This window comes from Haematobia irritans, chromosome 3, assembly GCF_050003625.1.
Source record: "Haematobia irritans isolate KBUSLIRL chromosome 3, ASM5000362v1, whole genome shotgun sequence".
Lineage (NCBI taxonomy): Eukaryota > Metazoa > Arthropoda > Insecta > Diptera > Muscidae > Haematobia > Haematobia irritans.
Window position 1 is genome coordinate 82,895,114 of NC_134399.1, and position 72,089 is coordinate 82,967,202.

A 72,089-nucleotide genomic window follows, 5' to 3' on the forward strand; every position below is an offset into this window, starting at 1 on the left:
AGCATTATTGCCAAAGACACCATGTGTCTATCTCGTCTCCTTCTAGGTGTTACAAACATATGCACTAACTTATAATACCCTGTTCCACAGTGTGGCGCAGGGTATAACAAATAAGGAAATTCTAAAGTCGGTCAGGGCCGACTATATTATATCATTTACCACTGTACAGACCAACATTTTTGGTAACATTTTTGAAATCCACCAATATTGTTGGGAACTATGCACTCAAACCAATGTTTACTTGGATCCAAAGATTTTGACCTTCCCTTAAGGATTTTGGTATTGATTCCGAGCCAAAGGTACGGTTTCTTTAAAATAAAATTTTTTTTAGCGACTTAAATGGCTTTAAATCTAGGACCAATACAATAAAAGCTAGCATACAGATCTCATTTATCAAATTGTCATTCTCTTTTCGCGGTTTATTAATAGAGGTACTCAAGTACAAACAAATGCCAGTTTAAAAATCCAAATTATAATGGATACTTCAAAGTAAAAAATGTTTTCTTAATTCAAAAAAAAAAAAAAAAACTTTAAATCAAAGACGCTAAATCCTCAAAATAAGTCTTAGCCTATATTTGAATGGAAATCTCAAAATGTGGAGTAAAATTTAGTTCAATTTTCGTGCGAGGTAGTTCATTCTTCCCATAAAACAGGTCACTTTTTTGGTGTGTTCAGTGGCCAATTCGGTCCATCGACCTCAACCCCCTTGAAAACCTTTGGGGCGAACTCAAGAGACAACTCTCTAAGCTTCCCTGCAGCTACAAAAAAAAAAAATGTGAGAAAATATTAAAAAAGTATGGTTAATATACAGGCAGAGATTTGCGCTAAATTAATTTCATCCATGCCCAAGAGAATTGAAGCTGCCCTTAAAAGTCCCGACATGGTTTGATGTTTATTGCAAACAGTATCTATTTCACTGTCCACATAAAATTCGACAAATTTCGAAATATTCAATAAAAAGCATAAAATATAAAAAAAACAATGGTCTCGTATATAAAAAAAAATTACTTACACCTATTTTTCTGTCTACATGTGTATATATGGGAGCTATATCTAAATCTTAACCGATTTTGTATACGTGACGATACCATCAGTTGCATTCTTTGTGGAAAATTTGAAGCAAAACAATACGAAACTCTGGCCTATGGGGACGGGCAAAACATATATATGGGAGCTATATCTAAATCTGAACCAATTTTAACTAAATATGACATGCATAGGTAGAACGTTAATTTTACTTTACAATTACTTTACAAATTTCCACTTAAATCGGTGTAAAAAGTTGGCCTCTGTGGTCAAAGCAATACAAATATTACGTATTTTCTATATTTATCCCGTATTAAGTAATTCCTTTTACCCGACTATAGCATTTAAAACATTTTGAGCTACTTTTATTTCAATTTGTTGTTTTCATACTTTTCTTTTTTTTAGTTGTTCAAAATTTAAAAATTGGATTAAGCTATGGAAAATGTGTAGCTTTTAATAGCCTTTGTTTTGTTTAGTTTTTATTATGGCAATTTTCATATTAAATTTTCATGTCATTAAATAGCAAATCATTAGAGGGAAACTACCAACAATGGAGTAATCTCGTAACCAAAGGGTAACACCAAACGACCAAAATGAATATCCCCCAACATCGTTAGGTTGACCAATGTAATGCAAGACTCAAAAAAAGTAATCAGTTAATTCTATTTTATAGAGTCATCCATTTCATACAAATTAGAGCTAAATTTTGAGCAATGAAAACAAAAATTAAAATCATAAATTTTTAACGATCATTTTCGAAGGGTTAAATATTATTTCTGATTAGGAAAATATTTTGAATTACGTACAAAATATCAACCATGTTAGTTTTGATCAAAATACAGCTCCCACACTGAAAAAATATTGTTGTGTGCCCAAAGATTTCATGTCCTTTAAATATGAAACAGAATTTTGCTTAGCATAGATGTCGCATTTCTCTGATATAAAGTTTAAAAAGTTGAAACACTTTTCAATAAAGCTTCCATCTTTATAGTTAAGAGATTCGATTTAAAACAGTGTCTTCACATGAAAGAAAATTTTATTCGAGTAAGATCAACTTGGTTTTAATAATTCTGAAAAAAATTTTCAAAATTAATGATATCATCTATAAGTTTGTTGAATTTTGCATCTTGGCAACAAAGCAAAAAAAAAAAAAAAACAAGTATATACGGCCGTAAGTTCGACCAGGTCGCGGCTTATGTATCATGGATTGCGTAGAAACTTCTACTGAAGACTGTTATCCACAATTGAATTACTTGGGTTGCGGTATCACTTGCCGATGGCAAGGTATCTTAAAACTTCCTAACACCGTCTTCTAAATTGCAAGGTATATATTAAACTAAAAAAGGCCGATTAAATACGTATATAATTAAGTTTGACAAAATTTTTTAAAGAAATAAAATTTTGACAACATTTTCTATAGAAGTAAAATTTGGACAACATTTTCTATAGAAATAAAATTTTAACAAAATTTTCTATAGAAATAAAATTTTGGTAGATTATTTTTGGCTTGAGTGGCAACCATGATTATGAACCGATATGGACCAATTTTTGTGTGATTGGGGATCGGCTATATATAACTATAGATCTATATGGACCAATTTTGGCATGGTTATTAGCGGCCATATACTAACACCACGTTGCAAATTTCAACCGGATCGGATGAATTTTGCTTCTCCAAGAGGCTCTTGAGATCAAATCTGGGGAACGGTTTATATGGGGGCTATATATAATTATGAACCGATATGGACCAATTTTTGCATGGTTCTTAGAGACCATATAACACCACGTACCAAATTTCAACCGAATCGGATGAATTTTGCTCCTCCAAGAGGCTCCGGAGGACAAATCTGGGGATCGGTTTATATGGGGGCTATATATAATTATGGAACGATATGGACCAATTCTTGCATGGTTATTAGAGACCATATACTAACACCACGTACCAAATTTCAACCGAATCGGATGAATTTTGCTCCTCCAAGAGGTTCCGGAGGTCAAATCTGGGGATCGGTTTATATGGGGGCTATATATAATTATGGACCAATTTTTGCATGGTTGGTAGAGACCATATACTAACACCACGTACCAAATTTCAACCGGATCGGATGAAGTTTGCTCGTCCAAGAGGCTCCGGAGGACAAATCTGGGGATCGGTTTATATGGGGGCTATATATAATTATGGACCTATATGGACCAATTTTTGCATGGTTGTTAGAGACCATGTACTTACACCATGTACCAAATTTCAGTAGATCGGATGAAATATGCTGCTCTTATAGGCTCCGCAAGCCAAATCTGGGGGTCCGTTTATATGGGGGCTATACGTAAAAGTGGACCGATATGGCCCGTTTGCAATACCATCCGACCTACATTAATAACAACTACTTGTGCCAAGTTTAAAGTCGATAGCTTGTTTCGTTCGGAAGTTAGCGTAATTCCAATAGACGGACGGACGGACATGCTTAGATCGACTCAAAATTTCACCACGACCCAGAATATATATACTTTATGGGGTCTTAGGGCAATATTTTGATGTGTTACAAACGGAATGACAAAGTTAATATACCTTCCTTCCTATGGTGGAGGGTATAAAAATCGTTTAAAAATCGGAGAGTTTTTTAACACTTTACTTTAAAGACTTTAAAGATAAAAAATATCGTGTCCGAATTTGGAATTTAAAGTTTTCGCAAAAAATACGCAAAACCTAAATATAAAAGAGAATTGTGTCATTACATCAATTCCCTCTTCGTTGGCTCGGAATCAATACCATAATCATTAGAGTGAAATCTTTGGAACTGAGCGTACTTGTGTATTTCAGTGCATATAATCGTTATTTAGTGACCCATGAAATGGTCCTTTATCTTTTGTAATATCGCAACCACATAAATAATCCAATAATTTGTTTTAGAAATTTTTCATATTTCAGTTGAGATGCATTCGGACGTCAGTATAATGGTTGTAATACTATCAAACTTCCTTAGACGTATCTCATTTTTCTCTGGTGTATAATAATTTGGCTCCCCATTGGAGCACTTAAATTAAGAACATGCAAAAACGTCCACCGCTCAGACTTAACCAATTCAAAAACAAAAGATTTCACCACCATGATAGGGAAACGGATAAGGAAACAAATGGTATGTTTATGTTAGTAGTAGCAATAAGCAATACGAAATGCAGTAACATGCATAACATGTTAAACCATCTCCCTTTCCAAATGAAAACCATCAACAAGAGTTCCTTCCAGCATTTTATTCAAGAAATAAAAATTAATGCAACTCCCGTTGGTCTTGCTGTTGTCCCCAAACAGCGATGAAGAGCTGTTGCTGATACTTCTGCTCAAACATGTTATACAAGTAAGCCCAGTTTTTGATGAAAGCAGAACATATTTTTGTTGTGCTCAAAATTTCTCTGTAGGAACTGGAATATTTACAGAGCTTTAGAACCTACTAACAAAAATGTAGAAATGAAGTCAGATTAAAGATATACGTATAGAAATATAGATTTACGGTAAAAAGGCAAAGAGTATAACTAGAAAAATTGTGATTCTCATGAGAGAATTTAAATTTGGCAAACTGTCCAAAAGGCTTGTAACAAAATTTTGCTATATTAATGAAATTTGGGCAAAATTTCCTATAGAAATGAAATTTTGACAAAATTTTCTATAGAAATGAAATTTTGACCAAGTTTCCTATAGAAAGTGTAGAAAGAAATTTTCACAAAATTTTGTTTAGAATGAAATTGCGAAAAAAAATTCTTATAGAAATGAAATTATGAAAATATTTCCCTTGGAAATGAAATTGTAAAAAAACTTCCCTATGGAAATGAAATTTTGACAAAATTTCTTATAGAAGTGAAATTATGACAAACTTTACTATAGAAATTAAATTTTGTAAAAAAAATTTTATATAAATGAAATTTTGACAAAAAATTATGTTTTGACAAAATTTCTATAGAAATTAAATTTTGAGAAAATTTCCTATAGAAATGAAAAATTCGCAATTGAAATGAAATTTTTACAAAATTTCTTATAGAAATGAAATTATAACAAGTATATATGGAATTAAGTTCGGCCGGGCCGAATCTTAAATACCCACCACCATGAATCGAAAAATATAATTGTTTCAGTAGAAAACTCTTCGTCAAGCTACTTGAAAAAATATATCTAATTTCAGGTGAATTTGATGACAGATACTCTACCAAGCAACCATATATACAATATAGAAATCGGGAGACTTAACCCATGGGAGCTATACCAAAACATGGACCAATCCACACCATATTCGCTACACCTATTTACGGACCGAAAATACCTCAAAATTTTTAATTTCCTGCAAATCGGAGAAAAATTGCGGTGTCTCGATCGGGAGATCGGTCTCTATATAAAAATCGATCGATACGCCTGATATTTGGCTTACTTATGTGTGGACCCAAAGTTATATAGGTTCAATTAATGTTTTATTTTATAAAAATGAATAAAATGAATAAAAACTCAGACTTGTTTTTTCCAACAACAAATTTGGGAATTATTCTAAAGGTACAACTTTAAAAGCACTTCTAAAAATGTCCTCACAAAGAAGTTAATTATATTAACTACATCTGAAGTTTTATTAATTCAATTTTTTAAAACTCGTTTTTTCGTATTTTTAATGGGTATTCCATTCTAGAAAAATCCAAAAATTCAATCTAATACATTCTAGAAAAATCAATAATTTTTGAATATATTCGAGGTCAAATGTTTCAGATAAGCGTTATAATGCATTAAAAGTCAGGAAAAATACTAAAAAAAATTTTTAATTCGCATTATAATAAAGAAACTAACTTACAATTTAGAAGACAATATTAAGACATACTTATTTATGAACCCAAAATACCCTAGATTTTGCATTTCAGGCAGATCAGACAAAAGTTCGGATGTTTAGACGCTCAAGAAGTCATATCGGGAGATATGGCTACATGGAGGCTAAACTAAACCTTGGACCGATACACATCATATTCGGTACACCAAAACAGCTCTAGATTTTAAATTTCAAGTAAATCGGATAAAAATTGCGGTGTCCAAAAACCCAAGAAGTCAAATTAGGAGATCGGGCTATACTCGTAGAGGGCTATACCAAAACATGGACCGATACACATCATTTTCGACACACTTATTTATGGTCCTAAAATACCTCTAGATTTCCAATTTCAGACAAATCGGATAAAAACTACGGTTTCTAGAAGCAATCGGGAGATCGGTCTATAAGGGGGCTATAGCAAAACATGGACCGATTCCCACCATTTTCGGCACACATATTTGTGGTCCTAAAATACCTCTAGATTTCCAATTTTGGGCAAATCGAATAAAAATTACGGTTTCTAGAAGCCAAGGACCCCAACTCGGGGGATCGGTTTATATGGGAGCTATATCAAAGCCTGGACGATGGACGACAAAAGACGAATCTGTGCCAAATTTCAGGACCATAGCGCCATTATTGAAGACTGTGGCGTGATTACAACAGACAGACAGACGGACATCGTCTTAGAATTTCTCCCTGATCAAAAATATATATACTTTATATAGTCGGAAATCGATATTTCGATGTGCTACAAACGGAATGAAAAACTTATTATACCCCCATCACTATTCTATGGTGGTGGGTATAAAAATGTTTCCTTGGGGAATGAAATTGTGAAAAACTTCCCTATTGACAAGAAATTTTGACAAAATTCCCTATAGAAATGAAATTTTGACAAAATTTCCTATAGAAATGAAATTTTGACAAAATTCCCTATAGAAATGAAATTTTGAAAAAATTCCCTATAGAAATGAAATTTTTACAAAATTTCCTACAAAAATGATATTTCGATAATATTTCCTATAAAAATGACATTTTGAGAAAATTTTCTATAGAGGAGAAATTTTGAGAAAATCTCCTATTAAAGAGAAATTTTGAGGAAATTTACTATAGAAATGAAATTTTGAGAAATTTTCCTATAGAAATGATGTTTTCACAAAATTGCCTATAGAAATGAAATTATGAAAATGTTTCCTATAGAAATGAAATGAAATAGAATTGAAATTTTGACAAAATTTCTTATAGAAATGAAATTTTGACAAAATTTCCAATAGAAATGAAATTTTGACAAAATTTCCAATAGAAATGAAATTTTGACAGTATTCTCTATAGAAATGAAATTTTAACAAAATTCTATATAGAAATGAAATTTTGACAAAATTTCCTATAGAAAATAAATTTTGAGAAAATTTCCAATAGAAGAGAAATTTTGAGAAAATATTCTATAAAAGTGAAATTTTAAGAAAATTTCCTATAGAAGTGAAATTTTGAGAAAATTTACTATATGAGAGAAATTTTGAGAAAATTTACTATAGGAATGAAATTTTGAGAAAATTTCCTATAGAAATGAAATTATGAAATGTCTCCTATAGAAATGAAATTATGAAAATGTTTCCTATAGAAATGAAATGAAATAGAATTGAAATTTTGACAAAATTTCTTATAGAAATGAAATTTTGACAAAATTTCCAATAGAAATGAAATTTTGACAAAATTTCCAATAGAAATGAAATTTTGACAGTATTCTCTATAGAAATGAAATTTTAACAAAATTCTATATAGAAATGAAATTTTGACAAAATTTCCTATAGAATATAAATTTTGAGAAAATTTCCAATAGAAGAGAAATTTTGAGAAAATATTCTATAAAAGTGAAATTTTAAGAAAATTTCCTATAGAAGTGAAATTTTGAGAAAATTTACTATATGAGAGAAATTTTGAGAAAATTTACTATAGGAATGAAATTTTGAGAAAATTTCCTATAGAAATGAAATTATGAAATGTCTCCTATAGAAATGAAATTATGAAAATGTTTCCTATAGAAATGAAATGAAATAGCATTGAAATTTTCACTAAATTTCTTATAGGATTGAAATTTTGACAAAATTTCCTATTGAAATGAAATTATGAAAATGTTTCCTATAGAATTGAAATGAAATAGAATTGAAATTTTGACAAAATTTTCTATAGAAATGATATTTTGGACGACATTTAATGTTAAGTCATATTGAATTCAATCTGTTCACGTATATACGAGTATTGTGTATTGTATGACATAGTGGTATTGCTCAACACACTACTCCTACACCCCACACATGTAAACATTTACAAGTGTCAACTGGCAGGAAACATGTCTTTGGGATTTTACAAGCATAAATGCTGTTAAAATTTGATATAGCCAAAGGGCAAATTAGCCAAGTGGAAGATAGCTTAAATGTTCATTAGAGTTTCACATGAAGTCTACGTATGTTGCGGTTAGAGCTTTCGTAAACCAACTTTCGTTCTGCCAAGCATATTTGTACCATATGTTAAAGATTGCCAAGAATGTTGTAAACCAAGGTATGATAATTTCTCTTCTAGTCCTAGGATATTCTTTAAGAATCTATTTTGTGGGTTTTTGTTAAGGAAGTAGAACTTGAAAACCACAAAAAATTCATAGACACAGATGTGCTTTCCCAATGATTTATTATCCACCTTTAATTATTGGGGCGTAGGACAGAGCTAAAGGTCAAATTAAACCAAGATTTTCGAAATTCTTTTATGAAGTATTATGTCTTAATAGAAGAGAGCTGTGTGTTTTTATTAATACAGGGGCTTTGCAGTAGTAAACTGATTAGTTTTTGTTAAAGTTCTTTCGGAGTTGAAATTTTAATAAATGTTGTGTAAATAATTTATTAATCAAGTATAAAATAGGTTCCAGATTTAAAGAAATATAATAGTGAGACATAGACGTAGACATGGGCTCATCTCAATGTCTTAAGGCCTTCAGCCGTGTTTTCATTCTTCTCCGGCATATGAGACCTTCTCCTATGAATCCTATGTCTTAAATGAGCTAACGCTATATGCTTCGAAAAGAGTATACGACTTTGTCCTATGGATATAGTAAAAATTGGACTTACGCCATAACAAGGTAAATGTAGCCCCTATGGGCAACGATGTACTGTTGTTAAGTTAATCCACGTTAAAAGTTGCAAGAATATTCACGATTTAAATCCATTTTTTTTTTTGGAGAGATGAATCTTTTAAGTTGCTGTAAACAATACAAAGAGCGTTTGTATGTCAAAACGTTCTGAGTACACATAACGTCCAAAATGTCAAGCTTTATGATAGAGCTGTCAGTTGGCAAAATTCTACAGTGACTCACGAAAAATACCGTGACTCACGAAAAATACCGTGACTCACGAAAAATATCGTGACTCACGAAAAATATCATGACTCACGAATAATTTTATGAGTAATTTACCTTAGGGACGTGTTTGAAAACATGAGCACGATTAAAATCGAGAGCGTTATTTAACTTTTGACATCTCAGGTGTCACTAAAATTGTAAATAAGTTCAACTCGTAAGCGTTTTATGTCCTTGGGAGGGATTATTTTCGTGAGCGTTTTTTCCCGAAATTCATTACTCACGCACACTCACGAAGAAATCATTTTCGTGACTCACGTTCACACACAACATTTATTTTGTTAATCACGCTCACGCACACTCACGCCGTTTCCATCAGCGTCAGCCACGACAATTTCGTGTCACGTGCGTATCTCTACTACAAAGCAAAATAGTGTTCAAAAATAGGACATGTTTTGCAACACTTTATTTTAAAGTCGTGTTTACTTGAAACATATCATAATTTCTGCTGGAAGTCGAGACTGAATTTGAAAATTTATGTTGTCGGTAACACGTTTGTAAAGGACTTTGATCGAATATGAAGAAATAAAAATTCAAAATTTGCTTCCTAGAATCAAGTACGCTAAACTCAGATTTAAAGAGAATTGTGCCTTAAAAGTATCTTTACTTGAATTCTCCGCTTCTTTGGCTCGGTATCAATACCAAAATCATTCAATCTTTGAAACCGGACATTCTTTTTTTCAGAGCAGATATACCGTTTTTGAACCGATATTCTTCAAAATTCGTAGATCTGAATGTTTTACAAGCACCGCAAAATATCACCCACATTGGCTCCATATATATGTTTCGCACTACTCGTATATGCATTTATATGGCCAAAAAGATCGGAATTTCATATTAATTTGCTTCAAATTTTGCACAAGGTGTACAACTGATGGTATCATCAAGTATGACAAAATTGGTTGAAATAGGTTAAGATTTAGATATAGCTCCCATATATATCTTTCGCCCGATTTACACTCTTGTAATTTACGTGAAATTTTGTGGAGATTGTAGAATTAAAATTATAACTATGCGTGCCAAAATTGGTCAAAATCAGTTTAGGTTTAGATATAGCTCACATTTTCATCCGATATACACTTATAATGTCCGAGAGTTTCACTTTAATTTCAAATTTTGCACAACTGATAGTATCGTCAAGTATACCAAATTTGGTTGAAATCGTTTCAGATTTATATATAGCCCCATATATACCTTACACCCGATATACAGTGACTCACACGTCTAACCGGACGCTACAAACGTTAGGTTTAATTTTATAAAATCTCTGTGAAAAATATAGATTTATGGTTAAAATGATACACCAAAATAAAGGAATTTGTTTTTATTATTCCATTATAAATGGCCACTCTTAATATATAAATTTAAAACAAGTATATACGGCCGTAAGTTCGCCCAGGCCGAAGCTTATGTACCCTCCACCATGGATTGCGTAGAAACTTCTATTGAAGACTGTCATCCACAATCGAATTACTTGAGTTACGGTATCACTTGTCGAAACTTCCTAATATAATAAACTAAACTTCCTAATATAATAAACTAAAAAAGGCCGATTAAATACGTAATTAAGTTTGACAAAATTTTCAATAGAAATAAAATTTTGATAAAAGTTTCTATAGAAATAAAATTTTTACAAAATAAAATTTTGACAACATTTTCTATAGAAGTAAGATTTGGACAAAATTTTCTATAGAAATAAAATTTTAAAAAAATTTTCTATAGAAATAAAATTTTAACAAAATTTTCTATAGAAATAAAATTTTGACCAAATTTTCTATAGAAATAAAATTATAACAAAATTTTCTATAGAAATAAACTTTTGACAAAATTTTGTATAGAAATAAAATTTTGACAAAATTTTCAAGAGAATTAAAATTTTGACAACTCTATAGAATTAAAATTTTAACAACATTTTCTATAGAAATAAAATTTTGACAAAATTTTCTATAAAAATAAAATTTTGGTAGCTTAATTTTGGCTCGAGTGGCAACCATGATAATGAACCGATATGGACCAATTTTTATGTGATTGGGGATCGGCTATATGTAACTATAGACCTATATGGACCAATTTTGGCACGGTTATTAGCGACCATATAATAACACCACGTTGCAAATTTCAACCGGATCGGATGTATTTTGCTTCTCCAAGAGGCTCCGGAGATCAAATCTGGGGAACGGTTTATATGGGGGCTATATATAATCATGGACCGATATGGACCAATTTTTGCATGGTTGTTAGAGACCATATAACACCACGTACCAAATTTCAACCGAATCGGATGAATTTTGCTCCTCCAAGAGGTTCCGCATGTCAAATCTGGGAATCGATTTATATGGGGGCTATATATAATTATGGACCGATATGGACCAATTCTTGCGTGTTTGTTAGAGACCACATTCTAACGCCACGTTCCAAATTTCAAACGTATCGGATGAATTTTGACCCTCCAAGAGGCTCCGGAGGACAAATCTGGGGATCGGTTTATATGGGGGCTATATATAATTATGGACCGATATGGACCAATTCTTGTTAGAGACCATATACTAACACCACGTACCAAATTTCAACCTAATCGAATGAAGTTTGCTCCTCCAAGAGGCTCCGGAGGTCAAATCTGGGGATCGGATTTTATGGGGGCTATATATAATTATGGACCGATATGGACTAATTTTTGCATGGTTGTTAGAGGCCATATTTTAATACCACACGCAAAGAAAAAAAAAACGTTTGGCAAAACGCGTACCGAAAACGTTTTTCCTTTGTTAGAGTTTTTTGAATTGCTTCGAAAATTTTAAACTTTTATCACCAAAAAAATTCGTTTGTTACAAAATTTTTATTTTTTCAATAAAAAAGTTATTTTTGAAACAACAACACAGTCCATTTCGTTTATAGCAAACGCTGTTCTTTTCAGATTTTAGGTCTTTAATAAGACACATTTTACAGTTCAAAATTTAATATAGTACAATGTAATGTTGAACATTTTTTCGGAATCTTCCGAACATATCTGGAATATATATAAAAAAAAAAAACAAAAAAACTTTGGTCGAAGCAGGGATCGAACCCACGACCCTTGGCATGCAAGTCGGACGTAGCAACCACTGCTCCACGTTGCCAAACTAAATGTTTGTTTCTGTTAAATAAACTTTGTTTATTCGGTTCGTGGGCGCCGCAAGCTACGCTATATAAATATAACTTATATGGATAATTATCTATTGATGACCATAACAGGTACATAGCTCAGTGGTTAGTGTGTTGGCTTACAAAGTGCATGGTGCGCGGTTCGATTCTCCGTGCAAAAAAAAATTAAAAAATTTATAAAATCGTATAATTTCTTCTACATTGTTGGTATTACAGGAAAAGGTGTTAAGAACTAAAAATCCTCGTGGATGTGAGAAAGATGTGAGGGACAATGCAATTAGCAAGAAAAAAATGTTTTTTTTTTGTTTTTTTTTTTGAGTTAGTCTTCATGAAATTGTTTTTACATCCTGGAAAAGAATAAACGTTTATCACAAAAAGTATATACTTTTCTTCCAAATACACTTCCTTACAGCGAAAAGCAAATGAGAAACGAACTTTGTTTGTCTAAAATTTCGTTTGGGAGGAAAGAATTATTTTTTTGCGTGTATGTACAAAATTTCAGCCGGATCGGATGAAATTTGCTACTCTTACAGGATCCGCAAACCAAATCTGGGGATCGATTTATATGGGGGCTATATATAATTATGGACCGATATGGCCCAATATTGTCTCAAATCATACAATTGACCACCTATCTTGGCCCTTATCCTTATGAAATTGCAATTGCTACGTAAAGTAAAAATTCATTTTTTTTTACCTATACCTCTAATATATGTATATCGCCTGATAAATCATAAATGCCCTTTTGCCAGATTGCACAATTTTGGCTTAAACACTCACATTTTTTACTAACATTGTGTTTCGTCCCCGGGCGTTACCCTATTTAAATTTTAATTGTAGAGAATTTGTTGGAGAAATACATGTGTATTTCAATTTAGACATTTATGGAGCTACCAATAAATTTGATGGATTTGAGATAGTACAAATAATTTTGATCATCACCGTGGTAAAGGGTATAATATTGTCGGCCTCGCCCGACCTTAGACTTTACTTACTTGTTTTAATGTATTCAAATACACTCAGTTCCACTTGATAGCATTTAAATCAACTCAATTTATTAAAAGAAATTTATTTAATTTAATTGGCATTTAATATTAAGCAAGAACATAATTTAATTCTCCACCTGCATAGATGGTAAACAGGTGTAATAACTGGTAGCCCCTGGCAACTCTATGGAAACTTCTGTCATTACATGTGATATTATCTCTTTTAATGTGTGACAAAGGATGTTGTTTCGCATTTACTTATATTTATTTTCGTACTTAACTTTCACCCAATGTGGTGGATGTGCTTTCATCATCATCATCAGTAAAATTCATATGATTCCTGTTTGCATATCTGGGGCATTAGCAATTTTACGAGTTCGGAATACTCGTGTATCCTTCCAACCGATCCCATATTATATGTCTACAACCTTGTGTTAAAAAAGGTAGATATTTACATATTCATTGCCTCAACAACGATGGGGTTTGTTGGTTGGTTGGTTCATCATGTTTGACTTAAAATTAAGTTAGAAACTTTAATGTGATTACTGATGTAATTCAGACATATCCGCATATGCTATTCGGTCTGACGTAGTATACGTTTTAAGGTCAATGTTATGCAAAATATTTGCCATGATATTTACATATTCCATACAGATTATACAGGTTATATAGAGTCCTTTTTGATTATGATTTCAATTTAATTCGCAAATAAGAAGTTAATGTGCATGAAATGCGATTACATTTACAAATTTGGATGAAACAGCCATTAGATGGCTTATTCGGGTTTGTAAAAATAGCATACGAGGATTTAGTTTAGATCTTGCTTTTTTCAGTTAACGTACAAAAGAAATTAACTGTGATAGGAGAATCGAATACGTGACAGATCCCTTAAAGGAACCATATTTCAATTTTACGTTACTTTAATTAACCCTTGTAAGTCCAAAGTTGCCTATGGTCAACTTCATGTGTTTTGAGTGTAACTGTCATTGTTGTTTTTATTTTTGTTCATGCAACTGTAACGGCATCGACATCTACAAGTATTCTCTTTAAGTTGAATAAAAAACCTTCTTATTTGGTTGTCGCTTAGCAATTTTTATACCCTGCGCCACACTGTGGAACAGGGTATTATAAGTTAGTGCATATGTTTGCAACACCCAGAAGGAGATGAGATAGACACAGAGTGGGCTCCTGAGTCAATATAGCCATGTCCGTCTGTCCGTGAACACATTTTTGTAATCAAAGTCTAGGTCGAAGTTTTAGTCCAATCGGCTTCAAATTTGGCACAAGTATGTGCTTTGGCTCAGAATAGAACCCTATTGATTTTGGAAGAAATCGGTTCAGATTTAGATATAGCTTTCAGAAGCCAGAGTTTTACCCTAATTTGCTTAACATTTTGTACAAGAAGAACAATTAGTACTAATTTTATTGAAATCGGTTCAGATTTAGATATATCTCCCATATATATCGTTCGCCCGATTTACACTCATATGACCATAGTGGCCAATCTTTAATTCCACTTTAATTGAAATTTTGCACAGGGAATAGAATTAGCATTGTAGCTATGCGTGCCAAATTTGGTTGAAATCGGTTCAGATGTAGATATAGCTCCCATATATATGTTTTTCTGATTTCGACAAAAATGGTCAAAATACCAACATTTTCCTTGTAAAATCGCCACTGCTTAGTCGAAAAGTTGTAAAAATGACTCTAATGTTTCTAAACTTCTAATACGTTTATATCGAGCGATAAATCATAAATAAACTTTTGCGAAGTTTCCTTAAAATTGCTTCAGATTTAAATGTTTCCCATATTTTTTTACTAGCATTGTGTTCCACCCTAGTGCATTAGCCGACTTAAATTTTGAGTCTATAGATTTCGTAGAAGTCTATCAAATTCTGTCCAGATCGAGTGATATTTAAATGTATGTATTTGGGACAATCCTTTATATATAGCCCCCAACACATTTGACGGATGTAATATGGTATCGAAAATTTAGATCTACAAAGTGGTGCAGGGTACAATATAGTCGGCACCGCCCGACTTTAGACTTTCCTTACTTGTTTTTTTCATTGCTTATATTTGCATTTATGAATGTTACTTACTCATCAGTAATTGCGGCATGAGATTTGTCGTGAATCACGAGAACCGATTTGGACCAATTTTTGCATGGTTGTTAGAGACCATATACTAACACCATGTACCAAATTTCAACCGGATCGGATGAAATTTGCTTCTCTTAGAGGCTCCGCAAGCCAAATCTGGGGATCGGTTTATATGGGGGTTATATATAATTATGGACCGATGTAAACCAATTTTTGCATGGTTATTAGAGACCATGTACTAACACTATGTACCAAATTTCAGCCCCCCCCCCAGCCAAATCTGGGGTTCGTTTATATGGGGGCTATACGTAAACGTGGACCGATATGGTCCATTTGCAATACCATCCGACTTATAACAACTACTTGTGCCAAGTTTCAAGTCGATAGCTTGTTTCGTTCGGAAGTTAGCGTAAACAGACGGACGGACATGCTTAGATCGACACAGAATTTCACCACGAGCCAGAATATAACAGGTTGGCTGATAAGGTCTTACAAAGAAAAACACATTTTTTGTCAAAATTCGTTTTTATTATTCAACATAGTTCCCTTCAAGAGCGATACAACGATTATAACGACCTTCCAATTTTTTGATACCATTTTGGTAATACTCCTTCGGTTTTGCCTTAAAATAGGCCTCAGTTTCGGCGATCACCTCTTCATTGCAGCCAAATTTTTTCCCTGCGAGCATCCTTTTGAGGTCTGAGAACAAGAAAAGTCGCTGGGGGCCAGATCTGGAGAATACGGTGGGTGGGGAAGCAATTCGAAGCCCAATTCATGAATTTTTGCCATCGTTATCAATGACTTGTGGCACGGTGCGTTGTCTTGGTGGAACAACACTTTTTTCTTCTTCATATGGGGCCGTTTTGCCGCGATTTCGACCTTCGAATGCTCCAATAACGCCATATAATAGTCACTGTTGATGGCTTTTCCCTTCTCAAGATAATCGATAAAAATTATTCCATGCGCATCCCAAAAAACAGAGGCCATTATTTTGCCAGCGGACTTTTGAGTCTTTCCACGCTTCGGAGACGGTTCACCGGTCGCTGTCCACTCAGCCGACTGTCGATTGGACTCAGGAGTGTAGTGATGGAGCCATGTTTTTCACAATAACAAAATTTGCTTCACAAAAGACGCTCTATCTCACAAACTAATTGACGTACAGACGTCAAATTTTGACACGAAACATTTGAAGGTTGGTACTATATAAAAATAATATTCAGTTAATACTAGCGACGCCATCTATGTGTCAGACCGGGGACTTATCAGCCAACCTGTTATGGAAGAGCAATATTTCAATGTGTTACAATTGGAATGACAAAGTTAATATACCCCCATCCTACGGTTGAGGGTATAAGTAATTGGATCAATTAATTTCGTGATTGAATCAGAAAAAAAATGTTTTTTGTGAACTAAACATGAGTATAAAGTTCAATGATCGTGCACATACGTTCAATATGAACTAAAGCAAAAGAAAATTTTCGTAAGATTTCCAAAAATAGTAAGAATTAACTAAAGTATGGTTAAAATGGTCATGATTTGGACCAACAAAAAATTTTTTTTTAATCTTCATATCTTAAAATTAGCGTTAGTTTATCTACGGACTTTCTTGCAGAGCATAATCTAAATAGGGAAAATATTTTATTATGAGATTATTTCATAACTCCCCATGGCCGTGATAACGATCTGTATCTCAAAAAAATTAAAATTTTCTTTGAATACGAAAATAAAATCTCTTATTTGAAAATCATGTATAAAGGTGGTGACAAAGTAATGAAAACCCTACTCTATAATCTTCTTTACATTGCCTTCACAAACATTTGCAGAAAAAACTCAGTTACCAAGGTTCTACTAAATAAGCACATCGAAACATTTAAACAAACCTAATTGAGATGTATTTATAGATTTTAAGCTATTAATTGATTCCAAACATAGGTCATTAATGCTCAAAATAGAACTCACGTAGGATATTCACCATCAGAAACCAATTAATAAAGACAATGCCAAAATTAAAGCAATTTCATCCACCATGGAAGATGGTCACACAAAACACAAACAATAAAAAAATACGCTCAATAAATACGACATGTGCATCTAATGCCATAGCACTGGGTGAAAGGATACAAGCTAAAATGTTTGGCCTTTACTGGGAAAAGTGCGTTTAGATTGTATCCCAACAGGATAGCCATTAGAAGCCATTTAATTACATTTTGTTGGAATTGAACACAAGAAGCAGTGGCATTCAACGTAGATTAAAGGACACAAAAAAGTGTTAGCTTTAATGTTTTTATCAGATATGTTGTGGCAAAGTCGTCGTTAATTCATTTACCCAGTTTTGAAGTAAACGAGAACTTTCATTCAAAATACTCTCATCTATTCTTTACTCTCTCTCTCTCTCTCTCTCTTGGTACTCTTATACAAAAAGGAAAAGCTTTTATTATGCTTTTCCATTGGAAGTAAGAATATGTGAGAATTTGAGAGTATAAGAGAATATAAGAGAGAAATTGAGAGATATCCTTAGTATATCCACACTCGCTCTCTAAAAGTGTCCATGTGTAGGAAATTGCTCTCTATGGCATACTCCTATTCAAATTACCGCCAAATTGTTTATGTTTATTATAGAGTCCCGCAGTGAGGTGTCGTGCCTAAGCATACCTTGGTATGCTATTGATGGTTTCCTTTTTCATCAGCCTTCAACTATCAATTGCCTTAAATCCGAAGGGGTGGTGTTGGGTTAAAGAACCAGCGACAAGAAGCTACGTGCATGGTGTTTTGGTGTTTCGAGTACAAAGCAGACAGATATGTTCGCTTTGAAAATAAACACTGACACAGCGCACCGTACAAAATAAACAAATTAAAGCAATTCCAAATGAAACAAAAAACGACGGCAAAATGGGGAATAAAAAACAACACGCCGAAGATCCCAGAGATTTCACGGCAAATTGTTCTACCATCCTTACTCGTATTCCATGGTACTTGTTTTTGTCCTATCAGGCCATGGAGATAAACGTAAGTATTGCTGAAGCTATGCATGTAATGTTTAAGTTTAAAGTACACAGGAAAAATTAATAAAGAATTTTTAATGTTCTATATGTAAAATCCGAATTCTGTTTATTTATTTATTTGTTTGTAAGTTTCGTGTAAGCCGAATCGGCTGAACCGATTTACTTTAAATCTTCGCAGAACGTAGGTGGTTGTCCTGTGGTGAAAATAGGAAGAAGGATCTCCACTTGATGATCAAAGTTCTTCGATTTGCTTCAAATTTTCAGGGAAGGTTGGGAGAGGCATTTAGACAAAGATGCGCTACTTTAATTTTTCGAAATTTAGTCGGGCAGGGGGACCTCCCATTTGCTCGACTTTTTTAAGAGAAAAAACACGATTCTCCAATTCTACAATTTATTTGAAATTTACGTAGGTTAGGTTAGGTTAGGTTAGGTGTCAGACCGATGTGATACCACATTGGTGAACTTCTCTCTTATGACTGAGTGCTGCCCGATTCCCTGTTAAGCTCAATGACAAGGGACCTCCTTTTTATAGCCGAGTCCGAACGGCGTTCCACATTGCAGTGAAATCATTTAGAGCAGCTTTGAAGCCCTCAGAAATGTCACCAGCATTACTGAGGTGGGATAATCCACCGCAGAAAAACTTTTTGGTGTTCGGTCGAAGCAGGAATCGAACCCACGACCTTCTGTATGCAAGGCGGGCACGCTAACCATTGCATCACGGTGGCTCCCTGCAATTTACGTAGGACAATTAGTACAGGGTAACAGGTTTTTTTTAATATAAGGGTGGTGAGGGCGACCTTCACTTTGCGCGACTTCTTCAAAATTGGGCTTAAGTTTTCCGATTGCGTGAAATTTTCGGGAAAGAAGGAACACTGAAAAAACAGTGAACCCACCAAGAAAGAAAATTTTAGTTAATTTCAGATAAAATTTAAAAATTTTTACTAAATTGTATTAGAAACGGAGATGTCACGTTCATAAAAATAAGTAAATAATTTTCGACAAATTCAAGAATATTTATTGGACAAAATTATTATTTTTCACTTATTAAAGAACATTTCGTAGTTTGAAGGAAAAAATTGGAGTTCAAAATTGTAAAAATGTCTTTAGTGTAATACGAAGTTCATGATGGTAGCATTGTTGGTAAAATTTGCAAATATTAAAGAATTATGAACTATTTTGTGGGAGACACGAATTTAATTCATCTTCATACTTCGTTTGTGTATAATTTTTATACCCTTCACCACTACTGTGGTACAGGGTATAATAAGTTTGTGCATTTGTATGTAACGCCAAGAAGGAAAAGTCTGAGACCCATCGTTTAGTATACCGATCGTCTTAGAATTAAATTCTGAGTCGATTTAGCGATGTTCGTCTGTCTGTCTGTCTGTCCGTATGTCTGTCTGTCTGTTGATGTATTTTTGTGTGCAAAGTACAGCTCGCAGCTTTAGTCCGATTGTCCTAAAATTTGGTATAGGGTCCTGTTTCGGCTCAAAGACGATCCCTATTGATTTTGGAAAAAATCTGTTCAGATTTAGATATAGCTGCCATATATATTTTTCACCGATCTGGTCATAATTGGCGTGTATATCAACCGATCTTCCTCAAATTCCGTACATCCGAATATTTTATGAGTCTCGAAAAACTTGCAAAATATCAGCCAAATCGGTTCAGATTTAGATATAGCTCCTATATATAGCTTTCGCCCGATTTACACTCATTTGCTCACAGAGGCCAATTTTTTGCTCCAATTTAATTGAAATTTTGCACAGGGAGTAGAATTAGCATTATAGCTATGCGTGTCAAATTTGGTTGAAATCGGTTCAGATTTAGATATAGCTCCGATTTACACTAAAATGACCACAGAGGCCAATTTTTTGCTCCGATTTAGTTGAAATTGTGCACAGGGAGTATAATTAGCATTGTAGCTATGCGTGCCAAATTTGGTTGAAATCGGTTCAGATTTAGATATAGCTCCCATATATAGCTTTCGCCCGATTTACACTCATATGACCACAGAGGCCAATTTTTTGCTCCGATTTAGTTGAAATTTTGCACAGGGAGTAGAATTAGCATTGTAGCTATGCGTGCCAAATTTGGTTGAAATCGGTTCAGATTTAGATATATCTCCCATATATAGCTTTCGCCCGATTTACACTCATATGAACGTAGAGGCCAATTTTTAACACCGATTTAGTTGAAATTTTACACAGGGAGTAGAATTAGCATTGTAGCTATGCGTGCCAAATTTGGTTGAAATCGGTTCAGATTTAGATATATCTCCCATATATAGCTTTCGCCCGATTTACACTCATATGACCGTAGAGGCCAATTTTTAACTCCGATTACACTAAAATGACCACAGAGGCCAATTTTTTGCTCCGATTTAGTTGAAATTGTGCACAGGGAGTATAATTAGCATTGTAGCTATGCGTGCCAAATTTGGTTGAAATCGGTTCAGATTTAGATATAGCTCCCATATATAGATTTCGCCCGATTTACACTCATATGACCACAGAGGCCATTTTTTGCTCCGATTTAGTTGAAATTTTGCACAGGGAGTAGAATTAGCATTGTAGCTATGCGTGCCAAATTTGGTTGAAATCGGTTCAGATTTAGATATATCTCCCATATATAGCTTTCGCCCGATTTACACTCATATGAACGTAGATGCCAATTTTTAACACCGATTTAGTTGAAATTTTACACAGGGAGTAGAATTAGCATTGTAGCTATGCGTGCCAAATTTGGTTGAAATCGGTTCAGATTTAGATATAGCTCCCATATATAGCTTTCGCCCGATTTACACTCATATGACCACAGAGGCCATTTTTTGCTCCGATTTAGTTGAAATTTTGCACAGGGAGTAGAATTAGCATTGTAGCTATGCGTGCCAAATTTGGTTGAAATCGGTTCAGATTTAGATATATCTCCCATATATAGCTTTCGCCCGATTTACACTCATATGACCGTAGAGGCCAATTTTTAACTCCGATTTAGTTGAAATTTTACACAGGGAGTAGAATTAGCATTGTAGCTATGCGTGCCAAATTTGGTTGAGCTAGATAATTAATTTTTTGATATATGTACGGGAGGGGAAAACTACGAATTCTAGAAGCACAAGAAGTAAAATCGGCAGATCAGTCTATATAGGGACCATTTTCGACACACCTCTTTATGGTCCCAAAATACCTCTAGATTTCCAATTTCAGGAAAATCGGATAGTAAATACAGTTTATAGAAGGCCAAGAAGTAAAATCGGGAGATCGGTCTCTATGGAGGCTATACTAAAACATGGGCCGGTACACCCCATTTTCGACACACCTCTTTATGGTCCAAAAGTACTTCTTATTTTCAATTTCAAACAAATCGGGTTGAAAATACAGTTTCTAGACGCCCAAGAAGCAAAATCGGGATATCTGTCTATATGGGGGCTATACCAAAACATGGACCAATGGGCACCATCTTCGGCCATTTTGGACCTCAAGTACCTCTAGATTTCCAATTTCAGGCGAATTGGATAAAAACTACGGTTTTTATAGGCCCAAGGCCCCAAATCGGGAAGTCGGTTTATATGGGGAGTATATCAAAACTTGGACCGATATAGCCCATCTTCGAACTTGACCTGCCTGCAAACAAAAAACGAATCTGTGCCAAATTTCAGGACGATAGCGCCATTATCGAAGGCTGTAGCGTGATTACAACAGACAGACGGACATGCTTATAACGTCTTAGAATTTCTCCCTGATCAAGAATATATATATACTTTATATAGTCAGAAATCGACATTTCGATGTGTTACAAACGGAATGACAAACATATTATACCCCCATCACCATTCTATGGTGGTGGGTATAAAAATAGTGGGAAGGAACCACCCTCACCCTGATTTGTTGTTAAGAGGGACCATTTTACACTTCACCGATTGTCTAAGGGTACTAGTACTGCCATTACTTTACAATTTTTATCTCATCCTTCGAAATATTCTGTGAAGGATATTGTTGGCTACACAGAAAAAAATTCACGAAAATGTTTCTAATTAAAGTCTTAATTTAATTGATTCAAAAAATTCTTTAATTGAAACAAAAATTAATAGTATCAATTTTTTAATTGATAATATCATTTCTGTGATTGAAGACATTTAAATAAAATTAATTGGATCAACTAATTTCGTGAATGAAGGCAAAAAATATTTTTTTGTGTGTAATATAACCCAAAATTTGCCTTAAAATTTTTTCCAAGTAATTTCGATATTAAAAAAAAAAATATTCTCTCATTTCTGAAATATCAAGAAGGCGTCAAATTTCCACCGGATTGGATTAACTATATTTGTTCCTCTAAGAGGCTACAGGAATCACACCTTGGAATCGGTTTATATGGGACAATATGGGGCACCAGAGCTCAAATCTGGAGATCGTTTTATATGAGGGCTATACCTCATATAAAACGCAATACCAACGAGGTGCAATGATTATCATGCCTGCATTCCATTCCAAGTGTCATGGGTCAAACACCAAACAGTTTTCAACGGTGGACTACTCTCAATAATGATGATTAAATTTCTGAGTGTGTCAGAGCTTCTCTAAGTGGTTTCACCTCAATGTGAAACACCATTTGAGCTATTCTAAAACGATTAGGTCCTTTGTTTTTGAGCTAAATATCGAAACTCATTGATAAGAGAGAAGATCACCAATTGTGGTATCACAAAGTTAGTATCCTATGATAATGTGTGTGATGGGAATTGCAACATTGTTTGTGTGATTAGATTTTTGCGCTTAATACAAGCCGTGCGTGTGGTTATATTTCGTCACCGTGATTTTGTTCGTAAGCGGGAATAACACACACTCAAGAGGAGATTATTTCCATGTATTATACGCAATAATATGCCTTTATTGTATTACAATAAAAATCCAACTTTAAGCCTAAGTAGATTTCTTTAAATTTACGAAAAAAAAGTATTCACAAGAATTTTTCATGTGTATTGCAGGTAACAGTAGCAGGAGTAGCAGCAGTGCTTCATGAATAACGATGGTATCAGCCTCAGTTTTGGAAATGTGTTACACGGTATTTTCACACTTTGTTTATCATCAATTTTATGTGAAAATTATGCGCCGTTTTCTGGTTCTCTTCGGTAGCAAACAGTGTGTAATGGTAATTTAATTTAAGGATTATTTATTTCAGCTCTTTATTTCACGACTTTGAATGAGTGTTCGTCGCCTTGTTTGTACGCATAGGTAAATTAGGTATTTAAGTTATTGCTTACTAAGCGTTTAACTTGTTGATTGGATGGATGTGTTTGTTTAATATACATGGCAAATACATACATAGATGAACACATGTATACAAATATAATTATATTTACTGGATATCGATGGAATTTGTTTATTTTCTTAAATATCAGTTTATAGAGATTAAAATCGAAAGTTTCAAGCATTGAAATTTGTGTTTTTCAATAAGACATTGTTATGGGTTGCGTTATTAGAAAATATGTAAAAATATTGAAGTTACAAGAATACGATGCCCTTATGCTATGGAAAATTATACCCAGGTGTGCTATAATTTTGTATAATCTTCTCAAATTTTGGCATGGTTGACAGAGAAGATAAAAACTAATTTGATTTTGAAATCCACAGTTTAATTCCAATAGAAACGAAATTTTATAATTTTGCCAAATTTGATTGTTTGCTAAACTGCAGGTTTCTAGCGATAACCCGTAGCTAGTGGACTCGGCAATGGTGTACGGGATAATATAAAACGGCTACGCTAACCATGCAAAAAGAGTGTATTCGTTTTGGCTATGCGTTTGGCATTTTACTGAGTCTTCGCAAAAAATTGCGTATGCTTAAAGCTAAATATTATTATACCCTCCTGAAATTTGGTACATGGTGTTAGTATATGGTCTCTAATGACCATGCAAAAATTGGTCCACATCGGTCCATAATTATATATAGCCCCCATATAAACCGATCACCAGATTTGACCTCCGGAGGCTCTTGGAAGACCAAAATCCATCTGATTCAGTTGAAATTTGGTACATGGTGTTAATATATGGCCTCAAACACCCATGCAAAAATTGATCTAAATCGGTCAATAATTATATATAGACCCCATATGAACCGATCCCCAGATTTGACCTCCGGAGCCCCTTGGAAGAGCAAAATTCATCCGATTCGGTTGAAATTTGGTATGTGATGTTAGTATATGGTATCCAACAACCATGCAGGAATTGGTTCATATCAGTCCATAATTATATGTAGGCCCCATATAAACCGAACCCCAGATTTGACCTCCGGTGCCTTTTGGAGAAGCAAAATTCATCCGATCTGGTTGAAATTTGGTACGTGGTGGTAGTATATGATATTTAACAACCATGCAGGAATTGGTCCATATCAGTACATAATCATATGTAGCCCCCATATAAACCGATCCCGAGATTTGGTTTTGGAGCCTCTTGGAGCAAATTTCATCCGAGTCTGTTGAAATTTTGTACATTGTGCTAGTATATGGCCGTTAACAACCATGCCTAATTAGGTCCATATCGGTATATAGTTATACATAGCCCTCAGATAAATCGATCCCCAATCACACAAAAATTGGTCCATACACCCAGAAAAAAGGGGCTCTAATGCAAACTGAACTTTATTTTAGTTCATGAAGATTAGTTGGTTTTAGTTAAATTTTGCACAATATGAGTAAATGTTCCTTATACCTCATACACATTACACTTCCAAAATCCACTTTACCGATTTCAAATGTCATTTCCCATATAAAAAAAGGGATTTCAAATCTACTTTTAGTAGATTTTGAGCCTAATGTGTATGGCCTATTATATGAATAATGTTTTGCTAACTTTAATGACGTGAACTAAAAATAAGAAAAAAATTTGTATACAAATATAGTGCAAAATTTTACTAAAAAATAAAATAGTTCATATTTACCTAAAATTGCAGAAGTTTGCTTAAATTGAGTTCATAAGTCTCTCAAATGAGTAAATTTTACTAAAATTGTACCTGTCATGAACTTCGTATAGCGCTAAAGACATTTTAACAATTTTTAAATCCAATTTTTTCTTTCAACATATGACATTTTCTTAAACAAGACAAAAAAATTAATTATTTTTAATAAATTTTCTTCAATTTGACAAAAATTATTAACTTATTTGTAGGTTAGGTTAGGTTAGGTTAGGTTAGGCAGCCCGATGTATCAGGCTCACTTAGACTATTCAGTCCATTGTGATACCACATTGGTGAACTTCTCTCTTATCACTGAGTGCTGCACGATTCCATGTTAAGCTCAATGACAAGGGACCTCCTTTTTATAGGCGAGTCCGAACGGCGTTCCACATTACAGTGAAACCACTTAGAGAAGTTTTGAGACCCTCAGAAATGTCAACAGCATTACTGAGGTGGGATAATCCACCGCTGAAAAACTTTTTGGGGTTCGGTCGAAGCAGGAATCGAACCCACGACCTTGTGTATGCAAGGCGGGCATGCTAACCATTGCACCACTTATTTGTAACATGTTGCAATTAGAAAACTATTTTAGTTAAAATTTTCTAAAATAAACCTACATTTTCTTCCACGGTGGGTTCACTTTTTTTTGGGTGTATCAAGTTCATAATTCTTCAGCTTCCCAACCACATAAGTATAATTATGTATTGTATTTAAATCATGGGATAACTTTCCACATTTCCTGTGAATTTCAAAGAAATCGGAAAACTAAAGGTCGGACAAGGGCACCTCTATCCACCAAGATTTAGTAGTTTATTTCAAATATAACCCTCCATACACCCTCACAAAAAATCGCTTCTGTAACATATACTCCCAAACATATTTTGCTTCAAGCATATACATTTTTGGGTATTGCCCAAACATTTATATGTTTGATCTCTTCCAATATATAATATGTTTGAAAGCATATTGGTCTAAACAATATATGTTTGGGTAGTCTAAGTTCCAAACATTTTGTATTTTTGCATCCAAATTCAATAATGTTGTCTTCCAAAAAACAATATGTTATTATGTGAACATATAATATGTTTGAAAGCATTTTGCACCCAAAAATATTATATGCTTAAAAAAAATTCTCCCAAACAATATTGTGCTCAAAATTTTATTTATTTATTTATATATTTACAATCATAATGAATTATGAAAATAAACAGGTAATATAGGTGCTAACAACATAGGTTTTCGACTTGAATGCTCAAAATTTTGTTTCTGCCCAATTGTATATTCCCCCACATCTTTCTCACTTCCACGAGATTTTTTAGTTCTTAGCACCTTTTTCTGTAATACAAACATTGTAGAAGAAATTATTCAATTGTATGATTTTTTTATTTTAATTTTACCTTTTGCCGGACGGGGATTCGAACAGCGGACCACATAGTTTGTAAGGATCAAAGAAGTAGCTGATCAATTGCCCAAGGGAAAATAAAATGTTAATTTTGTAATAACAAACAACAACCACCAACTTAATTCAATATCGCTCCCTGTTAAATAGCGCTCCAAGCTACTAAACACATATATGTTTATAGGCTATTTCTAAATTAATATATGTTTGCATCCAAGCATATTATATTTACAAACATTTTATGTCCCAAACATAATATGTTCTAACATATTAACATATATGTCCCAAACATGTTATGCTAGTTTATGAACATTATATGCTTGCACTCAAAAATATTGTGTTTACAAATTTGTGTTCCAAACATATAATGTTTATAGCCAAACATATGAAAAACAGTCTTTTTCATCCGTGTATTACCTGTGGAAAGTATGTATCGGAGAAAGTATGTTCTTAAATAATATCGAGGACCATCCTCAAAAAATCAAAAATTTTCGAGTAAATCGGAGAAGTTTAGGCTTTTCACTATTCTAAAAAAAAATCGGGCAAGTGGAAGTTTCCTCTCCCCCCCCCACTCAAATATTAAAGTAGCCATGCTCGGGATCTTTGTGTAACCTTCCTTGAACATTTCAAGTTATTTGGAGAATATTCCTAACAAAATGTGGACAGGTATCAAAAAATCTGCTACCTCACATAAATTTACCCATGTTCCCGGTAAAATTAAAGTAAATCAGAAAGATTAGTTTTTAAATTGGGATGTTACCAAACATCGAAAAATTATGTAGCAGAATTTTGCCTGTAAATTCCAAGAAAATGGAAAAAATTTTTTCATTTATTAATTCCATAATATCCACTATCATCCTTTGTAAATTTCAACCAATTGAATTTTCTTTATATATACTTTTAGAAAAAGTCGGTCTCCCCTTGACCGGTCTCCCCTTGATCTCTCCCCACATATATATAGAAAAAATTTATACTCCATATTAACTGTTTATCTTTCCTCTAGGTTATCTGAAAATTTAAGGACTTTAGTCTTTCATCATTCTTTAAAAAAAAGTCTGGCAATGTCGAAGAATACAGATTTCAGGCAAATCGAATAAAACGCACGCCATATTCGGCATACCTATTTGTGGACCTAAAATAACATTAGATTTTAAATTTTAGGCTACTGGGATAAAAATTATGGCGTCTAATAATGCACCCTATTCGGCATACCTACATATGGACCTAAGATACCTTTAGATTTCCAATTTCAGGCAAATCGGATACAAATTGTGGTATCTAACGGTTCGAAAATTCAAATCGAAAGATTTCTATATGGGGCTATTACAAACCATGGACCGTTACACACCTACACCCACATATATTTGTGGACCTATAATAACTCTAGATTTCCAATTTAAGGCAAATCGGAGAAAAATTTCGATGTGTAGGAATCTCAGAATTCGAATCGGGAGATCGGTCTATACCAAAATATTGTCCATTACAATTCAAATTCAGCACAGGTTTTATGGACTTGAAATACCTATAGCTCTCCATTTCCGAGAAAATCTCATAGAAATCACTATATATAGAAGCCCAAAATCGATAGAATTCATATTCGACACAGGGGTTGATGGACTTAATGTACCTTTAGATTTCTGATTTCAGATAAATCGGATAAACCTTGCTATGTCTAGAAACTCAAGAAATCAAATCGGGAGAAAGGTCCATTGGAGGCTATATCGAAATTCACAATGATCAAGTTCAAACTTGACCCTCCATATAAACAGAGTCCCGATTTAGTTTTTTGAGCACATCTATCTATTTGTGGCCCTAAAAGATTTCTGGATTTTAATTTTCAAGCAAATTGGAAAGAAATTGAGGCGTATAAATGCTCAAGAAACCAAATCGGGACTCGGTTTATGTGGAACTTGTTTATATGAACTTGACCTTGAAACTAAAAGAAAATCCTTATAAAAAGAAGGATTAAGCCAGGATTCGAGCTTGGACCCCAAGTTATCATTTTTTTTTTTTTGTTATCTGGTACTGGTAATCAATATTTATTGTTAGTGGTAACCCATTGTTGATTACTGCCAATGCTGAACAAATGTAATGAAAAAGATAGTGTTCTATATTCTCTACAATTACATGAATGTGTTTTCAACAAACAATTATTATGTTGGCTAAATATTATCCTTATCTTTGATTTCTTTAGAAAGAACGTGATTTCTTCCGTTGAATTGCCATTGACACCGAAATTTAAAATTATCGTCACACACCCATTCACAATTTCCTTCGATTCCTTTCGATCGAAAGCATACGAGACGATTGCAATAAAGATTTTGCAATTTTGTATACCCATAGGTGCAGCATCAATAGAGGTGGTGGTGGTGCTGATGGCAATAGCGACTTTATCATTGAAACGTAGAAGGGAAAACTAATTTCCGCCATCGATTAACTTATTTCTTAGTGCACCAGAGACCATCAAGCAAGAAGTAACATGAAAAACTACAGTATATCCACCATTTCAAGACAAGCAAGGACATTTTGTTAAAACCAAAAAACATTAACTACGATAACTTCACGCGATGTAGAAGGAAGAAGTTTTCTATATCTGCGTGTGTTTTTCTGTATGTGTCTATCTATGCAGGATGGATTTTCCTTAGAGGCATTCGTGACATCGTCTTCATCATCATCATCATAATCTGCAAACGTGATGCACTACAAAAGTGTTTCTAAAGCAAGTAGATTCTCCCTAGTGAAAGGACTAAAATGCATCAGCATCCATCCAAATGATCCATTGCATAACTACAGCGAATATTTATAAATGGGAGAGAGGACAAATGGAATCAAAATAAATACGCCAACGACCTTCGAAAATATGAGCACAAAAAACCTTCTTTATTCAGCAGCTGCTATTATTGCCAATGACTGACTGGCTGATTTTTATGCCACTGGCTTTCGATATTGAAATAAAATATCCAAAAGCTACAATTTCTCTTTGACTTTCATAAAAGAAAAATTGGCAAAAATAATATAGTTCACAGAGTATTTATCATGCGTTTTAAATTAATATCCGCTGAAACGGCATAGCGTTGCAAATCCTTGTTGCTACGGTATTCATTACCGTGAAAATACATTTTTGTTATATTTTCACTTATGTAGTACTATATTAGGGTAGATATTTAATAGTTAATACGGTGGTCGTCCAATAGTGCGAATTATATAATGTCAGACCTATTCGTAATGTAGAATAGGCCTGATATTTAATAGTAAGTGCAGTGGTCGTCCAATAGTACGATTTATATAATGTCAGGCCTATTCGTAATGTTGGAAAATTTGTATTGTTGGAGTGCCGTTTTCAATACAAAATAAATCACTGGATAGTTTAAGAGGGATAAGATTTTTATTCAAAACATAATAAAAGACAACTTAAAAAATAATAAAAATCATTTCTGTTAAAAAACAAAATACTTGAACATATACAAGCTCTACTGAACTGTACTACTTGGGCTTAATATACCCACACCCTCAAAAAAATCGCTTCTATAACATACACCCCAAACACATTTTGCTTCAAGCATATATATTTTCAGGATTGATGCAAACAAACTATTGTTTGGTAGAAGAAAAAAAAACTGGTAGAAAACAAATTTAATTAAATTTTCTTTGCGTATATATATTTTTAAGACGCCAATTGGTTACTTTCATTATTTTACTTGCAGCTTACTCTCTAGGTCTCTATTTCCAAATACATATATGTTTATAGGATATTTTTAAATTAATATATGTTTGCATCCAAACATATTATATTTACAAAATTTTTTGTCCCAAAAATAATATGTTCTAACATATTAACATATATGTCGTAAACATGTTATGCTAGTTTATGAACATTATATGCTTGCACTTAACAATTATGCGTTAAAAAATTTGAGTTCCAAACACCTAATTTTTACATCCAAACATATGAAAAACAGTCGATTTCGTCCATGCACCACCATTAATCAAATATTCGTATAACACTTTCACTTGAAAACTCTTCACCATAGGGGGTTACTTGATAATGATAGGGTTTGATGACAGCAAATCGGTTCAATCCATTTCCCGAGGTTAAATTCAAAGATTCAAAAAAATCGCTTTTATAACATATGTTCCAAACATATTTTGCAGGAAACACATATATTATTCGATATTGCTGAAATATTATTATGTTTGTTTTATGTGAACATATTATATATTTGGAAGCATTTTGAGCCCAATAATATTATATACTTGGAAGAATTTTATTTTTATTTTATTAACATGCCAAGCGCATAGCCAAAACAAATGAACTCATAAAACAGTTTTCCAAAACAACATACACAGAAAAAATTCACGAAAAATTTTCCAATTAAAGTCTAATTTGAGTTTTAAAAAATATTCAATTAAATATTTAATTGATTCAACAAATTTTTTAATTGAAACAAAAATCAATCAGAAAAATTAATAATCTCAATCCATTTTTTAATTGGATCCATTAATTTTTTAATTGACTTTCAATTAATTTTTAATTGACTTTCAATTAATTTTTTAATTGGTACTATCATGTCTGTGATTAAAGACATTTCAATTAAAAAACAAGTATATACGGCCGTAAGTTCGGCTAGGCCGAATCTTAAATACCCACCAACATGAATCAAATATTATAAACAAATCAAGCAGAGCAGTTCAATCAATACAATTTTCGGAGATAAATTTCAAGATTTTACCTATGAAGACTATATCAGATTCTGGATTTGTAAGAACCATTTTTGTTTTAGAGGAATCATTAACATCTCTTGTAAGTGTGCAAGAAAATTATAAAATAACGTCTTGATTTGAAATCTTAAATCTGTAGATTTTCACACGAGAAGAAATATCTGGAAAGTTTACATTGAGTTTCAAGCAAACATGATCGGTGCGCCTTCTATACCCTCAAGAAGTGAAATTTCAGGCAAATCGGATAAAAACTACGGTTTCTAGAAACCCAAGGAGTTAAATCGGGAAATCGTTCTTATGGGGGCTATACTAAAACACAGACCGATACTCACCATTTTCGGCGTATCTCTTTATGATCCAAAAATAATTCTAGATTTCGAATTTCATACAAATTGGATAAAAACTACGGTTTTTATAATCCTAAGAAATAAAATCCGGAGATCGGTCATTATTGGGGATATACCAAAACATGAACCAATACACGTCCTTTTCGGCACACCTCTTTATTGTCATAAAATACTTCTAGATTTCCAATTTCAGGCAAATTGGATAAAAACTACAGTTTCTATAAGTCCAAGAAGTAAAATCGGGAGATTGGTCTATATGGGGGATATACCAAAACATGGACCGATACCCACCATTTCTGGCACACCACTTTATGGTCATAAAATACCTCTAGATTTCAAATTTCAGGCAAATTGGATAAAAACTTCGAATTCTAGAATCCCAAGAACTAAAATCGGGAAATCGGTCTATATGGGGGCTATACCAAAACATGGACCGATACTCACCATTTTCGGCACGCCTATTTATGGTCCTAAAATGCCTCTAGATTTCCAATTTAAGACAAATTGCATAAAAACTACGGTTTCTATAAGCCCAAGACCCCAAATCGGGAGGTCGGTTTACATGGGGACCATACCAAAACATTGACCGATGCCCACCATTTTTGGCACACCTCTTTATGGTTCTAAAATACCTCTAGATTTCCAATTTCTAGTAAGTTGAATAAAAACTGCGGATTCTAGAAGTCTAAGAAGTAAAATCGGGAGATCGGTCTATATGGGGGCTATACCAAAACATGGACCGATACTCACCATTTTTGGTACACCACTTTATGGTCATAAAATACCTGTAGATTTCAAATTTCAGGCATTTTGGATAAAAACTACGATTTCTATAAGCCCAAGACCCCAAATCGGGAGGTCGGTTTATATGGGGACTATATCAAAACCTGGACCGATATAGCCCATCTTCGAACTTGACCTGCCTGCAGACAAAAGACGAGCTTGTGCAAAATTTCAGAATGATTGCTTCATTATTGAAGCCTGTAGCGTGATTACAACAGACAGACAGCCAGACAGACAGACACACGGACATGGTTATATCGTCTTAGAATTTCTCCCTGATCAAGAATATATATACTTTATATAGTCGGAAATCGATATTTCGATGTGTTACAAACGGAATGTCAAACTTATTATACCCCCTTCACTATTCTATGGTGGTGGGTATAATTAACCTGGGCTGTACTAGCGTGACCATATGCACGGATGAAAAATACTGTTTTTCATATGTTTGGCTATAAACATTATATGTTTGGAACACAAATTTTTAAACACAATATTTTTGAGTGCAAGCATATAATGTTCATAAACTAGCATAACATGTTTGGGACATATATGTTAATATGTTAGAACATATTATGTTTGTAAACATAATATGCTTGGATGCAAACATATATTAATTTAGAAATAGCCTATAAACATATATGTGTTTAGTAGCTTGGAGCGCTATTTAACAGGGAGCGATATTGAATTAAGTTGGTGGTTGTTGCTTGTTATTACAAAATTAACATTTTATTTTCCCTTGGGCAATTGATCAGCTACTTCTTTGATCCTTACAAACTGTGTGGTCCGCCGTTCGAATCCCCGTCCGGCAAAAGGTAAAATTAAAATAAAAAATCATAAAATTTAATAATTTCTTCTACAATGTTTGTATTACAGAAAAAGGTGCTAAGAACTAAAAAATCTCGTGGAAGTGAGAAAGATGTGGGGGAATATACAATTAGGCAGAAACAAAATTTTGAGCATTCAGGTCGAAAACCTATGTTGTTAGCACCTATATTACCTGTTTATTTTCATAATTCATTATGATTGTAAATATATAAATAAATAAATAAAATTTTGAGCACAATATTGTTTGGGAGAATTTTTTTTAGCATATAATATTTTTGGGTGCAAAATGCTTCCAAACATATTATATGTTCACATAATAACATATTGTTTTTTGGAAGACAACATTATTGAATTTGGATGCAAAAATACAAAATGTTTGGAAATTGACTACCCAAACATATATTGTTTAGACCAATATGCTTTCAAACATATTATATATTGGAAGAGATCAAACATATAAATGTTTGGGCAATACCCAAAAATGTATATGCTTGAAGCAAAATATGTTTGGGAGTATATGTTACAGAAGCGATTTTTTGTGAGGGTGTGGTCACACACATTAGGCCGTCACTAAATCTTCTCGTGTTGATCACTGATAAAAATACCATTGACATTTCAAAATTCGAAAAAAATAATTACACCACAATTCGGGTTAATTGGATCAATTAATGTCGTGATTGAATCAGAAAATTTTTTTTGTGTGTACAAGCAGTTTCACAGAAATTGCTCTCTTTTGATTCTTTCGGTGTGTTATATCTTTCGTCCACCCTCCCGGTTTCCATTTCTATTTCTTTCCCTATACTCTCTCTGTCGCTCTCTCTGTCGCTCTCTCTGTCGCTTTTAAAATTTGAATGTAAATATATTCACACATATTATTTTTATGAAACATTCATGTCCCAAATATAATATATTCTAACATATTAACATATGTGTCCCAAACATTTAATGCTAGTTTAAGAACATTACAGTTTTGTACTTAAATATATTGTTTTTCAAAAATTCTGCTGAAACACATTTTGTTTACATCGGAACATATGAAAAACACAGTTTTCTAACAGTGTATATATGACGACTATGAAGACAAGAAAAACCGACAAAATAATACATTTCATATGAAAACGAGGAGTACATTTTAATCTTATTTTTTCATCCGTGTGGTTGTGGGTAAACAAATTAACTGAAATAATTAGCTTCTGTATGTATACAAATTCAAAACGTCGTTCAACTAAAGTTACAATAGGAAAATTCATGCGAAAGTATAAACTTATAAAATTATAAAAAAATTATTTCTTCTGAAGGTAAAATAATTATAAATAAATAAAAATCAAACACTGAATTAATTCCCAAAATTAAAAAATTATTTGAGGTTTGCGATGAAAGTTTGTGAATAATACTGTCATATTCGTGATTGAAGCAATTAAAAAAACTTAATCATTTTTTTCGTGATTGAATCAGAAAAAAATTTCTGTGTACCCTAATACATACGAAAAGATTTGCATATTTTGGGATTTTATTTTGCGTTTGACATCATAACTACGCATGCATGTTTATCACTTATAGTGAAGCGCAAAAGTGTTCAAAATCATATGCAATAATTTTGTTGCAGTTTAAATGACTGTTAACTTGCCGATTTAAGGTAAGGTTGATAGGAAATAGAGTTATTCACCTGTTTAGAATCCCTTCAACTAATCCCTTCAACCTTACTTGACCTAAGTCGTCACTATTTCAAAATTTAAACAATAACTTACTTTTATGAAGAGTCTTGGAAGGTTTTAAACACTTCTTTCAAAGAAAGAAAGAAGATTAATATAAGACAATTTTGTACGATTGTTAGAGGTCATATACTAACACCACGTGCCAAATTTCAACCGGATCGGATGAAATTTGACCAATCAATGAAGCTCCGCAAGCCAAATTTTCGGGTCGGTTTATATGGGCGCTATACCTAAAAGGCGCCCGATATAGCCCATTTACAATATCATCCGACATACATCAATAACAAAGGGATATTTCGATGTGTTACAAGCGGAATGACGAAATTAATATAACCCCCCATCCTATGGTGGAGGGTATAAAAATTCTTTATGGTCACAACCAGGGCGGTGGAGTCGAGCCAATTTTGCTCGACTACGATTCCAGCCAATTTTGCTTGACTCCGATTCCAGCATTTTTCATCAACCTCGACTCCGACTCCAGGTAATATAACTAAATCGCATTTTAATTCTAATTCCATGGTGTATCCTCCACCAAAAATGAACCGATATAACGTATCTTATTTATTTATGTGTTATATGTAAAGGAGCTCTAAATTTCACATTTGACGCCAATTGCATACCGACAAACCTTAGAGTCAAAAGAAATTTATGCTAAATGGCTCATATTATCAATAAATTAAATTATGACATAAATCTACATAGAGACCCCGTCATAATATGAACAAACACCAACAATTTTCAGCATATATATTTATAAAAACACAAAAGTTTTAAAACAATAATTATACCCTGCAACTGTTTGTAGATCTACGTTTTCAATACCATATTAAATTTATCAAATATGTTGGTTGGTATATATAATTTTTGATGTCCCTTTATACATATATTAAAATTTGAGATTTGGACAAAATTACTAGAGTTAAAATTTAAATAGGCTAATATAATTAATGCCCTTGAGCAGAGCACAATCAAGGTTGCCTCAGCTGGTAGAATTCTACCACAAATGGTAGATTTTTTACTGTTTGGTAGATTGTTAGAATTCTTAATATTTTGTAGATTTTTTAAAATATTCCTCTCCAACTAAGAGTTACTTCACAAATTTCCTCTAGAAATAAAACGTTGATAAAATTTTGACAAAATTTGCGAAAGCAGCATTGAAAGTATTTTATATTTTGTCAGTAATACTAGAGAAAAAAACTCATTACCTTAGTTCAAGCAATTATACTTGATTTACTTGCAATATGCGTTCTTGTTGAATTAGAACTTTGTTAAGAATATTGTCAGGGTTTTTGTTTTACCAAACTTTCTGATTTGGAAACATTTTTAAGAAGTTTATGAAAAAGTTTGCTAAACGTTCGCACCTTTACCTTTAAAAGGATATAAGCGGTTTACAAGAGTAATTATATCTAATTTAGACATTTCATTGAACACCATTGAAGAAAATCAGAAATGTTTCTTGCGAAACTGTATTTTCTGAAAGTTTGCAAATTCTACACGTTCAACGTACTACATATTTCCACCTTATGAAAAATTTCATTACAAAAAGAAAGCGATATTAGAGTATACGGAGATTGTTTTCAAAAATTAAATGTGAAAATTTTGATTCTAAAAAAAATTGGTATATTCCATTGGTGGATATATTTTATGGCAAGATGGTTCATAACGGTTTTTATTTACAGCGGCATAGAAGAATTTCCTTCATTATTTCGGTATTACCTTTTACATTTCCTTCACTAACTCTAGTTACAAGCCTTTGGCAAAACCATGTGCAGTGTTAACGTAACACACCACATTTGTGTTGAGTCAATCAGCTTTCCAATTGCAAAACTCTGTACAGATTGCCTTTGGCATAAGCGGATATTTCGTTGATTTCATTCACCCGTTTGGTTCATTCGTTTGCATGCTTGTGTAACGGGCTTCGTGCATTTTTTAAATGTTTACCAGTTCGACAACAACTACAGGTTGCTGGTGCAACTCTTGGAGCGATACACAAAGAGAACACCCGCCATGATATACGAAATCCTCCCACAATTGGCATAAAAACATAAATTCCCAACGACAAAATATTGTCGAAACGTTGCGAACGGCGTTGCAAAATTGTTGGCATATTGGGCAGCAAATGGATCAAAACCAATCAAGGAATATGTGAGATGGAATTGAAGTGTGTAAAATCATTCGGAAGTTGGAAAATTAATGCAGTTACAATTTCACTTCCGGATTCAATTATTTGAACTTTTACAAAATTTACATGTACAACGATACACAGCATTTGTCAAAAAATAGAGTTGGGGCAGAAGGCTGGTATGTTTATGAGGTATGAAAATTACTTTGATAAAGTTGAAGATAGAATTTGTGCTACATTCAATTTAAAAATAATTCCAAAGCCGTTGAATGCGTAGCACCGAGAAATAAAATAAATAAAAACACAAGGATTTAGTTTTTCTTTTCAATAATGTTTCAATAAAACGTAATTTTATTGAATTTTTTTGGGAGATTAATTTACCTTTTACAAAACAATCGTTGGACGGACGTAATCCAGTAACCAATAATAACAAAAGCTTAGATGCCGCAAGACAGTGATGGCGCGACTCGTTAGAAAAATGTAACGAATTGTGCTGAAAGCACAGAGCTGCATCCAGAGCTTAGGGTACATTTTCTAACGAGGGGGAAATTGTCATTTTACAAGATTTTAAGTCCCCATCTAACGAATAAATTTTGACCTTACGAATTTGAACTTAAACATTCCGCCCGCCTTGCAACATCCAGCTATGTTGTAATTGAAATTCATTAATACATAGACATTACATACAATATTTTAATATCAAAATAAATATAAAATGCGATGTCAGTTTCATTTTCAAATTGAGCAATTTTTTTTTTTTTTTATTAGTTCATGTATTCATCTTTTCCAACTTCATTCTTTCTTAACTAAATGCTCGTAGAGCCGTTGACCCGGAGGGTCTGCAGTGTCTGGGTTATTGGCCAGGATGACCTACGACACTTATGGTTGGCATTGACCTGACACTATCCAGCCAAACATCGTTAGCTGCGCCAATGGGAATCCAGGACTCGAAAATATTTGTGTCTTTAGAACCCGTGCGTAGACATCGGGCCCTAGAACCAACCCCACCCCGGAAGGACGGTAAAACCTTGGGTCGGCCAGCTGGAGACACTCGAAATGTTCCCGTATCGTATCTGGAGCCGACGACGATGGGGTGACAACACGGGTCAGGTCTGTTACCCGGGCAGAAAAAAACCAATTTACTTTCTGCATTGTGTCGGGAGACAGCAACAAGCGGACAAAATGCGTCTTGCGACGTCATCGCTGAGACAAGCCGTAGGCTGAGAGCTAAACTGCTACAAATCATACTGTACCCCGCACACGGGTCGAGGACAGCTCGGACAGGAATTCGACGATCGGACAAGACAAGCAAGAGGACTATAGTGGGACCAAGCGTGACGATTGGTTGTAGAACCAACATCGGATCAGATAGGGGAGCGGTATTCGTGATACAGTACGCGGACGAGTTAACGGACGAACTTGACTTGGACTTTCTCTTCGACAAGGTTTGAGCGGAAGGACGTTGTTGCTGGTCAAATGAATGTAGCAGCGTATGGTGGCTATCTCCACATTCGCGGCACCTCTCGCGACTATTGCAGGTCGATCGCATGTGAGACCTGCCCAGACAGTTTGAACATACCCGATGCAACACTACAGTGCGCAATCGTTGCTCCAAACGCATGTTCAAAAATTTGCGACACGACCGTAGATTGTGACTTCGCATACACAACACACAGACATTCGAGTGCCCTCTTTTATTCACACCTGAATTCTTTTGGGCAGTCCCCGTAGGGGATGACGATGGTTTGGCTACGTTGGTTGCGGATACGTCAGCAGGAGCCGTATCAGCCCCCGACGGAGGGACAACTTTCTGCGTCGGTACTACCCCTTGTGAAGAGGCGACGACTGGGGTCATCCCGACGTCAGGGACCTGCTCGATGGCTGGTAACGGCTCGCGGAGAACCGGTGCAACATTATTTTCTAAAATCTCTTTTTCCTCATCGGACATCGGGACGTCATCCTCGTAGTCAGGGAGAGTCTTAACAATTTCCCTCATATTTTCCATTGTACTGCGAAAAGAAAGATGACGCTTACTATATGAACGATCGAAAACTATTCGGTCAGTATGACCAATTTTACCACCGGTCGTCTTACAACACCGTTTGCCGTTCTCACGTCTGCAACTCTAACGCGACCGTCAGATCCTGGGTGGACGTCATCCACACGACCTAATTTCCACGATGTAGGAGGCAATTGCTCATCACGAATTACTACCAAGTCCCCTACTTCGATATCACGCTGCGGAAATTTCCATTTATACCTTTTCTGTAAGCCTTTCAAATATTCATCTTTCCACCGTAAGCAGAACTGTTGCGACAGCGCCTTCATTTTCCTAAATCGATGCACCAAATGAAGTGGTGATTCCTCCTCTAACTGTTCAGGAGGCGCCAAGATCGGAGATCCTACCAAAAAATGGCCAGGCGTAAGTGCTACCAATTCTTGAGAACTTTCACTCATTGGGCACAACGGCCTAGAATTTAAACAAGCCTCAATTCTCGAAAGAACAGTCGAAAACTCTTCAAATGTAAATTTGAATCCTGATGCATGTTTCCTAAAATGCGTCTTGAAGCTTTTGACAGCAGCTTCCCAGAGACCACCCATATGTGGCGCCCCGGCAGGGATAAACTGCCAGGAAAGCTGCTGAAACTGGTATGCGGAACACACCTTATCACGTCCTTCTTTAAAAACACATCTCAAATCCTTTTCCATTTCGCGTGAAGCGCCTACAAAATTTGTACCATTATCCGAAAAAATGGTCTTGGGACAACCGCGTCGAGATATAAATCTGTGAAAAGCGGCCAGAAACGTTGTCGTAGACAAGTCTGATGTGGCTTCCAAGTGTATGGCCTTCGTCGAAAAGCATACAAAAACGCAAACATAACCCTTTGTTATCTTACATGCGCGCCCTATAAATGACTTAATTTCGAAAGGCCCCGCAAAATCAACGCCAGTCGTAGTAAACGGTCTGGTAAGTACAGTTCTCTCCGGTGGGAGAGCCGCCATGATCTGCGTACAAGACTTCTTCCTATCCAACAGACACCGTTTACACCGGTTAATAGTCGATCTAATCAAAGATGTTAAACGAGGAATCCAATACTCAATCCGAATAAGACGTAGAACCAACTGGTTCCCTCCGTGAATAGATATGTCGTGAACATATTTCACTAGTAACCTAGCGAATCTACTATTATACGGCACTATAATTGGATGTCGCTCACTATACGACAGGGTAGGACACCTACTCAAACGACCATTCAACCTCATAACCCCCTCCTCATCCAGGAATGGATTCAATGACAACAACGAGCTCCTGGAACCTAACGGTTTCTTTTCCCTCAAACAATAGTACTCATCTGGATAATGAGCCCTTTGAGAAAGAACAGCTAGACGTAATCTCACTGCCTTTAATTCGGTTGCCGTCAACGTCGTGCCGTGATACACATTTCGACTAGCATGTGAATAATGGGTCCTGTGATAAAACCTAAATATATATGCGATGACTCGTAGAGCCCTATCTAACGAAGAAAACCTCTCTAAAATGTCCTCGTAGTTCGTAAAAAATGATGCGTGAGTCCTGACCGCCCGTACCTCAACGTCAGTCTCAAGAGGGGTGAAATCATTTATATCCCACTGAGAACTATCTGAGCAGAGCCACTCTGGTCCATGCCACCAAAGCGACGAAACCGCCAACTCTGCAGGCGACACTCCGCGACTTCCCAAGTCGGCCGGATTGTCCTCAGAGCGAACATGGTACCAATTCTGTCCCCCAGTATTCTCCTGAATCCTACATACGCGATTCGCAACGAAAGTAGACCACGTAGATGGCGTCTTTCGAAGCCAAGAGCGGACGATCGTAGAATCCGTCCAACAATAAACACGTCGAAATTCAATATCTAACTCCCTGGCTATAGACTTGTAAAGTTCTGAGGCCAAAACTGCCCCACAAAGCTCCAAACGTGGCAAAGATATAGATTTGATGGGGGCTACCTTAGTCTTACAAGATAGCAAATGGGTGAAGATATGTCCCTGCGGCGTAACCACACGAACATATACTACCCCCGCGTATGCTTTTTCCGAGGCGTCGGAAAAAACATGTAATTCTACCTCACAGTCTGTGGAGTAATTGACCCATCGAGGAATACGAACGTGATTCACATCCTGATAGGTCTCGACAAACTTTCGCCATTGTCGCTCAGTTTGTAACGGAAGTGACTCGTTCCATCCTATCTTATCCAACCAAACCTGTTGCATAATTATCTTCGCCACTATAATAACTGGCCCCAGCCAGCCAACAGGGTCAAATAGCCTAGCTATAGCCGATAAAACCTCTCTCTTCGTAAACCGAGATTTCCGCTCAATCGGTTTCATCTCAAAATAAAATAAGTCCAACTGCGCATTCCACCTAATACCCAACGGCTTCGAACTACTAGCCTCAACAAACTCCAGTAATTTGGCGTCAACCAAATGGTCAGCCGGAAGCGATTCCAAAATGGCTAGCTCATTAGAAGTCCACTTCCTCAGTTCGAACTTTGCCGATGATAGTACTCTAATCAATTGGTCCCTAGATTCAACAGCAGTATCCACGTCATGGTACCCTGTCAAAACATCATCCACGTACATGCACCTTCGTAGAATATGTGCCGCGTGGGGATATTCATCTTCGGAGTCATCGGCCAATTGCAATAACGTCCGTATGGCTAAATAGGGAGCACAATTCACTCCAAATGTCACGGTCTGCAGCTCATAGTCTTGTACATCTTTTTGTGGGGAGTCCCTAAAGACAATTCGCTGCAGAGAAGTATGGGCCGAATTTACCCTAATTTGGCGGTACATCTGTGTGATGTCGCAATTAAAAACGTATTTGAAAAATCTCCACCTCAAAATCAAATACACCAATTCCAATTGTAATGTGGGTCCCACATAAAGAATATCGTTCAGACTTTTACCATTTGAGGTCTTATGCGAAGCATTAAAGACAACTCGAAGTTTGGACGTCAATTTGTCCGGATTGATTACCGGGTGGTGTGGCAAATAACACACAGTTTGATCTGCAGGAGAAGTCGACGACACTGGTCTCATATGTTGCAAGTCCAAATACTCTTTAATCACCCCGTCATACATTAATTTTGTTTCAGGCTTTCGTAAAAGCGAAGCCTCACCACTAATAAACTGCTTCAAACAACTTGTCCGCGAATGTCCAAGCAAGACTTGTCCCTTTAATTCGGGTTTTATCGGAAGAGTCACTACGTATCTTCCATCGGAATCCCTATATGTGGTATTCTTAAAATTTTCCTCACAAAATTTATCTGCGGGAGAACAAATTGCCCGTCTTGGTAAGTCCTCTAATTCCCAAAAGCGAAGAAGTGTCTTGTCAAGACCATCTTCCTCCATAAATTCTACAGTCGTTGAAAAAACTGTCACACTGGAAGTGGGAATTGAACCAGTAATGAGCCAACCGAAGACTGTCTGTTGAGCAATCAACGAACCTAAAATGCCGGAGCGAACCCCCTGTAATATAATTCTGGGATACACGTCTGCCCCCAACAATAAATCAACCGGACGGCTATCGAACAGATTAGGATCAGCCAAACGCAAATTTGGCAAACGTGACATATAATTCCGACTCACTTGGAAAGACGGTAAATTCCCAGAAATCTTAGGCAGGACCAACGCAGTCGCCTCTACCAAGACCGATCCATCTATGGGTGACCCTATACTCAGAGGGCAAATACCGCGAGAAGTTATCGAAACCGATTGATTCACGCCCGATATCGAAGACGTCGCACTCGTTATCGAAATCCTAAGCAACTTTTGCATTTTTTCGGTAATAAAGGAGGCTTCCGATGCTGGGTCAATAAGAGCCCGAGCTGGGTACGTCATACCCTGATGAACGATGTTCACCATAGCCGTCCCTAATAGTACCGACCTGTTCTGGGAAACATGAAACACTTGCCTGGCCGAAGTACCAGACACGATTCCAGACGAAGTGGAAGGCTGCGGGTCAATCAAACCGCTAGAATCCGTAGGACGAGCGGCCGAAACTGTCGAGGACATAGTCGCCACATTCGTAGAATGGCAAGAATCTCGATGAAGCAAAGTATGATGCCTTCCTTGACACTTCTCACAACTGCGAGATGTAGCACAGTTGTTAATGTCATGTCTACGAGATAGACAATTGAAACAACAGCGGTACCGTTTCACAGCAGTCAACCGATCATTCACAGAAAGATTCCTAAATCTCGGACAAACACGAAGATGATGGCTTTGTCGTGGACAAAGAACACACATCTTATCGACGGAATCTCTAGAAGAATGAGAAGTGTATTGCGAATTACGCGACCTAGATGGCGAAGATTTCGGAGCTGCATTCGTAAAATGCGTTCGCAGTTTCCTGCCATCAGTTTTCTTCGAAGCATCGATACCCTTCAAATCGCGGAGACACGTGAGTGTCTGAATCCTTTCCGTAAGAAAACGATCCATGTCCACCCAAGACGACAACGCAGACTTATCACTTATACCCTGTTCCCACAAAGTAACACTAATCTTCGGTAGACGTTGCACACACAAATATATCAAAATCGGATCCCAATCGTTCGTAGGAACGTTATTCACAGCCATCGCCGAAATACATGCATTTATACCACGCTGCAAGTTCTTCAACCCAGAACTTGTCTCAGTGTCTAAGACCGGAAGGTCAAAAAGTAGTTTCAACTGATTGCTGACTAAAATTCTCAAGTTGTCATAAGTTTCCTTTAACGTCCTCCAAGCTAACTCGAAACTCCTATCAGTGAGAGGAAATCTTCTTACAACTTCACGGGCGTCGCCACTAGTCTTTTTGAGCAAATGACACAAGCGCTCAATATCACTCAGACGGGAATTTTTTACATAAACAGCAGTAAACAAATCCCTAAATGTTGGCCAAGACTGAAAGTCACCATCGAAAACCTCAATATCGCATGGTGGTAAAGCCAAACTATGGACCGCACCATGGTCAACACCTAACAAAAGAGAATTTCCCGATACATCCACATTACCAGAACGAGCAGAAATATCCGCCACATCGGCCTGCTGTATAGGAGTTGACGCCCTAGGAACGGCTTTTAGACCGTCTATTTTCCTTTCGATAGAGGAAACAATACGAATATAGGCATCATAAGTTGCCTCATACTTGCCGTCAGCAGATTCTACCTTTCCCTTATCTGAATCCTCCTGAAGATCGTCTAAACACTCCTCATACCTCTCTTTCACTTTCTCCCAGAGTGATTTCGCCTCTTCGACCTGAGCCCTTAGAGAATAAACATCTAAATTCTCCTCCTTCAAAGAGCTAACCCGTGTCCCAAACTTCACAACCGCATCAGCGGCTCTAATGAATCGCGCGAATGTATTAACTGGCATATTGAAAATAATTTAGCGTCACAAAAATTCACAAAAACTCGTAAAGTATGTGAACACGCACTTATCGACAGCGAAAACTGGCCGAAAAATCAATAAATTTGCACAAAATGCCCAAAAATGCAAAAACAAAAATTTACAAAATTTTTCTTTCAGTGTATCAAATTCTCACACTGCACCGAAATTACCACAAAATTTCTTGAAGTGTAAACAATTGTTCGTAAAACAACCACTTCAAAACTTAAAATCAAAAATTTCAAACAATTTGTAAACTATTGGACTATTTTTCTCTCAGTGTAGAGACAATTAATTTTCGTTCAGAGTACCGAATCACAAAATATTTTTCCCCGTGTACAAAAAAATGGGCAAATTATTCAAGTCAAATTCTAAAAATCTCAAAATTCTACTAAAATCTTCGAACTATTTCTCTCAGTGTATGAATGAATTTACGAAAATTACGCTCAGTGTATCGAAGAATACTGCCGCTGTATCAAAACTTCACACACGAAAACCAGATGATCAAAAAATTCAACAAATTATAAGAAATTATAAAAAAATGTCTGTAAGACCAAATGTAGGGTGCACGGACTGTAAAATACACCTCTACACTTCCACGCCAAATAATCTCCCCAAAAAAAAAATCAAATATCGCAAATAATAAAAGATATAGAAATAAAAATATATACGTAATATATATGATAAAATAAAAATTATACGATCGTACCGGACCGCCTGTAGGGTGCACAGTGACCAAAACGATAATTTTTACTAATGCGCGTAACGCTAATGGGTCATACAACACGATAACCCAAAAAACTCAATTTCAAAAATTTTTATAATTTTCTTCAAAATATTTACAACTCGCGGCCCCGTGAGGGTTAACAAATAAACCAAAGAAACACAGCTCAAAAAAAATATGTATGTATATACGTGTGTGTATCACTGATCATACGTAGGTATGTAATTCAAACGTTGACTGCAGTGACGATTGATCTTTGTTTACAATGGTAATACGACCAACAGAGCCTTTAGAGTCTGCGTGTATTTTGTTATTGTTTTATTTACTTCAAGTTAAAGGCAACGTAATTGCAAATAATGTTTTGAAGTAAATAAGCACTGTCAACGTTTAAATTCACCACACAACACCAATATATACAATAGATTTTTCACTTTTTATTTTGACTATTCCTTCACTTGAATATTTTTTAGCAAAACGAAATTAAACAAACGAAAGAAACGTACGTATGTATGTAGCAACGAATGTGTGTTTTTTGAAATGCAATTTGCCGTCGGCAAAACGAAATAATTGAATCAATGTTGTAAAACGACCGCGGTTTAAATTTAAAACACTCGCGATTTGCTCAATTATTTTAATAAAACACTGACATACGCACCTGTGTGTTGATAAATAATTATTTAAATAAATTTTCAATATAAATCCTTCACAAATATGGCTGCAAAGTGGCTGCTTTTTGTTGTTGCTTCACAATATCAGCACTTTCCTTTGAAAAAAAGACAAAACAAAATCCTTTATTAATTGCTGTAAGCAAGTATCCGGCTCGATTGGACCAATGAATGCGTAGCACCGAGAAATAAAATAAATAAAAACACAAGGATTTAGTTTTTCTTTTCAATAATGTTTCAATAAAACGTAATTTTATTGAATTTTTTTGGGAGATTAATTTACCTTTTACAAAACAATCGTTGGACGGACGTAATCCAGTAACCAATAATAACAAAAGCTTAGATGCCGCAAGACAGTGATGGCGCGACTCGTTAGAAAAATGTAACGAATTGTGCTGAAAGCACAGAGCTGCATCCAGAGCTTAGGGTACATTTTCTAACGAGGGGGAAATTGTCATTTTACAAGATTTTAAGTCCCCATCTAACGAATAAATTTTGACCTTACGAATTTGAACTTAAACAGCCGTAATGTGTTTAGGGCAGTCAGAAAGTCAGAAGCCTTTAGTTTAATTACTAAAGAAAACATTGGCGTAGCGAAGGGGGTTCAGATTAAATTTTAGCCTAGATACCATGTTAATTATGTGCATTCGAAACTTAACTTTTGCCAAATTTATAACTAAATTAATAACATAACCTTAGAAAGAAGGGAAAGTTTGAAAAGCTTGCTAACCAAAATGTAATCCAGTTAATATGGGGTACTCTGTTTTTTGATTTGAGGAAACTCGTATTTAGTTCGGTTTTTATTCATTTTTATATCCTCCGCCATAGGGGGGTATATTAACTTTGTCATTCCGTTTGCAACACATCGAAATATTGCTCTGAGACCCCATAAAGTATATATATATTGTGGGTCATGGTGAAATTCTGAGTCGATCTAAGCATGTCCGCCCGTCTGTTGAAATCACGCTAACTTCCGAACGAAACAAGCTATCGACTTGAAACTTGGCACAAGTAGTTGTTATGTATGTCGGTCGGATGGTATTGCAAATGGGCCATATCGGTCCATTTTTACGTATAGCCCCCATATAAACAGATTAGGTTTGCGGAGCTTCTAAGAGAAGCATATTTCATCCGATCCGAATTTGGTACATGGTGTTGTTATATGGTCCCTAACAACCATGCAAATATTGGTCCACATCGGTTCATAATTATATATAGACCCCATATAAACCGTTCTCCAGATTTGAGCTCCGGAGCCTCTTGGATGAGCAAAATTCATCTGATCCGGTTCAAATTTGGAACGTGGTGTTAGTATATGGCCGCTAACAACCATACCAAAATTGGTCCATATCGGTCTATAGTTATATAGCCGATCCCCAATCACACAAAAATTGGTCCATATCGGTTCATAATCATGGTTGCCACTCGATCCAAAAATAATCTACCAAAATTGTATTTCAATAGAAAATTTTGTCAACATTTTATTTCTATAGAAAACTTTGTTAAAATTTTATTTCTATAGAAAATTTTGTTAAAATTTTATTTCTATAGAAAATTTTGTTAAAATTTCATTTCTATAGAAAATTTTGTCAACACTTTATTTCTATAGAAAATTTTGTCAAAATATTATTTCTATAAAAAATGTTGTTAAAATTTTATTTCTATAGAAAATTTTGTCAAACTAAATTATATACGTATTTAATCGGTCTTTTTAATTTAATATATACAACGTATGGACTTACTTACAATTTAGAAGACGGTGTTAGGAGGATTTTTAAATACCTTGCCATCGGCAAGCGTTACCGCAACTCAAGTAATTCGATTATGGATGGCAGTGTTTAGAAGAAGTTTCTACGCAATCCATGGTGGAGGGTACATAAGCTACGGTCTGACCGTATATACTTGTTTATTATATTATTTTACTATATTCTTTTTTAACAATCTCTCCTTATACCATAATAACGCGATTCCAACTAAGAAAAGCAACCCACGCGCAAACATATCGATTACATCGATGACAGGTATCGATTACAGGTAAATAAAAGAAATATAGGAAAATTGCCTATATTCTAACAAGTGCGTTCCCTTAAGTTTTGAAAGGATTGAATACTTTTTAGTTCGAATGAACTAAAATATTTTTCTATGCTAAGTGTTATTCGTATGTATGATAAGCTTTCTATAATAATGGAAGTCAGAATTATCATTTTATAAGAAATTTTACTAAATTTGAGGAAACTTGGTTCTAGTTCGGTTTTTGTTTATTTTTACGAATGCTTTGTTATCAGTGAATAAAATTTTCTTGTTCAGTAGTAAATTCTTATACCCAGCGAAGAAAACAATATTAGTAAAATTCTATACCTTAATCTAGTTAATGAACTATTCGTAACTGCTTTCAGTTTAGGATTTTTTTTTACTGAAACAAGTAAATTTTATTATTTCACACAAAAATTTAACTTAATGAAAATAAAATGGCTAAACTGAATTGATAAACATTTTTTCCTTTAGTTTCGAAGGCACTTTTTTCTGGGTGTAGCAGAAATGTACGCGAACGCCATCCAGTACCATGAACCAGTTTACAGCTTTTAAATCAATTAATTTTGCCAACTTCTAAATGACACTTAAATATATTGCACGTATGATTTGTTTATGATTAAAAATAGCTGGTTATTATGGGCTAACTCTTGCAAGCAAAAACTTGCAACTCAAATGTCAAAATTGATCTCTCTCTCTGGCTCTCTTTTGCTGGCTTTTTGGAGTAAACGAACGACTGCAGGTAAAAAATTGTTATAATTCAAATTATCGGATTCTCGAACGCAGCTAATAAGTTCTAATATTTTGCAATTTTACACTAAAAATAATAAACATTAACCCACTGTGCATTTGAATATGTTGCCTAGCTTTATTTCGATTTATGATTTTCCTTTTGACAAACTAGAATATGCTGTTTGATTATGTACGCAAACATCCATATGTGTAGTATAATAAAACATTTTGTATTTTATGGGTAACATGAATATCAACACACACCATCACAATTGCCTAGCAAAATCCTCAATGCACTTAGTTATAGGCAGAGAGAGTGATAGAGAGAGAGAAAGAGGGAGACAAGCATTTGAATACAAAGAAAATGTCTTATCTCTTGCATGAATCTTTATTTTACTGACGACAAAAACAACCACATTTTTGCCAAAGTGATAAAGTTCCAGACAGCATTGCACATAATAGCAATGTGGAGGTTTTCATTGTTCTCTATTCATGTATGTGTATTTGCATACATAGTCACACATAGTTATTGCAAACGGATTTGCATTTTAACAATTTTAGCTATCCTTATAAATATGGACCCATTTCCCGACAATCATGTTCATATATACAACAATCATTTATTGTTATACCCACCACCATACGATTGGAGTATAATAGGTTTGCCATTCCGATTGTAACATATTGAAATATCGATTTGCGATTCAATAATGAAAGTCAAAACGTCAAGCATCTATTCCTTCATTATACCCTTCAATACTACTGTGGTATAGGGTATAATAAGTTTGTGCATTTGCATGTAATGCCAAGAAGGACCAGCCTGAGACCCATCTTTTAATATACCGATCGTCTTGCTTTAACAGAAACATACCTTTAGTTGGACACTTTCTTAAAAATACAACTATTGGCAACGAAAAGACTTAAAGTCATAAACACAGCGCTTGTTATAAATCAAATAGACTGTGATTTTGGAACATTGGTTATTTTTTTATTTCAAAAAAGGAACAAGTATATACGGCCTAATCTTATGTACACTCCACCTTGGATTGCGTAGAAACTTCTACGAAAGACTGTCATCCACAATTGAATTACTTGGGTTGTGGTAATACTTACCGATGGCAAGGTATCTTAAAACTTCTTAACATCGTTTTCTAAATTGTGAGTTAGTCCATACGTGGTATATATTAGACAAAAAAGGTATGTATAGGTAAGTCTACAAATATTTATGAATCGATATGGACTTTTGCACGGTACGTAGAGAGCCAGAATTGAAATATGGGGGTCGCTTATATGGGGCTATATAGAATTATGAACTAGATATGGACCAACTTTTGTGTGATTAGGGATCGATTTATCTGAGGGCTATATATAACTATAGACCGATATGAACCTAGTATGCCATGGTTGTTAACGGTTGTTAACTAGCACAATGTACCAAATTTCAACTGACTCGGATGAAATTTGCTCCTCCAAGAGGCTCCAAAACCAAATCTCGGGATCGGTTCATATGGGGGCTATATATAATTATGGACTGATATAGACTTTTGGTTCACTTTTGATGTGGTTATTAGAGACCATATACTAACACCATGTACCAAATTTCAGCCGGATCGGATGAAATTTGCTTCTCTTAAAGGCTCCGCAAGCCAAATCTGGGGGTCCGTTTATATGGGGGCTATACGTAAAAGTGGACCGATATGGCCCATTTGCAATACCATCTGACCTACATCAATAACAACTACTTGTGCCAAGTTTCAAGTCGATAGCTTGTTTCGTTCGGAAGTTAGCGCGATTTCAACAGACGGACGGGCATGCTTAGCTCGACTCAGAATTTCACCACGACCCAGAATATATATACTTTATGGGGTCTTAGAGCAATATTTCGATGTGTTACAAACGGAATGACAAAGTTAATATACCCCATCCTATAGTGGAGGGTATAAAAATTGTCTAACAACAAAATTTTTTTTTACTGATAAAATTTTGAAATTTTCCAAAAAATTAAAAAAAAACTCAAAATCAAAATAACAACGTTTGCTATACAAAAAAAACGTTTTCGACAAAAAAAAAAAAAAAAACAAGTATATACGGCCGTAAGTTCGGCCAGGCCGAAGCTTATGTACCCTCCATCATGGATTGCGTAGAAATTTCATCTAAACACTGCCATCCACAATCGAATTACTTAAGTTGCGGTACCGCTTGCCGATGGCAAGGTATCTTAAAACCTCCTAACACCATCTTCTAAATTGTATGTAAGTCCATACGTGGTATATATTAAATCAAAAAAGATCGATCCAATACGTATATAATTCAGTTTGACAAAGTAGACATAAAATTTTGACAAAATTTTCTACAGAAATAAAATTTTAACAAAATTTTCTATAGAAATAAATTTTTCACAAAATTTTCTATAGAAATGAAAATTTTGACAAAATTTTCTATAGAAAGAAAATTTTGACAAAAATTTCTACAGAAATAAAATTTTAACAAAATTTTCTATAGAAATAAACTTTTGACAAAATTTTCTATAGAAATAAAATCGTGGTAGATTATTTTTGGCTCGAGTGGCAACCATGATTATGAACCGAATAAAATTTGAACAAAATTTTCTATAGAAATAAAATTTTGACAAAATTTTCTATAGAAATAAAATTTTGACAATTATGAAAATTTTATTATGAACCGAATAAAATTTTAACAAAATTTTCTCTAGAAATAAAATTTTGACAAAATTTTCTATAGAAATAAAATTTTGACAAAATTTTCTATAGAAATAAAATTTTGGTAGATTATTTTTGGCTCTAGTGGCAACCATGATTATGAACAGATATGGACCAATTTTTGTGTGATTGGACCAATTTTGGTATGGTTGTTAGCGACCATATACTAACACTACGAGCCTAATTTGAACCGGATCGGATGAATTTTGCTCCTCCAAGAGGCTCCGGAGTTCATATCTGGAGATCGGTTTATATGGGAGCTATATATAATTATGGACCGATATGGACCAATTTTTGCATGGTTGTTAGAGACCATATACCAATATCATGTACCAAATTTCAGGCGGATCGGATGAAATTTGCTTCTCTTTGAGGCTCCGCAACCCAAATCTGGGGATCGGTTTATATGGGCGCCATATATAATTATGGACCGATGTGGACCAATTTTTGCACGGTTATTAGAGACCATATACCAATACCATGTACCAAATTTCAGCCGGATCGGATGCAATTTGCTCCTCTTTGAGGCTTCGCAAGCCAAATCTGGAGATCGGTTTATATGGGGTCTATATATAATTATGGACCGATGTGGACCAATTTTTGCACGGTTGTTAGAGACCATATACCAACACCATATACCAAATTTCAGCCGGATCGGATGAAATATGCTTCTATTAGAGGCTCCACAAGCCAAATCTGAGGGTCCCTTTATATGGGGGCTATACGTAAAAGTGGACCGATATGGCCCATTTTCAATACCATCCGACCTACATCGATAACAACTACTTGTGCCAAGTTTCAAGTCGATAGCTTGTTTCGTTCGGAAGTTAGCGTGATTTCAACAGACGGACGGACGGACGGACGGACGGACATGCTTAGATCGACTCAGAATTTCACCACGACCCAGAATATATATACTTTATGGGGTCTTAAAGCAATATTTCGATGTGTTACAAACGGAATGACAAAGTTAATATACCCCCATCCTATGATGGAGGGTATAATAAGTATATTCTTGATCAGGGGGAAATTTTAAGACGATATAATCATTACTGTTGTAATTACTGTTGTTAATCACACTACAGCCTTCAATAAAGACACAATCGTGTTGAAATTTGACACAGATTCTTTTTTTGCTGCGAACAGGACAAGTTTGAAGATGGACTATATGGGTCCAAGCCCCCATTTTAGGTTTATTAAGAGGTGTGCCAATTATGGTGTTTATCGGCCCATGTTTTGTATATATGTTTGCTTGGGAGGGTATCTGTCATCAAATTATATATATTGTATATGTGCCTTATAAATAAGGGATTTCAAATCCTCCCTTAATAGATTTCGATCTTAATTTGTATGAGGTATAAAACTCAAACAAAATTTTTTCTTATAAATCCAGAATCTTATTAGTCTTCATAGGTAGAATCTTTAAATTTATCTTCGGGAAGCGTACTAGTTGAACTGATCTGCTTGGAACAATATATGTATCAAACCCCCGTAAATTCTACGTATTATCAGATAACCCGATACGACGAAGAGTTTTCAAAGGAAACTATTATATCTGATTCATGGTATTTTAGATTCGGCCCGGCCGAACTTAAAGCGGTATATACTTATTTCACCTTTCAAAAGTGAACAATTGTCGTGAGATGTTTGCTTTATTAACGCGTTGAAATTACCCTCTCAAATATTGGCAAAATAGGCGACCGTGGGTGTCCACTTCTGTGTGGTTTCACTGTAGTTCTATTTACTTGACTTAAAGTCGTGCTTACTTGTAGTGGTTTTGAAAAAGAAATTATGCATTTTGTTTTCGGTATTTTCTATAACCCTAATGTCCATACATGAACTGACATCAATTTGCTAAACCATATATGGGCATATTATAGTCCGTATAAGCAAAAATATTGAATACACTGTATTTTGTGTATTTATTTCAATAGAAAACTAGCTTTTGTTTTTTGTTGAAACTAAACGAAGAATCGGAAACGATTTTAAACAAATACGACGAACCATTTATGTTTTTTTCTTCATCAATGAATATTGTTGTTTGTATTCAATTCTATTTGGTATTTCGTTATGCTGTAATTAATCTACAGTGGTAGAAAAGAAAGCGATATAAACTAATAATCGCACATTGAAATGTCAATCTTTTATGGCGATTATAAATAAAAAGTGCAATATTTTCGAAATTGGTTTCAAAATATAAACCAATTGCAAAAGTCTTTGTAAACATTTTTGGATCAAGGATGTGTCAAGTTTATATGAATTGGGTGAAAGCGCAAAAAAAAACAAGTATATACGGCCGTAAGTTCGGCCAGGCCGAAGCTTATGTACCCTCCATCATGGATTGCGTAGAAACTTCATCTAAACACTGCCATCCACAATCGAATTACTTAAGTTGCGGTAATTCAGTTTGACATAGTAGACATAAAATTTTGACAAAATTTTCTACAGAAATAAAATTTTAACAAAATTTTCTATAGAAATAACATTTTCACAAAATTTTCTTTAGAAATAAAAATTTTGACAAAATTTTCTATAGAAAGACAATTTTGACAAAAATTTCTACAGAAATAAAATTTTAACAAAATTTTCTATAGAAATAAACTTTTGACAAAATTTTCTATAGAAATAAAATCTTGGTAGATTATTTTTGGCTCGAGTGGCAACCATGATTATGAACCGAATAAAATTTGAACAAAATTTTCTATAGAAATAAAATTTTGACAAAATTTTCTATAGAAATAAAATTTTGACAATGATGAAAATTTTATTATGAACCGAATAAAATTTGAACTAAATTTTCTATAGAAATAAAATTTTGACAAAATTTTCTATAGAAATAAAATTTTGGTAGATTATTTTTGGCTCTAGTGGCAACCATGATTATGAACCGATATGGACCAATTTTTGTGTGATTGGACCAATTTTGGTATGGTTGTTAGCGACCATATACTAACAACACGTGCCTAATTTGAACCGGATCGGATGAATTTTGCTCCTCCAAGAGGCTCCGGAGGTCAAATCTGGAGAATGTTTTATATGGGGGCTATATATAATTATGGACCGACATGGACCAATTCTGGCACGGTTGTTAAGGATCATATACTAACACCATGTTCCAAATTACAACCGGATTGGATGAAATTTGCTTCTCTGGGAGACTTCGCAAGCCAAATCTGGGGATCGGTTTATATGGGGGCTATATAAAATTATGAACCGATGTGGACCAATTTTTGCACGGTTGTTAGAGACCATATACCAATACTATGTACCAAATTTCTGCCGGATCGGATGCAATTTGCTCCTCTTTGAGGCTTCGCAAGCCAAATCTGGAGATCGGTTTATATGGGGTCTATATATAATTATGGACCGATGTGGACCAATTTTTGCATGGTATTTAGAGACCATATACCAATATCATGTACCAAATTTCAGGCGGATCGGATGAAATTTGCTTCTTTTTGAGGCTCCGCAAGCCAAATCTGGGGATCGGTTTATATGGGGGCTATATATAATTATGGACCGATGTGGACCAATTTTTGCATGGTATTTAGAGACCATATACCAATATCATGTACCAAATTTCAGGCGGATCGGATGAAATTTGCTTCTCTTAGAGGCTCCACAAGCCAAATCTGGGGATCGGTTTATATGGGGTCTATATATAATTATGGACCGATGTGAACCAATTTTTGCATGGTTGTTAGAGACAGTATACCAATATCATGTACCAAATTTCAGGCGGATCGGATGAAATTTGCTTCTCTTTGAGGCTCGGCAACCCAAATCTGGGGATCGGTTTATATGGGGGCTATATATAATTATGGACCGATGTGAACCACTTTTTGCACGGTTGTTAGAGACCATATACCAATACTATGTACCAAATTTCAGCCGGATCGGATGCAATTTGCTTCTCTTTGAGGCTTCGCAAGCCTAATCTGGAGATCGGTTTATATGGTGTCTATATATAATTATGGACCGGTGTGGACCAATTTTTGCATGGTTGTTAGAGACCATATACCAACACCATATACCAAATTTCAGCCGGATCGGATGAAATATGCTTCTATTAGAGGCTCCACAAGCCAAATCTGAGGGTCCCTTTATATGGGGGCTATACGTAAAAGTGGACCGATATGGCCCATTTTCAATACCATCCGACCTACATCGATAACAACTACTTGTGCCAAGTTTCAAGTCGATAGCTTGTTTCGTTCGGAAGTTATCGTGATTTCAACAGACGGACGGACGGACGGACGGACGGACATGCTTAGATCGACTCAGAATTTCACCACGACCCAGAATATATATACTTTATGGGGTCTTAAAGCAATATTTCGATGTGTTACAAACGGAATGACAAAGTTAATATACCCCCATCCTATGATGGAGGGTATAATAAGTATATTCTTGATCAGGGGGAAATTTTAAGACGATATAATCATTACTGTTGTAATTACTGTTGTTAATCACACTACAGCCTTCAATAAAGACACAATCGTGTTGAAATTTGACACAGATTCTTTTTTTGCTGCGAACAGGACAAGTTTGAAGATGGACTATATGGGTCCAAGCCCCCATTTTAGGTTTATTAAGAGGTGTGCCAATTATGGTGTTTATCGGCCCATGTTTTGTATATATGTTTGCTTGGGAGGGTATCTGTCATCAAATTATATATATTGTATATGTGCCTTATAAATAAGGGATTTCAAATCCTCCCTTAATAGATTTCGATCTTAATTTGTATGAGGTATAAAACTCAAACAAAATTTTTTCTTATAAATCCAGAATCTTATTAGTCTTCATAGGTAGAATCTTTAAATTTATCTTCGGGAAGCGTACTAGTTGAACTGATCTGCTTGGAACAATATATGTATCAAACCCCCGTAAATTCTACGTATTATCAGATAACCCGATACGACGAAGAGTTTTCAAAGGAAACTATTATATCTGATTCATGGTATTTTAGATTCGGCCCGGCCGAACTTAAAGCGGTATATACTTATTTCACCTTTCAAAAGTGAACAATTGTCGTGAGATGTTTGCTTTATTAACGCGTTGAAATTACCCTCTCAAATATTGGCAAAATAGGCGACCGTGGGTGTCCACTTCTGTGTGGTTTCACTGTAGTTCTATTTACTTGACTTAAAGTCGTGCTTACTTGTAGTGGTTTTGAAAAAGAAATTATGCATTTTGTTTTCGGTATTTTCTATAACCCTAATGTCCATACATGAACTGACATCAATTTGCTAAACCATATATGGGCATATTATAGTCCGTATAAGCAAAAATATTGAATACACTGTATTTTGTGTATTTATTTCAATAGAAAACTAGCTTTTGTTTTTTGTTGAAACTAAACGAAGAATCGGAAACGATTTTAAACAAATACGACGAACCATTTATGTTTTTTTCTTCATCAATGAATATTGTTGTTTGTATTCAATTCTATTTGGTATTTCGTTATGCTGTAATTAATCTACAGTGGTAGAAAAGAAAGCGATATAAACTAATAATCGCACATTGAAATGTCAATCTTTTATGGCGATTATAAATAAAAAGTGCAATATTTTCGAAATTGGTTTCAAAATATAAACCAATTGCAAAAGTCTTTGTAAACATTTTTGGATCAAGGATGTGTCAAGTTTATATGAATTGGGTGAAAGCGCAAAAAAAAACAAGTATATACGGCCGTAAGTTCGGCCAGGCCGAAGCTTATGTACCCTCCATCATGGATTGCGTAGAAACTTCATCTAAACACTGCCATCCACAATCGAATTACTTAAGTTGCGGTAATTCAGTTTGACATAGTAGACATAAAATTTTGACAAAATTTTCTACAGAAATAAAATTTTAACAAAATTTTCTATAGAAATAACATTTTCACAAAATTTTCTTTAGAAATAAAAATTTTGACAAAATTTTCTATAGAAAGACAATTTTGACAAAAATTTCTACAGAAATAAAATTTTAACAAAATTTTCTATAGAAATAAACTTTTGACAAAATTTTCTATAGAAATAAAATCTTGGTAGATTATTTTTGGCTCGAGTGGCAACCATGATTATGAACCGAATAAAATTTGAACAAAATTTTCTATAGAAATAAAATTTTGACAAAATTTTCTATAGAAATAAAATTTTGACAATGATGAAAATTTTATTATGAACCGAATAAAATTTGAACTAAATTTTCTATAGAAATAAAATTTTGACAAAATTTTCTATAGAAATAAAATTTTGGTAGATTATTTTTGGCTCTAGTGGCAACCATGATTATGAACCGATATGGACCAATTTTTGTGTGATTGGACCAATTTTGGTATGGTTGTTAGCGACCATATACTAACAACACGTGCCTAATTTGAACCGGATCGGATGAATTTTGCTCCTCCAAGAGGCTCCGGAGGTCAAATCTGGAGAATGTTTTATATGGGGGCTATATATAATTATGGACCGACATGGACCAATTCTGGCACGGTTGTTAAGGATCATATACTAACACCATGTTCCAAATTACAACCGGATTGGATGAAATTTGCTTCTCTGGGAGACTTCGCAAGCCAAATCTGGGGATCGGTTTATATGGGGGCTATATAAAATTATGAACCGATGTGGACCAATTTTTGCACGGTTGTTAGAGACCATATACCAATACTATGTACCAAATTTCTGCCGGATCGGATGCAATTTGCTCCTCTTTGAGGCTTCGCAAGCCAAATCTGGAGATCGGTTTATATGGGGTCTATATATAATTATGGACCGATGTGGACCAATTTTTGCATGGTATTTAGAGACCATATACCAATATCATGTACCAAATTTCAGGCGGATCGGATGAAATTTGCTTCTCTTTGAGGCTCGGCAACCCAAATCTGGGGATCGGTTTATATGGGGGCTATATATAATTATGGACCGATGTGAACCACTTTTTGCACGGTTGTTAGAGACCATATACCAATACTATGTACCAAATTTCAGCCGGATCGGATGCAATTTGCTTCTCTTTGAGGCTTCGCAAGCCAAATCTGGAGATCGGTTTATATGGTGTCTATATATAATTATGGACCGGTGTGGACCAATTTTTGCATGGTTGTTAGAGACCATATACCAACACCATATACCAAATTTCAGCCGGATCGGATGAAATATGCTTCTATTAGAGGCTCCACAAGCCAAATCTGAGGGTCCCTTTATATGGGGGCTATACGTAAAAGTGGACCGATATGGCCCATTTTCAATACCATCCGACCTACATCGATAACAACTACTTGTGCCAAGTTTCAAGTCGATAGCTTGTTTCGTTCGGAAGTTATCGTGATTTCAACAGACGGACGGACGGACGGACGGACGGACGGACGGACGGACATGCTTAGATCGACTCAGAATTTCACCACGACCCAGAATATATATACTTTATGGGGTCTTAGAGCAATATTTCGATGTGTTACAAACGGAATGACAAAGCTAATATACCCCCATCCTATGATGGAGGGTATAAAAATCAGCAACACAGGGCAACGTCTAAAAACTACCCAGCAAAAAAAAATGGAAGTTGTTCTAAAGGCACAGCTTTAAAAACATAGTAAAAATTACTAAAATGGTTTAAATTTTTTCGAAAAAAATGCATTCTAAAAATTTCGAATAGCCCAAAGCAAATTTTTACAATTTTTGTATTGCTTAAAATTGATTATTAAAGAAAAGTAATCGTGAAAAAATGACGTTTTTAGCGGCTAAACTCGAACTTAATACCCACCTTTATGAAAAAACTTTTTTCGTCGGTGGAAGAAGGACGCCATTTGAGAAGACAAAACACAAAATTAATTTTATTAATTTAATTTAATTAATGCTTTGTTTATTTGTATCTATAATGTCGTGCAAGCAAACATATTTTTATACACTATACTTTGGTTCATTTTCAATAATAAGTAATCAGTTCATATTTACATCGTGCCCATCAAATGTACAAACACAGACATCATGTAACTTCAATTAAAAATAAATTATAGAACAAGTATATACGGCCGTAAGTTCGGCCAGACAGAATCTTATGTACCCTCCACCATGGATTGCGTAGAATCGTAGATACTTCTACTAAAGACTGTCACCCACAATCGAATTACTTGGGTTGTGGTAAAACTTGCCGATATCAGGATATCTTAGTACTTCTTAACATCGTCTTCTAAACTGTAAGTTAGTCCACACGTGATATTTACACACAGAGAAGAGAGTGGTTGGAAAACATTTGCAGTGATGATTATTCGACAGTCAGAATGAAATAAAAGTTGTCTCAATATTTTTTCGGTACTGATGAATATCTTTTTCTCCCTATAACCATTTGGGGAAAAATCCAATAAACCGCATACAAGATATTCTCCTTCAAAGCTCAAATGGATTGAAACGAAGTAAAAATTAATGGTTTGTAGCAGAACTGTTTGTTATCCTTAACGACACAAAATAACTTCGAATTTCAGGGATCAATGAATGAATGTAGCATGAAGAAATAAAGTCCAGTATTCTAACCGTAAAACGTACTACGGTGAGTTATGGACGCTAACCTTCATTCATCGGGTCAACAACTTTTTCATTGTGGAGGCTTTTCATTCAAGAGTAAGGGGAAAAATCAAAGATTTTCGATCGCAGACTTCAATCTCTTGTGGCATATGCACTTCCCTTGGACCGACTCGGTGGTTTATAAGGCAAATGTTTATTTCATATTATTGTATTAAGATCTAAAATCAGTTTTTGTGCATCTGATTATGCTCTGAATATATTTAAATAAAAATATTGTCTACAATGTGTAATTTAAACAAATATACGATTTTTCAATTCAATTGGGGGTTTTGCCATGGTTTGGTGATACAATCGAATAATTTAGGCACCCATAACCTATTTCGTCGGCTGACACGACCAATACCAGAAGTGGTGTTAGTTGCATCTCCTATAATTCGATTGAGTCGACCGAATTAGTCAGGTGACACAACTCCCAATAGATAGTTGCTACAACTGCCAAAATGAGGTTGGAAATAAATTCGGTTATCACAATCAATCTGTACTCTCTGCACACACCCAGAGAAATGATTGGTTGGAATTCGATTAGGACAACAGTTTGATAGTGGAGACCCACAAATTTTAATTGTGTGTAATAATTGTTAGTTATTTCTCATGTTTGATAGTTTATATAATCAATATAACGGTGGTGTGACCAAAAGTTGGTACACATGACCAAATATTGGTCGTTATTTATACATTGAAGTAACTAACCATTTCAATTTATTCCACCCTGTTGTGATAACTGATTTGTTTTGCCAATGTGTCACCAAACCCAACTGAAAGTCCGCCTGTCCAATAAGTTGGTTGTGTTAACAAATTGTATAGTTATAAAGGAATTTGTTGCTATGGACTACATAAATATGACAACAAATAAGTTGTTGTTTGATTTCATTAATTATAAACTCTAAATTCTCAAAATTTCAATACAATTCAAATTTTTCATGTCGAGTACCCAATATTAGAGAAAATTCTGGCCATAAAGACTTTCTGTGAATTAGGTATATATTCTTTTTAATTCGGTAGCTGCATTCTTAAGTGGTAAGTAACATAATCATCAAATGAAATTAATATCACTCACTCACTTACGTTCTTCCCTACTAGAGATATTTTAACAAATGTGACGATTTCCGAGGATGTGAATGGCTACCTCGCCATCGAACTTAAAATCGATCAGAACTGAAGAAAGATTCTGGTGCAAAGACATAACAACATTTCAAGGTCCATGCGTGAGTCACGATCGGGTAATTGTGAGTGGAGCATCAGCAGTATCTGCATCATTTCCATTCAGTTTTTAATCTCTGTTGGGGTTTTGGGTACATTGGGGTACTGCCACTCAAATCGAATGACATATATAATCATGTAAGGCGTGTTCTATTAGACAAACTTTGCAAACAGAACACGATCAAAGGTACATTTTTTAACGTTAACGCATTTTTTTTATATTATGTCTGCTTTTCTTCCAGAAATTTAAAAAAAATATTTTGACCTCCTTTGACCTGAAAATTGTTTAGATTTCGCAACTCTTGCTATCTCATGGAGTTTCTTTTGCAGTTCATAAAAGGTTCTAAAGATGACGATGTTTTTTTTAGGTTAATAGTCAATAAAAATATTAATATGTATTAAAATTAAATACAAACTAAAATTAATTCACCAAATGGTTTCTTTAATTTCTCAAGCATTGTTTGTCCGAAAATAATAAATAGTTGTTTCAACAATCGAATAAAATCTTATTGGTTGGGATTACCAATTAGACTTATAATGTGCCCAAATTTTAGTTATCCAAACAATTTTATATACTGTTGTGCAAGACTTCAGTTGTTTGCTTTGACAAATTTTGTCAGTTATATTCTGGTAGTAGATGGGACCGAATAATTTGGTTGGCAAAAGAATTGGTTGGCACAACAAATTTGTTTTCTGTGTGCACGGAGAAGAGATTGGTTGGCAATCGGTTATAATAATGAAAATTCTAATTATGGAACGAAATATCAAGTATATCAACAAATATTCTATGTTTGCAACATTGATTCTATTGTTAAGACCATTTGGGAGTAGTATCAAGAGAATGTTATTTGTGATAATAGACAAATGATTGAGTTAACCAAATGCTTCTACTACACACAGAAAACAAATTTGTTGTGCCAACCAATTTTTTTGCCAACCGATTTATTTGGTCCCATCTACCATCAGAATATAACCGACAATATTTGTAAGAGCAACCAATTCTTGTCTGGCACAACAATACATAAATTGTTTGGATAACTAAAATTTGAGCACACTAACACTCTAATTGGTAATCCCAACCAATAAAATTTCATTCGTTTGTTAAAACAACTAATTATTTTTTCGGACAACCTTATGAAATTAAGAAACCTTCCTTTGAATTAAGTTTAATTTATATTTAATTTTATTACATATTAATATTTTTTGTATTGATTATTGAGCTAATAAAAATTCGTCATCTGTACAATATTTTTGAACTGGGAAAGAAACTTCACAAAATAGCTAGTTGCGATGTTTGCAAACCAATCTGCATAATTTTCAGGCGCAAGGAGGTCCTCGGCCTATAAGAAATCTTCTAAACTTGTTATCTCCGATTTCATAAATCTTATTGGTGGACAGTTCTCAAAATATTTTGCTTTTAAAGCCTGAAAGAAAAAAATACATAACGAAATTTTTGCGTTAATATCCAATTTGGCATGATCGCGGTCTGATGGCAAAATTTGTCTAAAAGTACACGCCTTGCATGATTACATATACCATTCGGTTTTTGTCGCAGAAGTAAAGCCAATGTATCCGAAACACCTACAGAGCTTAGAACTGAATGGAAATGTTTCAGTTGCGGTATTTATAATTACCGGATCGATTTTCAGCGTGACTCTGAACTCAGGCATGGATCATGAAATGTTGTCGTTACATCGGAAGTCGTCACATTTGTTGGGATATCCCAAGAGGGAAAAGGGTAAAGAGTGAGGAGTATTAACTTAATTTGATGTTTAAATTACTTACCACATAAGATTACAGCTACCCAATTTAAAAATATACAAAAAATCTCTAAGACTTGGCCACTATGAAAACGCGCACCTACTAAACGTGGACGGTTTTCTAACTGGACACCTGCCAAATGTGGACAAAAGTTAGACGACCGTTTGTGTCTTCCATTCACTGTATATGTATAACTCACAGCAATCCTTTATGGACAGAATGTTCTCTAAATTTGAGTAAACGTCATCAAAATATTGAATTGAAATTTAAAGAATTTAAAGTTGATAATTAATTAGGCAAAACACAATATATTTGTTGTTATATATGTATATGTAGTCCATAGCAACCAATTCCCTTTATAAATATCAAATCTGTTAACACAACCAACTTAGTTGTTAAACAGACCTTCAGTTGGGCATGGAAGCATATTGGCAAAAGAAGTCAGTTAGCACAACGGGGTGCAATAAATTGAAATGGTTGCTTACTTCAATATATAAATAACGACCAATACTTGGTCGTGTGTACCAACTTTCGGTCACACCGCTATTATATTGGTTATATAAACTATCTAACAAAAGAAATAACTAACAATTATTCCCCACAATTAAAAATTGTGAGTCTCCACTATCAAATAGTTGTCGTAATCAAATTCCAACCAATCATTTCTCTGGGTGTATGAATATTTTTTTTTTCGAAATTGGTTGATATAACCTACCAAGAAACCATTTTGTCACTTTCATTCAGTACTCATCATAACCATACGGTTGCACAAACCGAATGTTATGGGAAATATTTGGGATTGTCATTTTTATTTTTTGTCAATGAAAAATTATTTATAGTTCTTGTCGAGGAAAAAAACAAAAATCTCGTCCTATAAAAGTCAAACCAAAAATTGTATATTTCTACAATAAAGAGATTTTGTATTAGAACGAGGCAATGATCAAGATTTGATTATACCAGAGACATAATTTTTGTAACTTTTCAAAGGTAAATTTGCAATTTTCTCTGATAATATTACTTTCCTCTTCAGACGGGAAAATTAGTGGTTACTGCTTCGTTAATTAACATTTTTCAAAAGCCTTTTGCATTAAAGTTGAAGTTTGGAATCTCGAGCGCTGTACATGATCAGTATAGGTTATCTTTCTATAGATATCTCAAAAATGTTTTAAAGCGACATTTTAATTATTTTATGTAGATCCTTGGACGTGAGTAAAATTTTACGTTCGTATGCGTTGACGTATTAAACCTATAATGTCCGCAAATGGTTTCTGGATACCCAGTTTCAAGAGTCAGTTCAAAAATACGAATCCTGAGCTGTAAAAGATTTTAATGCAGATTTATTCTGCGAGTTAAAGGGCACGTAAGAAACTTGAGGCAAGTCTGATGTAAAATGGTTCAATACGTTGCCTTATCTATGTTATATGAAACCCAAGTGAAAAAGTACATGGATGGTAGGTTCTTATTTACATTTACAAACTCCACACTATTTTTTACGTTTTCTACATGTGAAACGGGCTATTATTACTAAATCTTTATGGTATTCCACTATAAACATATGGTGATGGATTCAAAGTTACCAGTGATTCAATCCGCGTTGCCCGTTCATTCTACAATAAATGCTGTATGTTACATTAACTTCATCTTAAACCATAGTGGATATTTAAATATTTAAAGAAATCGTTTATTTTGATTGATAATAATGTATTGTATTTATATATAATATTTTTACTTACACCCTATGAAGCTAACATTAAATATATTAAATATAAAGTACATAAATTTGCGGAAACAACATTAATTTACAATTCGGTTGTGGGTGCTATTTAGGTTGGGAGATACAACTGAATGAAGAAGGGAGTAACGACCAATTCCATACGTAGTATTAGTTGCTTCTCCCATAATTCGATTGAGTCGACCGAATTAGTCAGGTGACACAACTGCCAACAGATAGTTGCTATAACTGCCAAAATGAGGTTGACAATTAATTCGATTATCACAACCAATCTGTATTCTCAGTGTGTGTATGAAAAAAAAAACTGATTAAATACGTATATAATTCAGTTCTTGACCGGTATATATAGGGAAGTCTACAAATAATTACAAACCAACATGAACTTTTGCACGGTAATTAGAGATCCAGAATTAAAATATGGTCCGTCCGTTTATATGGGGGCTATATGCACTTATGAACCGATATGACCAATTTCTGTGTGACTGGGGATCGGTTTCTGTGTGACTGGGGATCAGTTTATCGGTTTATCTCCGGATGTCATATCTGTGGATCGGTTTATATGGGAGCTATATATAATTATGGACGAATGGTTGTTAGAGACTATATACTTATTCCACGTACCAAATTTCAACCGGATAGGATGAAATTTGCTCCTCCAAGAGGCTCTGCACTGAAAAAACAGTGAACCCACCAGGAAGAAAACTTTTGATTAATTTTAGAAAATTTTGAATATTTTTAGAAATTTTTAACTAAACAGTATTACAAGCGCTGGCATCGCGCCGATATCACAAAAATAAGTAAATATTTTTCGACAAATTCAAGAAAATTTATTAGACATAAATATTTTTTTTCACTTTTTAAAGAAAATTTTGTAGTTTGAAGCAAAAAATTGGAGTTCAAAATTGCAAGAATGTCTTTAGTGACATACGAAGTTCATCATGGACGCTTTTGTAGTAAAATTTACAAATTTGAAGAAATAATGAACTATTTTATGGCAAATATGAATTTAGTAAATCTCTATCCTTAACTTGTATATAATTTTTTCCTGTCTTTTAGTTCATTTAACTAACGTACGCAAAAAATTATTAGAGTAAATGAAACTTTCACCAAATATAATAAGTTCATGAACTAAAATATAGTTAAATTGGCTTTAATGAAATAGTGAGTTCACTTTTTATACCCTCCATCATAGGATGGGGGTATATTAACTTTGTCATTCCGTTTGTAACACATCGAAATATTGCTCTAAGACCCCATAAAGTATATATATTCTGGGTCGTGGAGAAATTCTGAGTCGATCTAAGCATGTCCGTCCGTCCGTCCGTCCGTCCGTCCGTCTGTTGAAATCACGCTAACTTCCGAACGAAACAAGCTATCGACTTGAAACTTGGCACAAGTAGTTGTTATCGATGTAGGTCGGACGGTATTGAAAATGGGCCATATCGGTCCACTTTTACGTATAGCCCCCATATAAAGGGACCCTCAGATTTGGCTTGTGGAGCCTCTAAAAGAAGCATATTTCATCCGATCCGGCTGAAATTTGGTATATGGTGTTGGTATATGGTCTCTAACAACCATGCAAAAATTGGTTCACATCGGTCCATAACTATATATAGCCCCCATATAAACCGATCCCCAGATTTGGCTTGCGGAGCCTAAAAGAGAAGCAAATTTCATCCGATCCGGCTGAAATTTGGTACATGGTGTTGGTATATGGTCTCTAACAACCATGCAAAAATTGGTCCACATCGGTCCATAATTATATATAGCCCCCATATAAATCGATCCCCAGATTTGGCTTGCGGAGCCTAAAAGAGAAGCAAATTTCATCCGATCCGGCTGAAATTTGGTACATGGTGTTGGTATATGGTCTCTAACAACCATGCAAAAATTGGTTCACATCGGTCCATAATTATATATAGCCCCCATATAAACCGATCCCCAGATTTGGCTTGCGGAGCCTAAAAGAGAAGCAAATTTCATCCGATCCGGCTGAAATTTGGTACATGGTGTTGGTATATGGTCTCTAACAACCATGCAAAAATTGGTCCACATCGGTCCATAATTATATATAGACCCCATATAAACCGATCTCCAGATTTGGCTTGCGAAGCCTCAAAGAGAAGCAAATTGCATCCGATCCGGCTGAAATTTGGTACATGGTATTGGTATATGGTCTCTAACAACCGTGCAAAAATTGGTCCACATCGGTTTATAATTATATATAGCCCCCATATAAACCGATCCCCAGATTTGGCTTGCGAAGTCTCCAAGAGAAGCAAATTTCATCCAATCCGGTTGTAATTTGGAACATGGTCCATATCGGTCCATAATTATATATAGCCCCCATATGAAACGTTCTCCAGATTTGACCTCCGGAGCCTCTTGGAGGAGCAAAATTCATCCGATCCGGTTCAAAGTAGGAACGTGGTGTTAGTATATGGTTGCTAACAACCATACCAAAATTGGTCCAATCACACAAAAATTGGTCCATATCGGTTCATAATCATGGTTGCCACTAGAGCCAAAATTTTATTTCTATAGAAAATGTTGTCAAAATTTTATTTCTAGAGAAAATTTTTTTAAAATTTTATTCGGTTCATAATAAAATTTTCATCATTGTCAAAATTTTATTTCTATAGAAAATTTTGTTCAAATTTTATTCGGTTCATAATCATAGTTGCCACTCGAGCCAAAAATAATGGACCAAATTTGATTTCTATAGAAAATTTTGTCAAAAGTTTATTTCTATAGAAAATTTTATTTCTGTAGAAATTTTTGTCAAAATTTTCTTCCTATAGAAAATTTTGTCAAAATTTTTATTGCTATAGAAAATTTTGTGAACATTTTATTTCCATAGAAAATTTTTTAATATTTTCTTTCTGTAGAAAATTTTGTCAAAATTTTATGTCTACTTTGTCAAACTGAATTATATACGTATTGGATCGATCTTTTTTGATTTAATATATACCACGTATGGACATACAATTTAGAAGATGGTGTTAGGAGGTTTTAAGATATCTTGCCATCGGCAAGCGTTACCGCAACTTAAGTAATTCGATTGTGGATGGCAGTGTTTAGAAGAAGTTTCTACGCAATCCATGATGGAGGGTACATAAGCTTCGGCCTGGCCGAACTTACGGCCGTATATACTTGTTTTTGAGTGTGGAGGTCAAATCTGGAGATCGGTTTATATGGGGGCTATATATAATTGTGGACCTATATGGGCCAGATTTTGCATGGTTATTACAGGCCATATACTTACACCACGTAGCATTTTTCAGGCGGATCGGATTGAAATTTGCTTTTCTAAAAGGCTCTGTGAACCAAATCTGGGGGTCGGTTTATATAGCCTATTTCGTTCGGAAGTTAGGGTGATTTCAACAGACAGACGGACGGGGCTAGATCGACTCAGAATTTCACAAGAGCCCTGAATATGTATACTTTATGGGGTCTTAGAGCAATATTTCGATGTGTTACAAACGGAATGACAAACTTATCCATCCTATTGTGGAGGGTATAAAAGTATTAGTGATATTTATCACTTTCCCATACGAAGGGTGTGAACAAATATTTCAAAATCAATTTATAATTTCATATCTACGTGTGTTATGCGTCGATAGAATCTAATTTTCTGAAAATTGGTAAGTAAATGTAGATTTATCAGCGGATATACGAAATGGCACATATATGTCCCATTCGTCGTTAAAGGGTTAAGGAAAATACAATTTATTCAGAGTGTTTAATTTTTCACAACCACTGTGTCATGTATACATGTTTATTGTATGCATTCATTTGAAATTTAATATTTTCTCGATATGAATTTAAATTCATGTTTTGTGAGGACTACTGTGTGAAAACAAGGTATTTTAGCAATAACATTTTCCAATAAAGTTTTATCACATACATTTGTTATGAGGATTTATCATAATAATGGTTCATGCTCAGTTAAATTCGAATGCTTTGAATGCCAATGGTTTCGGATAGATAGAAGATCTGAATGAAAATAGTAGACAATGGCATGTTAATGCCAACAAACAACAAAGTGATATAGAATATAGTCAATTTGACCTATTTCTTTAACTTAACAAACAATAGGGTTTATGCAAGTTTATATTTGGATATATCCAGCAAAAATGCGTAGCTAAAAATATGAAAATGTTCTTTTTGGATCCGGAAGTTCTGCAAATTTGGCTAAAGAGCAATGAATGTTTAAAATGTCTTGTTATAGGGTGGAAGTCGTTCTCAAGCATTCGATGATTTTATTTCGTATCAATACGAGAGTTGCCTTTTAGGTTTCGGGAATGAACAAGCCTAGTGTGAATCTGCCAACTGACAGCTCTGTCGTAAAGCTTGACATTTCACAATTTTGTGTTGTTTACAATATCTTTACAGATTCATCTCGCAAAAAATATGTATTTAAATTGTAAACAGTTTCCTGCGATTAATTCTTACAAACTTCGACGTGGCTAACAACATCGATGAACTTATTTTAATGGCAAATGTTCGATGGGAGAATTGTAAGGGTTGTAACGACACCAAGCAAATATGGCCCCATTTAAACTTAAACCGCACACTAGATATGCTAGTGTTCTCGAGACGCCAGATATCACTCCTGATATCTGCTATAACGGGTCGCTGCCTGATAGGCGATTTTGCAAAAACTATTGGTGCGAAGTATAATGACTATTGTATGAGCTGTCATGATGCGGAGGAAAAGGAATCAATAAAACACCTCTTGTGTGAGTGTCCTGTATTTTGTGTAAGGCGTAAGCAAATTTTAGGGGCATATAGCTTCAGATTACTAGCGGACCTAGAAAACGTTAACTTAAGCAGTCTGCTAATGTTTTTGGAACAATCTGGTTGGTTCAACAGAAGAAAATAATCGAGAAGGTTCAACGGTTAAAACTAGAAGTGCCCATATGTAGTAGGTACTTTTAGTTAATGTGGTATCACAATGGACTGAATAGTCTAAGTGAGCCTGAATCTTAATCGGGCTGCCACTTTAACCTAACCTAACCTAACTTATTTTAATGTTTGTCGATGAGTGTCCCTCAAGGACCAGTGTTTTCCCAAGGGAGTGGAGAATTCCACCGAGGTCGTAGCTCACTACACGGCGAATGTGGTGAAAGTCGTCCTAAATCACTTGGCTGAGTGCCAACTGATATTACAATATCGTCATGTACCTATAATAAGATTAATACTATTTTTGGCCTTAGTGGGACCAGCATACCTTCAGTATTGCCTGAAAGTAAACAGCAGTAACTCTTCGACACTTGAAGAAGCGGTTAATGCATTCAGAATGTATGTTTTGGAGATACCTCAATCAGAGTGGCAAAAGAGCTTCAAGTCGTAGCTGAACGTAGAAAAAATCTGCCACATATAACTAAAAGTAAAATATTTAAGTGAGACCTTTCATAAAGAAATTAATTTTTTACCGACTAATGACACATCAAAAAATTCTTAATCTATATTTTTTTATACCTTATTGTTCCAAGAATATATAAAATATATGCAAACGTATATATTTTTTTTTCGAAAAAATATAATGCATTAAAAAAAATGCGAAAATTTTCTGCATTTTTTGATTTCTAGAGGCTACAGCAAGCAAGCGGCTCAATAAATTTCACTTTTTGATTTTTTTATTATTTCTTATATTTTTTATTTTTACTAATAAATTATTTAAAATTTTGTTTGTACGTAACCTTTAAAATGTTCGAAAATTGCCAAAATCCTGACTTCAACCGCGTTGAGCAACTTTTTGGCAAAACTTTTTCAAAATCTTTTTTCACAGTTCTTATTACAGTCATTGAGAGATTCTAAAACTGTAAGTGCTCATTAAAAAATGTGAACTTTGGAAATCTGGACAGGTCTAGTATAGATTTTCCATAGAAATAAAATTTTAACAACATTTTCTGTAGAAATTAAATTTTGAAAAAAATTTCTATAGAAATAAAATTTTGACAAAATTTTCCATCGAAATAAACTTTTGGTAGATTATTTTTGGCTCGAGTGGCAACCATGAATATTAACCGATATGGACCAATTTTTGTGTGATTGGGGATCGGCTTTATATAAATATACACTGATATGGACTAAATTTGGTATGGTTGTTAGCGGCCACATACTAAATAACACCACGTTCCACATTTGAACCGGATCGGTTGTTAGAGACCATATACTAACACCACGTTCCACATTTGAACCGGATCGCGGATGAAATGTGTTTCTCTTAGAGGCTCCGCAAGCCAAAAAGGGGGATCGGTTTATATGGGGGCTATATATAATTATGAACCGATGTGGATCAATTTGTGCATGGTTGTTAGAGACCATATACCACCATCATGCACCAAATTTCAGCCGGATCGGATGAAATTTGTTTCTCTTTGAGCCTCCGCAAGCCAAATCTGGGGATCGGTTTATATGAGGGCTATATTTAATTATGGACCGATGTGGACAAATTTTAGCATGGTTGTTAGAGATCATATACCAACACCATGTACCAAATTTCAGCCGGATCGGATGAAATTTGCTTCTCTTTGAGGCTCCGCAAGCCAAATGTGGGGATCGGTTTATATGGGGGCTATATATAATTATAGACCGATGTGGACCAATTTTCATCCGGATCGAATGAATCTTGCTTCTCTTAGAGGCTTTGCAAGCCAAATCTGAGGGTCCGTTTATATGGGGGCTATACGTAAAAGTGGACCGATATGGCCCATTTGCAATACCATCTGACCTACATCAATAACAACTACTTGTGCCAAGTTTCAAGTCGATAGCTTCTTTCGTTCGGAAGTTAGCGTGATTTCAGCAGACGGACCGACGGACATGCTTAGATCGACTCAGAATTTCACCACGACCCAGAATATATATACTGTATGGGGTCTTAGAGCAATATTTCGATGTGTTACAAACGGAATGACAAAGTTAATATACCCCCCTTCTATGGTGGAGGGTATAAAAATCGATTTTTGTTTTTTATTTGTTCTATAATCACAAAATATAAAAGACAACCCCGTATTGCAGATTATTATGAGACATCTTTTTTATCTATCTTCTTATGAAGTTAGATTAAGCACATTTCTGATTCTGAACATACCGGACTGGTGTTCACGATTTAATTTATGAACTTCCTAGCAAAAAAATTTTGAAGTTCTTCTAAAGGCACAACTTTAAAAGC

The 72,089-nt window shown here is 34.7% G+C and overlaps 2 protein-coding genes across 2 annotated transcripts; both read right to left on the reverse strand.

Annotated features, from left to right (window-relative positions):
* Positions 1-38,088: 38,088 nt before the first annotated feature.
* On the reverse strand, positions 38,089-46,364 carry LOC142228729 (uncharacterized). Its single transcript, XM_075299229.1, has 2 exons — positions 46,148-46,364; positions 38,089-39,370 (listed from the first exon to the last, which is right to left on the reverse strand). The coding sequence occupies exon 2, from the start codon at positions 39,364-39,366 to the stop codon at positions 38,215-38,217; it is 1,152 nt and encodes a 383-aa protein (XP_075155344.1). The 5' UTR covers positions 39,367-39,370; positions 46,148-46,364; the 3' UTR covers positions 38,089-38,214.
* On the reverse strand, positions 39,414-44,756 carry LOC142231019 (uncharacterized). Its single transcript, XM_075301638.1, has one exon. The coding sequence runs from the start codon at positions 44,754-44,756 to the stop codon at positions 39,414-39,416; it is 5,343 nt and encodes a 1,780-aa protein (XP_075157753.1).
* Positions 46,365-72,089: the final 25,725 nt, after the last annotated feature.

Coding starts and splice junctions, on each gene's coding strand:
- LOC142228729 (XM_075299229.1), bottom strand. CDS start 39,366: ATGGAAAATATGAGGGAAATTGTTAAGACTCTCCCTGACTACGAGGAT.
- LOC142231019 (XM_075301638.1), bottom strand. CDS start 44,756: ATGCCAGTTAATACATTCGCGCGATTCATTAGAGCCGCTGATGCGGTT.